At 38.1% G+C, this 72,089-nt stretch overlaps 2 protein-coding genes across 3 annotated transcripts; one reads left to right on the top strand and one right to left on the bottom strand.

Annotated features, from left to right (window-relative positions):
* Window positions 1–25,618: 25,618 nt before the first annotated feature.
* Window positions 25,619–40,256, bottom strand: LOC149830845 (uncharacterized protein At4g14342-like). Of its 2 annotated transcripts, none has more exons than XM_090011886.1 (6): window positions 40,138–40,256; window positions 39,985–40,032; window positions 28,391–28,483; window positions 28,215–28,300; window positions 28,009–28,132; window positions 25,619–25,951 (listed from the first exon to the last, which is right to left on the bottom strand). In XM_090011886.1, the coding sequence occupies exons 3-6, from the start codon at window positions 28,394–28,396 to the stop codon at window positions 25,904–25,906; spliced, it is 264 nt and encodes an 87-aa protein (XP_089868012.1). In that variant the 5' UTR covers window positions 28,397–28,483; window positions 39,985–40,032; window positions 40,138–40,256; the 3' UTR covers window positions 25,619–25,903. The 2 variants fall into 2 exon arrangements, with proteins under 2 accessions (XP_089868012.1, XP_089868013.1); XM_090011887.1 differs by having other exon boundaries at window positions 39,989–40,032.
* Window positions 40,257–68,081: 27,825 nt separating this feature from the next.
* LOC149830844 (indole-3-acetic acid-amido synthetase GH3.6-like) lies at window positions 68,082–71,124 on the top strand. Its single transcript, XM_090011885.1, has 3 exons — window positions 68,082–68,546; window positions 68,853–69,781; window positions 70,321–71,124. Exons 1-3 carry the CDS (start codon window positions 68,227–68,229, stop codon window positions 70,902–70,904), a joined length of 1,833 nt encoding a protein of 610 aa, XP_089868011.1. The 5' UTR covers window positions 68,082–68,226; the 3' UTR covers window positions 70,905–71,124.
* The last annotated feature ends 965 nt before the right edge of the window (window positions 71,125–72,089 follow it).

Below are 72,089 nucleotides of genomic sequence, written 5' to 3'. Positions count from 1 at the left end.
AGCTATACATGAAAAGATTTGGCGTGAGCTGGTGCTGGAAGTTTGAGAAGTAAATTCGTGCACGTATTCGGCAGTGTTGAGTGTTGAAGGCTGCCAATTCAACCTCCGTCACCACCCAGGATCCCCTATAGATTATGTGTTTTGAGCTTTTTCAAAATCAAATAGGAGTATGTACATGGGTATCATGCATGGTTCTGGATATATATATATATATATATATATATATATAGAGAGAGAGAGAGAGAGAGAGAGAGAGAGAGAGAGCCGAACTATAATCATCAACATTACGAAACAGGTTCAACCAACATTGAACCTACCAGATCACCCACCAGGCCCAAGACATGCCAAGGAGCCCCCAAAAAGAAGGAAAAAAGAAGAGAGAGAGAGAGAGAGAGAGAGAGAGAGAGAGAGAGAGAGAGAGAGAGAGAGGGGATACTGCGCTAAAAGAAGATTAGTTTTGAATTATCATGGGCTTCGATATGGGGCTTTGGTTTGAGCCATGAGAAAACTACAAATCAATAACAAAATAAGCCTTTAAGCACAGCCAAGGATTGCAATGGGCATAATGAATGGTGACATTTTTTGGGATGATGGCAGCATGGTTGACTCGACCCAGAATCTCAGGAGTGGGTTTGTGATTGGAGGGAAGGTCGGTGTCTTAAGGCACAAAGCTCACTTTTTTTGTTCAGGGGAATGACATTAGGTCATAGCCATCCACTACTTTGGGAGTCTTGTATCTTGTCGTCTAATCCTCGAGTATAATGTTGGGTTTCCTTACTTAACATTGTGACTTTATTGTATATGACCCTGTTTTCATGTCCATGTCATGACCCAAATCATCGATGACTGTGGGACCCACCTTGGGCCACCATTGCTCTGAATTGTCAATTTTTGGCTGGTTGAGTTTTTATCTTATCACACACACTTATGTTGTTTTATTGTGCTTTTTTTTGTGCGATAGACAAAAAAACTATCTATGTAGGGGTGTCAATGGGTCGGGTTTGGTTCCTACTCAGGTAGAACCAGACCCGTCCCCAATTTTCGGGTATGATATTGAGTCTGGATCTGGGTCTAATCAAACTCACTATAAAAGAAACTATACTCAGACCCGATAAGAACTACACGAACCAGACCCGAGCCATATCCAGTAAAACAATATTTTTCGTTATCATTTTTACATTGAAAAATTATGGGTCTTAATCAAAGCTCGGGTTAGGCCCTGGTCTGATATAAAATTTCACAAACTATACCCGGCTCCATGTATTAATCGGACCTTCATGTCTGAACCTAGGTCTTAACTGGGTCTTCTTATTTATCACCATACCCGGATCCTATAGGGTTTGGTATGGGTCGAGTCTGGGTAAACCCAACCCATTACGCCCCTAGTTATATGGTCCATTGGCGCAAAACCTCAGGTTACTTTTGCCCACCAAGAAGTAGACCTAGCTTCAACCTCTTGGATTATTGACCCATGGGTTTTGAACTTGTGAGCATCATCGAGTTTAACTTGGAGTTTACTATGTCTTGTTGCATATCTGCATATACATAATCATGTATGCATGAATGAAGCACAATCATGCAAACAAGCATTTCTGCAATTGTATGTATGCATCTCATGTGTTCATGAATATGAATGACATCATCGTGACGTCCAAATGAGGTGGAGAAAGGAGGATACCACATGGCTAATGAGAGGTCCCCAAAATCTTTTGTTTGTAGAGGAACAATGGTGACCCACAAAAGGCACACGAGTCACATGCGAGTATCTGATATTGTGAGGTTCCCGACAGGTGCCAGTATGGGAGAGGACACGTGTCGATGCACATGGGTTGACCCTGGATCATTGTCAAGCTGACGTGCACCAATTGTGCTGAAAAAAGTCAACTGGGTCAAGTAAAACACGCGCCGCCCATGTTGTCTTCTTTGTCATTTTTCTGCTTTCTTTTTTTAGAGAGAGAAAGTAAACTCAAAATTTATTAAATAAGTAGGAAGAACTCAGGTCGATGAGGTATCGACCCCCAGTTTTACAAGTAGTTCAGGGCAGCGGGTAAAGATAGGGGTCATTTTTCTGCTTTCACAAAGTAAAATCAATTACATGGTGTAGAGAGAGAGAGAGAGAGAGATTTTCAGTAAAAAAAAATTGTGGGATATTCAATTATAGCTGCACCACTAGGTGGGGAGGTATGTGCCTAGTCCTTAGGTCTTTATTTTAGGGTTTAGATGAAGCATAAAAGAAATTTGTCTCCTTTCAGTTTTAGTTATACATTCATAGTGGGTTTAGATTAGTATCAAATGATATTACGACACAACTTCTTTAATATATTTATTATTGGGGTTGGCCTCCCTCCCTCTCTCTCTCTTTTGGTGAATTTGCTTTCTTACCTACCTAAATAAATTTATGATAGTTCATCTCACGCATGGCTCTATGATTATCTTTGATTAATCAAACATTCCCTTTCCCTTTCACTTGAATTATTAATGAACATGGAAAAAGGTTTCTTCCTTTTTTGTTATTTCAGCTGGTTCAAAGGCTGGTTAGCCATGGCTAGCTAACAATCGGCTCAAAACATCCAAAACCAAGCCTCAAATCTTTTTTCGTTTACATGAGAAAACTGACACCGGGTTCGGAAACTACTTTGCCGCGAAGTCCTGTCGAATTATGGTTGCTATGCCCGACAAGCATAACCAGGTCTTCGATTTCGGATGCGGTTTCTTCGAATAATAAATCAAAAATAAAAATTTAAAACCTTAAGGCTGCTTCCTTCACCTAGGAGAAAGCCTGCTGCTTCAGCCTTGTGGTAAGGAATTGACATTCTTTAGCTTGAACACATAAAGACGACTCGCTCAGCTTAGTGTGTACAACACATGTGGGCTAACACAAAAGCTGTTAGGTTAAACTATAATTATATATTGAAAACAATAACTTGGTGTATTTGGTCTGTCTTCCTTCAATAAAATCAATTGGTAATAAGTCAGAAAGGTCAATTCAAACTTCAACTAGTCTCCACTAGAGTTGACTTGCTGGGTCATTCCAGCGTGTTAACCTTATGTTCCTTGTAACCATGATGGAGATTGTTCCTTTACTTAATTCTCCATTTGAAAATTGACCTCATTCCACTCAAGTGGAAATATCAAACAAAAAAGAAGCCGCGTGGTATACTTCTTTATAATAAAGAAAGCTGTTAGGTTTCTGGACTTGTCCTAAGGTGGGACTCTTGGGAATGAGGTTGACATGGTTGTTTGACTCATGATGATATCATGGTGTACTAACTGGATCCCATCCCTGCTAAACCCTAAAAATACATGAGGCTTTGAGTCGCTTGTCCTATTGCAGTTCTCATTTTCATCCCCTTTATTTAATCTTTTATCTAGCCTTGTTTTCTATTGAAAAGTAGAGAACTGAAGGTATTAGAAGTAGTAGTGGTGTCAACGGATCGGATTTACCCAGACTCGATCAGTACCAAACTCTATAGGATCCGGGTATGGTGATAAATTAATAAAAAGACCTGATTAAGACCTGGGTTCGGAAGGTCTGATTAATACATGGGGCTGGGTATAGTTTGTGAAATTTTATGCCTGACTCGAGTCCGATTAAGATCTGCACTTTTTCAATGTAAAAATAATAAAAAATATTATTTTACAGGGTATGGCCCGGGTCTGGTTCATGTAGTCTTTAATGGATCCAGGTATAGTTTATTTTATGGTGGGTCCGATTAGACATGAGTCTGGACCCGATACCATACCAAAAAATCAGGGTCAGTTCTGGTTCCACCTGTGTCCAAACCAAACCTGACCCATTGACATCCTTAATTAGATGACAAATCGGTTTCACTCATCCCGTACGTCGTTCTTATCTTGGTACCCTTTCTTACGATTTCATTGAAATAAGTTGTTTTGATAAAATTGGACTCCATAGATATGATCTACAGAATTCATTTAGTGAAAATCGGCATTTAAATTACGGAAATCCGACTCATGTGCAGGATTTTTTTATATTAAAAACTCAATGTTTGGCAAAACATAAAACTTTTTTATTTAAAAAAACATATTTTTTTGCCAAAAAAAATATGATCCAAGTCAATTCATATTAAATTGACCATGCTGAATTCATCTATAAGGTCAGATTTGATCAAAACAACTTGCATAATAAGATTTAAGAGGAGTATGAAGATGGGGGATGATAGAGGGGATGAGTGGAACTGAACTGATTAGAAGAGGAGATTTTGAGTCGTTGTTTACATGATATTGGGCTTATAAACAGAGATGTCCCCCCTTATCCTGAATACGAGTACCAGTATTGGCACTTCCTTCTGAAAGGCAAAGCAAAGCAGGAGGCTTCCTAGGGTTTAAGGGGGTGACCATGAAGTTTTATGCCATTAGGACAGCGACGGAAGGTACACTGTGGTAAGAATAGCATGGCTACGTCTCTGATTCCAGGTGCAGTTTTTCTGTGTAATAAACAAAAAAAAAATTTAAAAGCCCCCAATTCATGTACTCCATCCACATTCAAGGAAATAAATGGTTGAGATTGTGCCATGTTGCTCGTTCTTGGTGACCAAGTACACTACATGACTTTAATCATGCGTACAAACTAAATAGTATGAAGTTGGTATCAACTTTTGATAGACTAAAAGATGAGCATTGACCCGAAGAATTTCTCTTAATTTGTTTGTTGTTGGCTTCATGATGAGGAGGTAGAGACGAGGAATAAGTTGGACCTACTCTTTACATTACTTTATCTATTCCCATTACTTTCTCTATTCTCATCATTGCAACCCAAAGAAGAAATATCCATCCATACAAGTTTGTCCACAAACAATTCTGTCACCTTTGATCCTTATGACCCCTTTGTCAGCTTTGCAACTTGATGCATGTGCCATAGCAATCTCACCAAGATCACAAAAGGATTTCACATTTGCCATGATGCACTCATATGGGAAAGACTCACCAAGGACCACAGATCAGGTTTTCGCGAACTGAATCTGAATCTGGGTGTATTCTCTGGTGTGCAAGGAGGACATGGTGTTTTACACTGATGAACTCGTTGAGCGAGATTATTGTATGTTGAGATGTGCCTTGAATTCCATGTTACAACCCTGACACATGTCACCTAAGGAAAACCATATTAAAAAAAAAATGGAAGTCTGTGGTGGTAGCTGAGGGACCGGGCGGTTAGTCCCATGACCGTAACCCACCACTAACTTTGTTGGGGGTGCGGGGCTGAAGCCCCCAAGGTATGGACCCAATCCGCTTGTAACAAGGACCTATAAATACTCCTTCAGGGTTTTTCTTGCTTAGGTAACTTTTTGTGAGTTACCAACGGGGGCTCAGTTGGTAAACACCACCTTGTGTTGGGATGTTGCAAGTTTGAATTCCAATGGTATATGGTTGTATAACTGTTAGGAGTCTGCCTAACCCCAGTTTTCTCTGTAAAAAAAAAAAGAACTTTTTGTGAGTTTGGGTGTTCTTTGCAGCTTTAGGTTTTCTATGAAAGACAGTCGGTCATCTACCTTTGTAATCTCTTTCTTTGAAATAGTAAAAATCTCGGTTTCTCTACCGCCCATGAACATAGGCCATTGCTCGAACCATGTAAATTGTGTCATTGTGTGTGCTTGTTTTTTTTCTCTCTATGTCGTGTTTATTTCGCTCTGCAACTTTCTAACAATATATCAAAAACAAAGTGAGAGCAGATCAGGTCATATTTTATAAGTTGATCAATGGTTACATCCAATGTTGGTTGCACGTTTAACTTGGGAACTGGGAGAGTAGGGCTCATCATGCATATCTCTATAAACTGAGATTAGGGATGTAAGCATTTGAATTCAGATCGGATGTGGTCAATACCATATTCAACTACTCGGATGTTGGCTAAACAACTTCAAATTTGAATTCGGATTTGGATAGTGAAAAACTCATATCAAATCTGTTTTGTTACATGTAAACAAATTTGAATATTTATCAGGTTTGGTAGCAAAAAATCAAAACCATATCCACATCCGGTTATAATCAGATACAGTTTTGGCTTACTAAAATGGAATCAAATTCAACCAGATATCAAATGATTCATTGACATCCGTAAGTGAGATCCAAAAAATTATATAATCAAAGAGTTGGTTATATACAACATGAGATACATTCATCGATGAGAGGTCCCTTGACTTTGATCTAAGATGATAACCCAATTAGTAATGTGCCTGACCAAGTTGGTGCTCGGCAAAGGTGAAATCCCCATAGATCCATGGTGGATTTGGATTAATGCCGTCATCAGCTTGAGAACCAGCCAATCAACAACCGACTTGGCTGAGTCGGAAAACTACACTCGCCAAGGGCCTTATTGCAATCTATGACTACGGAGTCCAAGCAAATGAACTTTCTAAGGGTTCGTTTGGTTGCTTTTTGTAAATGAGGAAAGTAAATCTCATGAGAATTACTCTCACGTGATTTACTTTCTCATGAGATTTCACTTCTCGTGTTTGGCTGATTTGAGAAAAATGAATCTCATTTGTATGAGATTAGATTTGTTTTTGGTTGGTACGTTGACATGGATTCAATTTCTCATGTCATACATAATGTATTTTCAGGGATGAGCCCATATTTCGATGATTTTTTTACGGCATGGTAAAGCTGGCTGGAGTGGTATTTTCGTGAGCTTCCCTTTCACTATGCTTCATTTGGACTGAAAAAAAAACAGGGCCTCGCAAGCAAGTGCTTATGTTAAATCGTAGGGAAGACGTTAAACTTGTTCCCCATGTGGCAACTGGATCTCGCCGGAATCCATTTTGGCGAGCTCCCCCATCCGAGTGTGGCGGGAGGAGCTGGCTGGAATCCATTCCGGCGAGCTCCTCCCCATCCGCCCCCTCAGCAGCCAAGTGTCCAATGGAGATTGCGAGAATCGATTCCAGCGAGCTCGCCCACTCCCCTTCAGCAGCGAGGAAAAGCAAAGAAAAACAAAACCCACTTGGTTTTTCCAGCTACCTTCTCCTTCCTCTGGTGACCTTTGTTCCTCCGGCGACCTTCGTTTCTCCGGCATGAGTCTTGCGTTCACCTTTCCCTTCTAATATGCTTTCCCCCCAACGTTCATGTCGACTTTTCATTTTGCACACTCGTGAAACACTGGTGTAATTTAGAATCATTTGATTCGAAATCACACCCCAACCCGTGAGATTTCAAGTCTCACAGTTAGAGTGATTTCAAATTGTTAGGTGTAAGAAGGAAGGGATTCTGGGGGAAGGACGCCGAACCCTGATTTGCACTGTATGTGGGGGCGAATCTTCTCTAAGGGGAGTACTTTCGTACGCCTTAGCCTGTTACATAATCTAAACATGATTCTATTGTTTTCTTTATGTTCTATGCTTCTGTTTGCTCTGATGCTATCGTCTGGATTTTGGTCTGATGCGGAAAATGCCATGCTTGCTCCTTGTTTTTGTTTCGATTGTCTGTTGATCATGAATACACTGTTGTATTTACTGTTTTCTATCGTGTATTATATCATGATGACGATTGTGAAACTGTGTGATCTGAAAAATGATCCAACACAAATCTCATGAGAATCGAAATCACTTCACTATTCAAATCTCATGTTCGGTTGAACATGAGATTTGAGGTGATATGAGAATCTCTCATATGGTTGAAACAAACGTGCCCTAAGTACTGTAAAAAGTCAATTTCCTCTACAAGAAGAAAATGAGATGTTTGGTCTACACACGCTTTCCTCTTGAGACTAGTTGATTTCATATGGCACTTGAAAAATCCACAATATCTATTGGCAGGATATCTGTTCGAGTAGAATCACAAATTTTCCTTTTCGAGGTCAGGCCCTACAGATGTGATCTACAAGGTTTCAAAAAGTTTTTCTAAACCATGTGATTTTTCAAGCACTTCAAAAATCAACCCTGCATAATCTGCAAAAATTTCATAACAAAAGTCATATTTTTTACATCGAGAAAAATGTTGAACATATCTGTAGGGTCAGATTTAGCAGTTAGAACTCACACCCATGATTTATAGTTAAACAGGATGGTACTATAAAAATATCAGAAATTTACCTTATATAAGTCATAAATGTCTTGTATATTTTCAAAACTAATAAATCAAAAAAGAAATTTTTTACTTTCCAAGAGAGTGTTATATATATATATATATATATATGTATATATATATATATATAACAGTCTTGTCAACTAAATTGTCCTAAATGGCTTTTAAGGACAAAAGTTTAGGTGTTTGCCTAATCCGAACTCATAAACATATTTTTTATAGCTTAATTATGAGAAAACATGCTTTAGATTAGGTGTTTATCATGTTTAAATATGTATTTAGAGTGACCTGAACTTGATGGCTCAACTTGCACATTAACTTGGCAAAACAGAAAATCAAGGTTTCTCATCGAATCAAATCGATTCCATCCAAAGCAATGGCCTTTAATGAATAATTAAGCAGTGGCCATTCAGTAACTGTGTTTCTTAGAAGCGTTTAGAGTGGTTTAAGACAAACTATTTAGGAACTACTCTCTCTCTCTCTCTCTCTCTCTCTCTCTCAAATGGCGTATTATTTGGCGAACTTGGCTTCTCTCGTCATGGTGGGTCGTATGGATGACTCGCAACAACGCTATTTTTCGGCATATTCCGGCAGTGTTCAACAACATGGTGAACCTTATTTTGGCGGACGTATACGCCATTCTCCGCATCAACATCCCTGATCTGCAACACCATCTGCCTCCAGGGACCATTCATGATCCTGGGTGATGCTCGTCGCCTAACTGTATTTGCTTCTTGTTTTTTCTTCATTCTCTACTTGCATCTCTCCTTTTCTTTTTTTCCTTTTTTGGGGCTCCTTGGCATGTCTTGGGCCCGTGTTTGGTTTCTCGGTAGGTTCAATGTTGGTTGAACCTGTTTTCGTTTCGTAATGTTGATGGTTATAGTTCGGCTCTCTCTCTCTCTCTCTCTCTCTCTCTCTCTCTCTCTCTCTCTCCACATACTACAATCGCTGCAGTTTCCTTTAAATGTCCTTGTAAGCTGTAAAAAATTCTAAAATTTTATACACGCTATATCAATCAATTGATGCCCTCTTTGTTGAAATCAAAGCCTTTATGTATATAGCATGTGAAACTGTTGAAAAGAGACGCAATTCATTGGGTAACACAGAGCCTCTTATGTGCTTGCAAACTTTTTCTAAACCATAATGATATGTTATCTAAGAAGAGTCAAGCCCCAAGTTTTGGTTGGCTGACACAAAAGGCAGGAAGAAGCAGGGCTTGCTACCATTGCTCACTGAAACCAACACTCACTAAGTCTCTGGCTTCACCCATAGTAGCAAATATCGATGACATTTTAAAAATATTGTGATTCTATTGCAGTATTTTTGAAATATCACCTATTTCAGAAATATTGCAATATTAGTGTTATTAACATGATATTGACATCTTGTAAGTTTAATGTTTTCTTTTCTATTTTTTCATGTTTTCTTATATGTTTTTAAAATTTAAGTATATTGATATTTTCTTGAGACTTTTCTAAGAAAAATATTTTTTTTAAAAAAATAGAAGATTAGCCTTGTTAAAAAAATCCTGAAATTTAGATTAGTCACTATGGCCTCATCGACATATGTGTGTGGGGGGCACAGAGAGGTTCTACTTTGAAGGGTTCACTTCACGGTGAGATGAATATTCCGTTCAAGGCAAGAAGAAAAGCCAAAGTCTTGCTATGAAACGTCATTTTTCCCATTTTAAGCTAATTCTTGAAATCATTAGCTAGCTATGGTTTCTTTCTTATACTACATGTTCAAGAAACTGCCAAGCAGAACACAAAAGAGCATATTGGCACACCTAACTCCCAAGGCAAGTAAAATGGAGGGGCCCAAGCAACAAAGGCGTTTTATAAAATGTTATAAAACAATATTCAAGGAAAACCCCAAGTCAAAGAATTGACAGCTAGTGGTTGAGTTGGTCTTCAAACCACTGATTTTGTATCCTTTTGTCAAGCATCATCAGAACAATATCTAACTCTAGTTGAGTCCTTTAGGGTTGGGCACACTTTTGGAACAGCCCACGTAAGAATTTGAACAGTAGTACCAGTAAGGAATTTGAAATTCAAATGTAATCAATTGAAAAGTATGGGCAGTTAAAGATTTGAGGATGGGTTGGTTATGCAGAGTTAACGTTAACATTGTTTCAAAAGCTGGTATTCCTACTTGAAAAGTATTGGCAGTTAAAGAGGTTGGAGGAAAGGGTTGTTGCTGGCTTTCATACGGCAGGTTTATTGACCTCACCACTTAAATATAAGGTTTGGTGTTACAATTTCATTTTTAGTAGTTCTTTTAAGTTGGTTAATTAGCTTTTTGTTGAAACAGCCAATGTACATCAACTTTGAAGACCATAGCTTAGGTTAGATGAGGCAAGTTGACATGATGATCTCTCTCTCTCTCTCTCTCTCTCTCTATATATATATATATATATATATATATATATATACACACACTAGAATACGAGAACTACTGTGTGACCGATTTTCATGGACTTTTTTCTTTTCTCTTAAATCTAACCATAAGAATGTGATCTACATGCTTGGTTTTATAAAGGTCAATTCTTGAATCATCTGATTATGATACATAAACATGATTTTTTATGGCTTTAAAATCAACAGCTCACAGTCTTTGAAATATTCAAGCATCCAAAAAATGTATTTTTCCAATGAAAACACATGATCCATCAGCTGATTCCTACCAAATTCACAATACCCAACACATCTACATAGTTAGATTTGCAAAAAAGTGTAGGAAATGCTCAATTCACACGGTAGTTCTCATACTCTCGTGACCATATATATATATATAGTGATTGAAATATGCTAAATGCAACATGCTAAATGGGTTTTCTGGGTTTTTTTGTTTTATTTTGAATTTTTTATCATACAGATGCAATCTATGCACTTGATTTTAAAAAACAACATGCTAAATGGTAGTTCTAATAAGATCTTTGAGCATTCGATTCCGACACATGGATGGGCTTTCTTAATGTTAAAAAAATCAATGGTCTAAAATTTTTGTAAATTTTTTAGGCTCTAAATATCAACTTTTTATAGAAAACACATGATCTAGGTATCAATTCCTAGTAAATTGACCATGTCGAATGCATATGTAGGGTTGAAATCACGAAAAAAGCAATGGAAAAGCCGGAAAACTCATTTAGCATGTTTGCACCACTATATATATATATATATATATATATATATATATATATATATATATATATATATATATATATATATATATATATATATATATATATATATATATATATATATATATAGGAAATGTGGTAGTTGCTTAATCCAATCCCTGCTTAATGAAAATGCACTCGTGATGGAGGCTCAGCACGCATTCTGCATAAAAACAACATTTAGCGGTGCTTCACTAAATGTGTTAGTGGGGTGCCCTGGGTATTAAAAACTTTTTTAGTGGCGCTTGAAAAGCAAAACATCTGTTTTGCGTGTTTATGCTCTGAGCGTTCATCACCCGCGCCATGGACGCTCAGCACACGTTCATTTTCGTTAAGCACCTATGGATTAAGCAGCCACCACTCTCTCTCTCTTTCTCTTTATAAATATATATAGAGAGAGAAAGAATGTGATAGTTGCTAATCACTTTTCTAGCCGTCATGCTAACCGTTCTTTTGAAGGGTTTTTCTCATGTATTACATAAATCTGGTTGTACACGTGTTTGTCATGGTCTATTTACTAGGAAATGACACTTCAATCATGTTTCTTCAATGAAAAATATGATTTTTTAAGCCTTGAATATTTAGGAAAATCGTAGGCCGTCAATCTTTTAAACCTTATAAAAATCTACCTGCATATTGGAATCATATGATTCAAGAGTCAATTCATATAATATCAAGCATATACATGTGTGGTCAGATTTAAGAAAAACATGAAAAATCCCTTCTAGCGGTTAGCACCATGGTTAGCAAGAAAAGTAGTTAGCAGCTACCACCTTCTTTTATATATATATATATATATATATATATATATATATATATATATATATATATATATATATATATATATATATATGAGGGAAAGAGAGTAAAAGTTAATAAATATAACATGAAATTTGGCATTTGACATATCCAATTGAATGACATGGAGCAGAACGTCAGCAGCTAGCATCATTAAACTCGAGTGTTAGGGTCTAGTTTTCGAAAATATTGTGGTGTGGTAAAAGCTAAAAGTAAATGCATGTTGTGTACATTAGCTAAAATAGTGTGTAACCACTCTAATATACAACTCATTAGATTGGAATCTTAGGAGGAAAGTTAGCTAGGATTGAGATCTTCTTTAGCAATCCAATCCTATTTTCATAGTATTTGAGATTAAATCTGTCTGTAGATATATGTGCCAAATTTTCTGCTAAATACAATTGATAGATCTATGATACCTGAGCTTGATCATCCATGGCTTCTAGAGAACAATCATTACAGACAACTGAGACGTTTAATAATAGAGAATCTGATGAGTCCATTTTCAACCCATTATTTCGACAGTTCGGGAGCGAAACAAGCCATGCAAGTCCTCACAAGAGAGAACTATCATACATGGAGTCGTGCTATGTGTATGGTTTTGAGCACCAAAAACAAAATGGCGTTTGTAGATGGCTCCTTCATCAAATCAGAGGGTCTTCTAAACATGGCTGCAGCCTAGGAAAGATGCAACAACATAGTTCTATGATACAGGATTCTCAACTCTCTTCATAAAAACTTATTAATGAGACTAATCTATGCAAATTCCATTGTCGACGCCTGGTTTAAATTGCATAATAAACTTTAACAAACACACCGCACACATATCAAATTCAACATGAGATCATCAACCACAAGCAAATGCAATGTAGTAATTGTGTACATGAAATTGAAGGGCTTGTGGGACAAGCTTTTTTTTTTACCTCACCTTGCCAACATGTTCATGCAGCATGATGATTATTGTGAATGACCTACAACAACAAGATCGCCTAATGCAATTTTTTATGGGATTTAATGATAGTTATAATTCTATTTGGATTCCGATCACTTTTGACATCTCTCATCGCTTGCAAATGCATATTCATTGATTGTTCAAGAGAAGAGGTAACGTGAGATGAGAGTGGCTATCAATATAATCACCACTTGCTGCAGTGGCTGCGGCCAATGCTCCTTCAAATCAGCAAAAGCATCATCAAATGCACACTCATCAAGGGCATCCCTGTCCCAAATGCAAGCATTGTGGTAAGTTGGGTCTTATTAAAAACAAATCTTTCCAGCTTCATGGCTTCCCCAGTCGACCCAACGCCAGTGCTAATATGGCTGCTTATGCCAAGAATCAAAGTTCGGCCATTTCCAAGTTACGTCATGAATCAAAGTTCTGCCACTCCTCAATAGACATCATCACATTAGTTTACCAAGGGACATGTTCAACAAATATTGTCTTTCATTTCCCAAGGTAATCAAGTTCAGACTCAAGCGAATCTCACAGTTAATGTTTTGGATTTCTTTACATTTCTTTGTATCTTACAACAATGGGTTGTTGACACCGACACCATATTCCTGTCTAATTTGATAGTCCAAACCTGCGTCTTGTCCTCTAGTAAATCTTCTAACTGGAATTTCAGCAAGTGTTTCTCATATTCTATCCATAAATCTAAGTTTGTCCAACATTTTTTGCATTCTTAATTTTTTATACAATCTTATTTTCATTAACAAGCTCACTCATGACTTCAATTGTATTGCCATTTTCAATAGTGATTCTTGTGTTTTATAAGACCCACCTTCGGAGCGGATGATTGGAACAGATGGATTGCATAACACGTTTTATATTCTCGAGATGTCTAGTAAGGTAGCCTTGTCTACATAGACAACTAGTTATGTTTAGCATTATCATCTTAAGCACCTAATCAGTAGCCAATTTTAAGTTTTAATTAATTATAATAAAATTTCTTCTTTTCTTCTTGTTAATCATTATCATGTTTGCCCCCTTGCCAAATAAAATCGATAACTTCGTAGTAATAATTGGATATAACTTTTTTTTTAAATGATATGCAATATTATCTTAAGAATCAAGGGATCATACATCAACATAGTTGCATTTGAACCCTCCAACAAAATTGAGTCATTGAACACCAACACCATGCTTTATTGAATATGGCACGAGACAGATGTCTACCTTATTAAGGGTGTCCTAAGGAAGGTTCATTTTGGTAAATCTTCCTGTGAAGTCCTATTTAATAAGAATCTCTGTTATGATTATTTGAAAGTTTTTAGTTGCTTATGCTATGCTCATAATATACATCATTCATAAGTTTGATTCTCGAGCTAAATGTTGTATTTTTATAGGATACCCTTATAGGCAAGCTTCGTACCATCCTTATGATCTTGACAATCATCCTACATTTTATTAGTAAAGATGTCAAATTCTATGAATTAGCTGTTGGTACACACTAGATCTATGTCTAGTTTTGATCCAACCCAAGAGTCAATAAAGATATGGAATTATAAAAAAAAAAGTTTTTACACTCTCCTCCTGCTATCAAAACTCAGATCCAGATCTGGTCCTGCCACTACCTCAAAGTTAGATCTACATATGGGCCCACCACAGAATGGCTCATGTCTAATTCGTTGACATCCCTTCTCTAGAGAATATGAAGTGTGTTGAAGGGAGATTATTTTATCAATATGTCCAAAATGATGCAAAATAGTCAATCTCACGTGTGGATGCCTAATAAGTCACTCTGAAATGGGAAAGGGGATCAGGCGATAAGCCTTTTCACCATCCTGGTGATAATGCATCACCTCCGTCCATCAATGACATCGTCACAGTTGCATGGTAGCAAATAGTGAGGCCCACTCACCACCGAGGTGGAATGACAGGTGGTAAGTGGGGTCCTGTGCCAAGCTGAATGCCCAGGTTCGAATCCCTCTGCCACATGGAGCTTAAGAGATATCTGGTAGGGATCTGCCTAACCCCAGTTTGCCTTTCAAAAAAAATAGCGAGGCCCACTGCTATGTCACAAAGATATGTGGATACGATGAAGTGATGCGGGTTTGACTTGAAAGTTCCATTTTTTTTTTGAGAAAATTAGGCCACCTTCTCTGTCCACCTGATTATTACGATGCACAGTGATGGGCGGTCATGATGGCTTATCACCAGTAGATGGTGATGAGGCACATCGCCTGATCATCTATCCTTTCTAAATGGTACTCACAAGGGAATATTAGGGGTGTCAATGGGTTGGGTTTGAGCCAGACCCAACCCGTACTAAACCCTATAGGGTCAGGGTTTGGTGATAAATAAGGCCTGATTAGAATCCGGGGCGGACCCGAAGAGTCCGATTAATATATGGAGCCGAGTATGGTTTGTGAAATTTCATACCAGACCTGGGCCCGACCTTAGTTCCAACTAAGATTCAATATAAAAGAGATAAAAAAATGTTATTTTACTGGGTATGGTCAGGGTTTAGTTCATGTAATCCTTATAGGAACCGGGTATGATGGTTTATCTTTTAGCGAGTTCGATTGAACCCACTACCAGCATCTCAAATCAGAAGTGAGTCTGGTTGCACCTGGGTCCAAACCAACCCGACACTTTGACAACCCTAGGGAGTATCAGCAGTGTTAGATTTGTCTTGAATTGATGGGATTTGTGATGCTTGAGTTGTCGGATTGGGTCCCATATGGTTTCCCTTTTTCGTGGAAGGGTATTTATAAGCTCGGAAGCTACAAATTTTCGCAACACAAAAGATAAATACAAAACATTTCATGACAATTTTCACAATATTCAGAGTTTGATAACAATTTTGAAAAACTAGGTTTGGGGACAATAATTTGGAATCATTAGAGGAAACAGTAATCTTTTCAAGTTAATGTTCACTTCACGTCACATAGATATGGATTCGGACATAGATGCGATTTTGGCAAAAAGTAGGGATGTGATGACATACTTTTTTTTTAAATACTTAATTTATAAATATACATTTTAATGGGTCAGAAAATCGTTCAGATCTCAAATTCCTGAAGGTATTGTGGATTTGAAGACTTGGCGTTTGAATAGTTCAGGTCTTTGAGTAGGGACCACACAGATGGCTGGGAGGTCAGATTTCTAACCAAAGGTAATCAAACACTACCTGAATCAAGAATAAGAAATCAACAGTTTATCTGCCAACCAGCAAAGACAAGGTACCAAGTTTGCCAACCTAATCACTTAGACTACTAATAAGATCAGTTATCATAACATTACAGAAAGCAGAACCCCAAATAGTTAACATAACTGCAGCTTGCTATTTCACAAATGAAATTAGAGATCAATGGTCCAGTTTCTGTTTATCCTGTTTGCTCCACTATCTTTTGAAACATTGGTAAAGTCGCTACCTGGATGCAGACACAAACAGTTGGAACCAACCAAAATCAGCCAAATTGGTGTCTGCAGATGGTCGACGAAAGGTAGAGGTCATCTCGCTTTCTGCCAACTCTGCAAAGTGCATGAGGTACGAGCAGGGATACAGCTGCTTCTTGCGTAGATATGTATGATATTGGTTTTTAGTATCTGGTTGGGCCATGTGATGGACATATATTCCATGTTGCATAACCATGTTTAGAACACATGCATTCCTCCAGTTATTATTCCAAAAAAGAACTAAATTTTCTTCTATACAGAACTAAATTTATATAATAAGTAAAAAATTATCACTAACTCATATTCTTAAATTCCACATAAAGTGGGATATACATGCACCTGCTTTCCTTTCTTACTAAAATAATCTTGGTTGTTATTCAAGATATATACGTATAGGATAAGCGTGGAGGAAAGCACCCTGGACTCCAGGTGATAATGTCCATTCACATTCAGATCAAGAACCTTCACCAAATGTAAACCTCAATTGATATATAACCTCATGGTTAGCATTACCAACCATTTACAGCAAAACCACCAAACCAGTGTATTGGGGCATCATCTAAGTGAAGCTATGTCACATGGATACGGCTGTGGATATTGGGAAAATATCATTTTTATAAAGTTTTCAAAATGACTAGGATATAATGGGACACATACAGGAGACAAAATGGAGTGTCCGTGTGACAGAATTGAAGCAAAGCCTGCATCTGATGTAGGAAATAACTTCTCTAAGAAGAGAAATTGAAATAGGTGTATTAGAGATGAGCGGAACAAGAAACAGCAAATCATTAAAAATTATAATCAATCACCAACCACAAGATATCGAAGACGACTGAAAATTCAGAAAAATGATCAGTCCAATGAAAATCCCAATGCATAATGATGTCAGTTATTTAAAAAAAAGAAAACATCATATACTCCAACCCTAGGACAAAACTTTTCATAGAAAAGCTGCCTGAGGCAGGAAAACAAGAATCTGAAGTGCAGTTAACAGCTAATAATGGATGGCCAAAAAAACAGGGCAATGGATAAGAAAGATTGGATGATACGAAATAGAGTTGACATTTCATTGATCAACATTCATCTGACGAAGAAAAACGACTTCATAGAGAAATGACATTTGAATGTACCATCACACATTTACCCATTTTCCTGTCAGAGGTACATTGTTAGGCCTTCATCAGGCATAATACAATCTAGTTGTTGTCTGTCTACTTTTGTAATGAACCACAATGCCTTATTATGATACACCCTTGATTCACACAGATCCATAGTCACAAATCTCGTTCACAGGAAAATATCAGTGAGGAAAAATCTCGCAGAGAAATATACTTTTTCTTGAGAAAACATCAGTATGCATAAAAATATAAAATATATAAAAGTATAAATAAGAATATTAACAATGTAAACAATGCTGCAAAAAGTGTTCTTATTGAAATAAATTTGTATATCAGATATATGGAAGCCACCACAATACCTTTCAGCAGGAAGTAGAGAGAAGGAGAGAGAGAGGGAGATGCGCAAAATGGCAGCCACACTACAATGGGCGTGCCCTAATCCTTTCATATATGACTTGATATACAATGGGATTAAAATACAGACAAATTACAAGTATGTCATTACACAATATAAAACACAATTATAATTACTAACGATGCACGGATCTGGATTCAATCCAGACCCAAACACGCTAAAACACATCTTATCACCCTCACTCAAGTTGTGCATGGTCTTGAACCATGGACAACTTGCTCTTTAAAAACCAAAATTGATGCTTTGTTAGGCCTTTATTGAACAAGTCAGCAACTTGACTCAGTTCAAATGTGATGAGACTCAATCTCCTTGTCTTCAACCTTCTGTTGGACAAAGTGTTGATCTATCTCAATATGTTTTGTGCGACTATGATGTATTATGTTATAAGCAATATTAATAGCACTTTGATTATCGCACAACAAAAAAGATTGAGAAATTCCTTCCCCTAGATCAGCAAGAAGATGTCTCACCTATGTAGCTTCAGCTGTCCCAGCTACCATAGACCTGTATTCAGCTTCAGTACTGGGTCTAGCAACGGCTCTTTGCTTCCTGTTACTCCGTGACACCAATTTTTTTTCAATAAATATACAATACCCGAAAACAGATCTCCTTTCATTTAGATCTCCTGCCCAATCTGCATCCGTATAAGTGATGATTTCGTGCTCCTTTTTGTCAAGCCAATTTATTTGATAAAGAAGACCATCTCCAATGGTTCCCTTCAAAAATCTTAAAATTCTCTTCATAGCATCAACATGACCTGTTCTTGGCTCATGCATAAATTGGGATAATTGATTAACAGAATAGACAATGTCCGGCCTTGTGAAGGTAAGATACTGAAGCATCTCAACAATGCTCCGATATCTAGTCGGATCATTATATAAGTCTCCATCATTAGAGCTCAGCCTTTGATGCAAAGTACTAGGCGTGTTTAGGGGTTTACAATCTGTCATTCCTGCCCTAATCAAAAGATCAAGAGTGCATCTATGTTGTGTAAGAGTTAAAACATCACATTTTCTATCCACTTCAACGTCAAGAAAATATCTTAAATCACCAAGATCTTTTATCTTGAAATTTTGCATTAACAATTTCTTTATTATATGACTATCTGAATTGCTTGAAAATAAGGTAATAACATCCTTATCCTTAAAAATAAAAAGAGAATAATCAAGAGAGCACTTGCGAAAAACATAATTCTGAATTTTGAGAGAAAAACTCTCAAACCAAGAGCGAGAAGCTTGCTTCAATCCATAGAGTGCTCTTTTCAGTTTGCACACACAGGTCTTGGGATCTCCTTCAGCATATCCAGGGGGTTGTTCCATGTAAACTTCTTCCTTCAAGTCACCATGTAAAAATGTGTTTTTTACATCTGACTCAACTGCCATCCATAATCAACTGCCAAAGATATAATAATTTGTATTATTCCCAGCTTAACCACTGGACTGAAGGTCTCATCATAATCCGGTCCATATTCCTAAGTAAAACCTCGTGCCACAAGTCTTGCCTTATATCTCTCAATACATCTGTCAGGCTTATATTTAATCTTATAAACCCACTTGCACCCTACAACATTTTTCTCCTCGGGTCTAGGAATAATTTTCCAAGTTTGGCATTCATATAGAACCTCCATCTCTTCATTCATAGCCTCTATCCAATTATGAGATTTAATGGCTTGATAGAAGTTGACAGGTTCCTCGTGCTTCTCAACTTGTGATATAAACAACGAAAAATCCATGAAAAAATTATCGTCAGTGTTTTAAAACTCGCTGAGTCAACTCGTTGACTCAGCCGACTCGGCTCAGCTCGGCCCTCCAGCGAATCAACCCGGCAAGGCAAACTTGGTTTGCCAAAACTCGGGCTTGACTCGGCCTGACTCGGCTTGACTCGGGCGAGTTATGGGATGTTTGAAATTTAATTTTTTGGGTATTTCAGAATAATTTTTTTTTCTTGCATCAATAGGGAATAATTAATTGGCTTGTATAATTTGATCAGTTGTCTTGAGAATTTCTTCTTTGATTTTGTTATGGATTTTCTCACACATAGTATATAACCCATACTTTCTCTCAAATATCTTTCTATTTTTCAAATTATTGAAATGGCTATAATGTTAATTTATTTTTTATGACCGAATAGGATCATGATTTTGAAAAGAACTTGTCTTTAGCTATGTGTAGTTGGAAGTGTACACTACATGAGCAAGTTTCATGTGCTTGTTATGACTGTGATTCTTGAGCCTATAGTATGGCTGAATTTCTCTTACAAAGCACATTGGATATCCTTCATAGTTTCATCTAAAAAACTATAAGCCTCAGCCCCTCATTCTGTTGTTCAATATTGTCTTTTATTAGATGATTTCCTTGTGAGTCTATTCTGCATAATCAGATACTGTGGCCAATTTTTTCTGGCAGTCATCCTAGTGCAGCTTAAAAGTGTAATTCTATATTGTACATGGTTACTTTTGATATGTGGGCATGTTTCATAAAGCACAAGTCCAATATTTTCTAAGCCAGGATCAAACTCTGATTTTGAAGTGGATTGGGCCTACAAAAGGTAGAACCTGGTGAACTGGCCATTACAACATTTATGAGTTGGTCAGGTCTCATCAACTTCAGTACAGACCAAGCATGGACCATTTTAAAAAGTCCCGACTACAGACATATTTTGCCTAACATGAGCCCCTGTATATGAGTTTATCATCTCTTGTTTACTGAAAAACATGGTTTGAGACAAATTATATATTATTTTCTTTTAAAATCAAAAGTTAACAAAACCCGGTCTGAGTCACCGAGTTGACCCACCGAGTCACGAGTCAATAAAGAACGAGTCGAGTCCCGAGTCATGGGTTTTAAAACCTTGATTATCGTAGCTGACCCACCTTTGAATGGGATGACATATCCTTTCTTATCTTCTTAATGGAGGTTGACTCATATTTTGCTCTACATCATCTTAGACAGGATGTCTTTCTCTTTGAGCATAAACTTGACCAGAGAATCTCTGAATTTCTTTAGGTCTTTTATTTTTTGAAGTATGTGGAGGATTGTGAGTTTCTCCAATTGAGCTTGATTCTTCACAAAATGGCAGACAATTCTGCACTCATCCAGGGATCATAAACTTCAACATTTCGAGGTGAGTTTTGTTCTTGAGACAATGGCATGCTCTCAAAATTCTGCTCATCAAATGTAACATTTCTAGAAATCTTGATAGGTTTAGTTCAGAGTTACCGGAAGCTTCTTAGGTAGATGGGAAGCGCGCTTCCTAGAAACTCACTTCATAAGCACGATACTCCTCGCTTCCGAAACTTCATGAGAATCTCGATTCCTCAACGCTTATTCTATGCTTCCCATACACATGGTCTATGATTTCTATATGCTTTTCTCACGTTTCTTTTCATGTTCGTTTATTTTCTCTCACGCTTCCACTCACTTTCCATGTACTTTCTCTAAATTGGTAACCATCATTATTATAGATTTTAACAAAAAAATAACTTTTTTACTGAAAAATAATGAGATATAAGAATAATCATTTTTATTAGTTTTTATTTGCTTCTTGTTTGATTCCTATTCAGTTACCATATTGCTTCATTTTTTATTCTTGTTTCACTTTGAAATCGATACTTCGCTTCCCGCTTCCTATAAATTTTAAAATGCCTTACTTCTCGCTTCTCGCTTACGCTTCCCGTATCGTGTCCTGCTTCCGCTTCCTAGTTTGGCAACCTTGGTTTAGTTACAGGGTCATAACATCTGTATCATTTATAATCATTCGCATATCCAACAAACCTACACTTCACAACTTTATCCTGAAACTTATTTCTCTAAGACTTGTCAACATGAACATAACAAACACAACAAAAAATACGCAAGTCATTATAATTAGGATGTTGCCCAAAAAGAGTAAAATAAAGAGACTTGTCTTCTAGAATTTCCATAGGCAAGCAATTAAACATATGAGGCTTTTGTCCAAAGATTAATAGGAACATTACTATCATGAAGCATGCTCATAGCACTCTCAACAATATTGCGGTATTTTCATTCAGCCACTCCATTTTGTTGAGGGGTATGTGGACAAGACACTCGTCTACTTATCTCATTACTTCGAAGAAAATCAATGAAGTCATCTCAAGAATATTCACCTCCAATCACATTGAAAATGTACAATGTTAGAAGAGAAACGAGTTTTTACAAGTGCACAAAAGTCTTGAAATAGTTTAAAAACTTTGAACTTATGTTGCATAAAATATATCCAGGTCAAACGAGAATAATTGTATATGAATAAAACATAATATTAGCTCCCAGATGAAAAATAAACAGGAGTTGGTCCCCATACATCATAATACACAATTTCAAAAGCTCTCGAATCTCTTTCATTAACAAGATTAAAAGGAAGTACATGACTCTTGCATAACTAACAACTTGAACACTTTTTAGCATCCAAAACAGGGTGCAAACAAGACTCTGAAATCAAATTCACTGACACAAGTTTCTTAATAAAACCACGACTACAATGACCTAAACGACTATGTCACAAATCTAGCTTATTACAATGAGAAAGACTGTAGACATCTGTATAACAGGACTCAAGATTCTGTGATGTTGGTTTCAAGAAAGAAGATTTCAAGGCAGAAGATGAATGAGCAGTGGGATCCTTCTTTAAGACTTACATGTTTCATCGTTGCTCCCCCTTAGCGAACGTCTCCTTCATTCGAAGATCCTTGACATTCATAGAAGAGGGAGTGAATTCATAGAAGAGGGAGTGAATTCGACAGAAGATTTTGTATCATCAACAAGTTTGGATACAAAAACAATATTCTTTTTAATGTTAGGAGCAAGTAGAACATTAAGCAAACTAAGAGAAGAACAAGACAAAGGAATTTGTGCACTTCCAACATGAGTGATGGGATGATGTGTGCCATCTCCTGTGGCCTATGTCACATGGGTGCGAGTGTGGGGGCAAGGGTGCGGCACTTTCAAAAAACTTGAGTGCGGGGGTGCAGAAAAAATATAAAAAATTTATATATATATATATATATATATATATATATATATATATATATATATATAAAGTCCAAAAGTTGAACATAAATGACCCTGGGTGCGTTGACTACACCTAGGGTTAGGTTGACCGCATCGGGTGCAGTGCAGGTGCGACATCTAGTTGAAGAGTCCCTGTGACATAGCCTGTGGCTATACTAATTTTTCTGAAATAAGGGGATAAGTTGGAGAGCTTACCAACATTACCTATAACATGAGTGGCTGCTCCTTGTTTATTTTGCTTGATAGTCATTTGAAATAAAGCTGCCAGCAAAAGTTGTTGCATATCTTCAGTGGACTTCTGTCCCTCAAAGTCCCTTTTGTTTGCTACTTTGCTATTATTTTCCTTGTTTTGGGGATTAAACCAGCAATCAGCTTTCACATGTCCCTTCTTATTGCACAGAAAGCATGTAGGCATTCTCCTCTGATTCCCTCTATTAAAAGATCCTGATGGGTTTGGAGTAGGAAGAATGCCACGACCTCTCTGTCTAAAACGACCACGTCCTCTATCACCTTGAAAATTGTTACCCCCACGTCCAGCACCTTGATACATGTTTGAGGCCAAGACACTATGTATATCTATATGTTCACCACCTTCAGGTTCTTTACGCTCATTTCATACTGAAGAAGTTTGGCTTGAAGATCTTCAAAACTAGGCAACACTGGTAGAACTGATAAAGATGTATAGAGTACATGATATTCTAGGCCTAGTCCATTATGAGTTTGTTGTACCTTTTCCTTGAATGAGACTGCACTTCCAACAATAGCAAGTTGATCTGTAACGGACTTTACCTTGTTTAAGTACTCCATGACTGATATTGATCCTTTCCTAAGTATCTGAAATTCCCTTTTTAAGAATAAGACTCTTGCCTCTGAAATCTGATAATACATTTGTGCAAGCTTGTTCCATAGTTGTGCAGCTCTGCAATCATTTGGTATTGATATCAACACTTCTTGTCATAACGTTGAAGTAATGTATGCAACCAATGCCTGATCTTGTTTCATTCATGTTGTAAAATCAGGGTTTGAAATATGGTTAACTGCAACTCTTTTATCATCCTTCGCTTCCTGTAAAATAAACTATGATGGGACCAGAATCGATCCATCTAGATGTCCAAACAGATCTTGGCTTCTTATGAAAGGAACAATTTGCCTCTTTCAAGACAAAAAATTGGTGTGTGTAAGCTTTTTAGAAACAAGCTGACTCAGAAATTTTGAAGAGAGTTCCGCGTAGGAAGAAGAATTCATTGATTAAAGAAGAGTGAATTCAGATCAAACAAAGAGAGAGTAAGACTAATTCAGTCAAGTACTAATGTGCAGCAATAAACTTCAAATTCAGCCAAAAACCAGGAATAAAATTTTTGCAAACGTGCCTTTTTTTTTAATTAAAAAGGCATGTCTCTAGATACAATCTGATCCCTGCGATCAGACCTGCTAACACAGAAAAGCCGCTGCCAATATTTAAAATGACTGAATATTCGTGAAAACGTTGAAAAACAATAATGAATGTTCCAACGATAACAAGATGTCGACACAAAAGATTATTCCAGAACAGTCGACAGATGAAAAAAGCTAGAATCTGGTTTGATACCAGAATAAACAAGATTTTTTAGATTGAGATTTTTCAAAAAACACGAAAACAGATTTGACGTCAAAATAATATGGACTTTAGATAGAATGCTTGGCGTCAAAGAATAATTTATGTTATTTTGAAAGAAGAAATCTAAAAGAGAACAGAACGACGAGAAATGATGAAGAAAAGAAGATTTAGATTGAATAAGAATAAGGGGGGAGAGAGTTTCTGACTAGAAGATCAAAATTCAGATCTCTATGGGCATACCTTTTGAAAGAAATCCACAGCCTTGCGCTCTGATACCATGAAATAAATTCGTATATCAGATATATGAAAGCCACCACAATACCTTTCAGCAGGAAGTAGAGAGAAGGAGAAAGAGAGAGAGGGAGATGCGCAAAACGGCAGCCACACTACAATGGGTGTACCCTAATCCTTTCATATATGACTTGATATACAATGGGATTAAAATACAGACAAATTACAAGTATGCCATTACACAATATAAAACACAATTATAATTTTAGATGATACACGGATCTGGATCCAATCCAGACCCAAACACGCTAAAACACGTCTTATCACTTATCACAATAATTGCGATAAAAGAATGTGATATTCTAAAAAATAGTTGATACTTTTAACTATCATGTTTTTTGGGTATAATGTCGGCTCTCTGAAATATTTTCAAGATATATGTGATATTTGTAACTGCAGATAGATCTGTCTTCAAAAGCAAACTGGCAAGTGGATCATGTTTGACATGTTTTGTTTATTATTTTTGTCTCATGAAGTTGACTAACAAGACGCTTCAGGTTGTTTCTAAAACATGTCTAACTTCAAGAATTATAGGCCATTGATTTTTCGCCCTTTCGGATTGAAGTGAACATGTTGGCAATAAATCGAACGTTATAGCACAATAATTGAACTAGGCCAAACATATCTGTAAGGTTAAATCTAGCATTTGGTGGCTACATCCAAGAGAGAGCTGCAGTTCTGTACAACCTGCAGAAGTAATTTGTGAAACTGCAGTTACTGTCCCGGTCATTGCAGCAACAAAATTGCTTAAACACTAATTCACAAACTTAAAAACACACTATATTCCCCAAACAGTTAAGCTAAAGTGCTACATAATTGGAAGTAAAAAGACATTACAAGTTCATGTGGTCCCTGCTCAAAGACATCCTTAAAAAAAAAGGCGAAAACAGAGTTGCTACTAGCACTTCAGATGAGTGCTAAAGCACGAAGTCTAACAACCTACACAGCCAGATATAATATGCTAGATGAACAGTACATGTGTAACCACCCTGAAATGTGCCTGCTTCAAGCGACCATCAGCCAAACAAAATCCCAGCATCTCAATCTTCTTCTCTTTCAGGAGGCAGACCACAGGGCAGCAACATTTTCTGCCAAAATGAGAAGCAATATTAAGAGGCACAGCACACAAATGCATGGACATGCTCTCTCATTATGTAAGCTGAACCAAGATACAAGACTTCAGTTACAAAATGATTTAAAAGATCCTTGTACAGAAAATTCAGAAAGATTTGTTCGTTGATCAAAACATGACTCTTCATGTCCAAAGGCCAAAAAGAATTCGAAATTGAGATTATCTTGGATTGATGAAAAGGAGTCCCATATGATCACATTCACATTGACACTCATAGACATAGAGTGGAAACCTTAACAGGGTACAAGTGGTGTATTTACCCCATATATAGATTATCCCATTAGATTCTGCAAATCTTCACTGGATTTAACACAACTCGTAGGGGGGGAAATTATGAAGCCTTCTCAGCATGAATTTTTTTTCTAGTACATGAGCACCAATGTATCAAATATTACCATGTGGAAAAAGGAAAATCTTAGATAGTTGTCCATATCAAGTATAGGAGTTTCTTTCTCAGTATGGTTGAACCTAACATGATGAGTGGACCTGGAAGTGTGCAAAGTGGGTGAGACCCTTAGCAAGTTGGGCTGGTGCTACTCTCTCTTGGGCTAGGACCTCTGGTTTTGGACCTGGTCCAGGTCTAACTTATCTTATATTGACAGATACAAGCAGCAAGGACTTCTATTGAAATGTTAGAGTTTGGAATCTGTGTCGAGGTCCAGAAGGGTCCCTCTTGGTGGAATCCATCTGGACCACCTTAATAGACCTAGGGTGTGCGTCAGGCCACCCGTCGTATATGGGCTGTCTGACCTAAATCCCACACCATAGCAAACAGAAAACTCAGTAAGTTTAATCAAGCTTTGTCCACCTTACTCCAGTCCCATCTCCTTTTGATTTCCCCGCTAGAACCACCAATCACCTCTTCTACAATTTCTACTATATAATAGAACCGAAACCAATCTTCCCTGACCCTACATATACAAAGCATACAACAACTTGTGAAGAACTATAGAACCAACATTTATGGCCTGTGATCCAATTTCATCATTCTTGGCAAACAGTGGCTATTCTTACGTACGGCAGTGTACCCTTGAATCTCTTTGATACTTTAATGATTAAATCTTGACAGTGCTGACTTAGTAGCTTCACATGAAACAAGGGAAGACCCAAATACTTCAAGGGAAAAGACCCCTACATCATCCAAGTTTGAATCACCGGATTTGCGCAAGTTCTTGAAAAGAGTAATATTAAAGGTAACAGCATATTTTGTATTATTCAAATTTCTTGTAAACAGTATGTTTCTCAAATAATCCTTTTTGGCAAAACAACCATTCTATCAGTCCTTGGATATGGCCTACTTGAAGATTTATAGTTTATTTTTATGAGTTTAACACCACCATCTATTGTGTGATCTTTTCTATTTCTTAAATCAAGTACATCTCACATTTCCAGCCACAAGAAAAGGTCATTTATCCAATCAAACACAACACAGTTGCTAAAATGGTCTTCTTTTGTGTCCTTTACAAGTAACTAACTGCTGTATCACTCATCTGAGGACCGGTTTTGCTCAGCAGCATGATATCCAAGTAGTCATAGAAGATATACTAAGTAAATGAAGTAGGGCAGGAAACAACCAGGTTTAATTCAACAAGGTTTAATGCATAAACTAGGCATTCTGTTCTCAAGTAAACACATATACAGTTCAACTAATGTCTTTCATGTCCATCAAGCTCATCAAAGTTTTCACATATCAAGGAGTTCCAAGTATCTCCTGCTTTTTTTCTGCCCACTGTGTTCCTCAAAGATAACAACTGGCCAATAAAAAAATTATAGTTTACTTTCTCAAGATAGATTATCTTTTGAAAAAAAAATGTTTATCATAATTCACATATTAATCATGATTTCTTGTTAATTGATTGCAACAGGATGGTGTACATATTTAGAAATCCATGAAAAAGAAAAGCAAATTCTGGATTTATTCAGACTGAATATAATTTTTAATTTGCTTCTTCATGCAGCAATCATATAAATCTACTTAACACCAGTTAAAAAAACTCAGATTGCAAAGAATACCTGCATGAAGTTGTAGCGCTCTCTCCCTATCGATTCATTTTCAGCAATTCCAAAATAGGCTAAGACAGGATAATGGCCAATATATGATGCATAACTGTCACGTTGGATGTTCACAGCCCATTCACTGCAAATGAAAAACTCAGGTCATCTTCCCACATTCAAAAGGGAGAAAAAAGGTTGCCATTTTGAATTGTTTGAAGACTCACAATCTGCTTAAATCTGCATGGCCAGTTCCAACATATTTTGCTTGAAGGTGCTCAAGTTGAGAGTTGATATTGAATCTGTCACTGGCCTATCCAAATGACAAGACAATGTGGTCACAAGTGAACCACAGATTGAAAATGAAACAGATAAGAACAGTAGAATATTAATTGCAATTTACCTGCATGATTACCAGATGACACTTTCCTAACCAAGAAGATTCAAGAAACAGCCACTGCCTTTGTGTTGACCTGCCTCAGCTAACAGAATCAACCTGAGAAAGCAGAAAAAATATGTATATGAGAATTGAGAATATTGTATGACTAACACGTAACCACCACCTGTCTACAAGAACAATCAGCAGAAGAAAAGTATGAATTTCTACAGTATGAAGAGCAAGCATTTATAAAACAAAAGACAATGCACGATTTGGTAAAGAGTCTCAGCATTTGAAGGCAAGAGCTTGAAAAGCTAGTGGAAAGCCCTTTCCAAGACCATGCGATTTTGTGTTTTCAGGATTACGCGAGTCTGAATAGCTCCTTGCCATCTTTGGATTCAAAATAGTCATTAACTTTAGATGCAGTACACAATGATAGCAGTAGAAACTGAAGAATGGTGATGTGAGTTAGCTTTGATGTTGGGACAACCTAAGGCTAAGTATCCAAGAGTTGTCTTCAAAATAAAAAAAAATCAACAAATAAATAAATAACAAACTAGATAAGATGGTTTGAACAAAGAAAGCCCAGTGACAACAAATATCTTTACACTGATCCAGAATGTCTCTTTCATATAAAAGTACGGTATCAACAGCTCCATTTAATTTAGAGAAGTTATGCAGAGGTTGAAAGTTGAAACCTCTTGTCATAACTGATATTTTTGCTTGATTTCCATAGACCATAAAAAAATCCTGACATTTATCACTATAACTTCGAAAATCTCACAATTTCTAATATATCTTCATATTTTTTTTATTTTTATATGTTATTATTTTTAATACTTTGCATTCTTTTAGGCCTTTTGTCATTTATACAAGAGGCAAAAGATAGTGTGAGGAAAACTCTAAACTTTAGATTTGTCAAAGCATGATATCATGGGGTTCTAGACGGGTGGTTAGGGTTCCATTTCCATGGGCGTCAGCCACTTGCATATAAGAAGGGGAAAGGACATTATGTCCCTTGCTCATGCTGAAGCAAGGCGACTCCCTGGGGGCAAGGGGTGCACCACGATTAAAATGTCGGAGAAGTGACCGTAGGTACGGCAGGCATAGCCAGCGTGACCAGGTCTCTGATCCCGGGGGTGGTTTCCCCGTTCCTCATGGAAAAAACAAAAAAAACAATGTCACGGACTTATTTCTCAAACTCATTTGAAAATATAGCATGATTTTCTTTAGGCCCCATTTGGGTGACAGGCTGAAAACCTATGTTACATGGAAACCTGATTTCCTAAAAAAGCTAGGGCAAGACTTGGTTTCTCAAAGACCCTGAAAACCTGGTTTTGTAGTTCTGATGACAGCATGTTAACCTTTACCTGAAAATTGTTGTTTGGATGATGATGAACCTAATTTCGTAATTTTTTTTACCAGAATACCATATAACAATTACCTTTCAACCAACTTCGATAATTTTTTATACAATATACAATTAAACTCCGCCTGTGTATAACTGTTTAGTTATACACTGCCGGTCCCAAGCCCGGATAAAGGAGGAGGGTTGTGGTAGGCCTGTGACAGCCAGCATAAAAACTTAGTCATACCTTATGAATATGAACCAATATGAGAATTTCGTTGGGGTGTTCCCTACTGAGCGACGCGCTGTACTCTATAGGCTCGGAGGCAGTGATAAATGGGCAAGGGTTGCTAGGTCGTCACCCGGAAGCGACGCGTCACACCGGCGCCCGGGTGTGGTGTCAAATAGGCAAGGGTTCCCTCACTTTGTTGGACGGGTGGGGGTAAAGAAGTTAGTCCAAGACCATAAAATTAGGTTAGCCACTTGGAACATAGGATCTTTAACTGGTAAGTTGGTAGAGTTAGTAGATGTTATGTGTAGGAGAAATATTGATATTTTATGTCTACAACAGACCAAATGGGTAGGTGAGAAAGCAAAAGTGATAGAACCTTGGGGATATAAGATTTGGTATACAGGAATAAATAGGAATAAGAATGGAGTAGGGATTGTTATGAGTCGTAAGTTTATAGATAATGTAGTTGAGGTCCGTAGGAAGGGTGATAGGATTTTACTTATTAAATTAGTATTAGGTACGAATATTATTAATATTATTAGTGTCTATGCACCTCAAGTAGGTTTAGATGATTCCATTAAGTGTCAATTTTGGGAAGATTTAGATGGAGTAGTACAAGGGATATCTTATGGAGAAAGGTTTTTCATCGACGGTGACCTTAATCAGCATGTAGGCATTAGTAGGGATGTATTTAAGAGTATCCATGGAGGCTATGGTATAGGAGAAAGAAACGAAAGTGGAGAAAGGATTTTAGATTTTGGTTTGTCCTATGATATGATCTTAGCAAACACTTGGTTTAGGAAGAGGGAGTCTCATCTAGTAACATTTAAAAGTGGGGTTAATACGAGTCAGATAGATTTTTTCCTACTTAGAAAGAGAGATAGGGGTTGTTGCATCGATTGTAAGGTTATACCGAGAGAAAGTGTAGCTACACAACATAGAGTCTTAATTTTAGATCTTAGAATTAGACAATGCCGCAAAATGGATAAACATAGGATAGATCCTAGAATTAAGTGGTGGGCACTGAAAGGAGCTAAACAAGGAATGTTTGTAGAGCGGGTAGTTAAGGAAGTTGATTGGTGTCTCGAGGAGGATTCAGAATCTATGTGGAATAAGATAGTGGTTGGCATGAGAAAGGTGGCTAAGGAGGTATTGGGTGAGTCTAAAGGCGGTGCACCGCTAGGTAAGGATACATCATGGTGGAACGAGGATGTCAAATTAGCTATTAAGGTTAAAAGAGAATGTTATAGAAATCTAAGTAAAAATCGTGATAATGAGAATTTGGAGAAGTATATGATAGCAAAGAAAGAAGCTAAAAAAGTAGTTCGGAACGCGAGAGATAAGGCATATAAGGAGGTTTATGACAAGTTGGATACCAAAGAGGGCGAGAAGGATATTTATAGGCTTGCAAAGATGAGAGATAGGAAATCGAGGGATCTGGGTATGGTTAGATGTATCAAAGATGAAACACAAAGGGTTTTAGTCAAAGATGAGGAGATTAAGGAGAGATGGAAAGATTATTTTGATAAGCTATTTAATGAAAGTCATGCTCAGGATCTTGGGGACTTTTCCATTCCTTTTCATGAGATGAATCGTGACTTCATGCGCAAGATTCAAAAGAAAGAAATTGCAGAGGCTTTGAAGAAAATGAAATCAAGAAGGGCAGTTGACCCAGATGGTATTGTGAAATTGTCTACGAAGAGACAATACATAAACAAGCATAAAAACCTTATAAAAGAAGTGCACGAAAGCACTCTCACAACACTTGAACAAAATACACAAAAAGTGTATAAATAATAAACATGCAATAATGCATGTATCTCAATATATAAAAGCAAATGCTTGAGACTCTCAAGCTTAAGAAAATACAAAGGGGGAACACCCCTATTTATACAAGAAGGAAGGAGGCAAGAGGGGGCTCCCCAAAGGAGTCATTGGGGAGCTCCCAACGGTCACAATTGTGACCGTTGGGGGCTCCCCAACGACTCTATTGGGGAGACCCCCAATGCACTTTTTGAGAGTGCAAAAAAGAAAAAATAAAAATTAAAAGAATTACAAAAATAATGGAAAAATTACAGCATATTCCAAATGGAATATGCGCAAAATGTAAAATGACAAAAATACCCTTTCGGGTAAAAAAAGATAAAAATGTATAAATATATATACTTATATATAGAGATACGTATACATATAAAATATGTATACGTATCTCTATGTATATAAGTATATATATTTATACTTACAATATTGATTTTGAGTGTACATTTTAACACCCCCCCTCAAACTTACGGTGTGATAACCGCAAGTTTGTCCAGAAGGAAATGAAATCTAGGCGAACAAAGAGCTTTTGTGAAGAAGTCCGCAAGTTGATACTCAGACGTCACGTATGGTAGATCAATGACCTTCTTCAAGTATTCTTCTCTGACATAATGGCAGTCCATCTCTATATGCTTTGTTCGCTCGTGAAAGGTGTGATTTTTGGCAATATAGATTGCACTTTTATTGTCACAACACAACTTTGTTGGTTCTCGGATAGGTACTCCCATATCTTCCAAAAGTTGTTGAATCCATACAATTTCCATGGTAGTGGATGCCATGGCTCTGTATTCGGCTTCAGTGGATGACAAAGAGACTTTCTGTTGCTTTTTACATCGCCATGAAATCAAAGATTCACCTAGAAAAACACAAAAACCAGTGGTGGAGTGACGGTTACTAGGGTCACCTCCCCAATCTGAGTCAGTATAAGCAAGTAATTTTAAATCAGAAGAAGAAGATAGAAATACTCCCTTATTTATTGTGCCCTTTAAGTATCTGACGATGCGAAGAACAGCACTCATATGAACGGTTGTGGGAGCGTGCTGAAACTGACTGGCGATGTGTATAGCATGTGATAAGTCAAGTCTAGTAATACTAAGATACATTAACGAACCTACCAGCTGCCTGTAAGGGGTAGGATCGGTTAAAGGAACACCATCGTCAATTTTCATTTTTGCTCCCACAACTTCAGGAGTTTCGCATACTTTGTCATCAGAAATCCCGGATCTGTCAATAATCTCACAAGCAAGTTTAGACTGAGATAAAAAATAACCACGTTGCGAATAAGCAACCTCAATTCCAAGAAAATATGTCAGAAAACCCAAGTCTGACATCTCAAATTTTGAAGTCAAGACGGACTTAATACCCTTGACTCCTTGAACATCATCACCTGTAATTAACATATCATCAACATAGAGCAATAATATTACAATCCCTGCTTTAGATTTCTTAGTAAATAGAGCAGTGTCAGTATAGCATGAGAAGAAACCATTTTCCAACATTACACTGGTAAATCTATCATACCAGGCTTTGGGAGCCTGTTTCAATCCATAAAGAGCCTTTCGAAGACGAAGAACTTTATTTTCAGGAATCTTCATGCCTGGTGGGGCATCCATATATACTTCTTCGTTAAGATCACCATTTAAAAAGGCATTTTTCACATCCATTTGAAAAATGTTCCAATTTTTAATAGATGCAATAGTAATGAGACATCTAACTGTAACCATTCGGGCTACAGGAGCAAAAGTTTCTTCATAATCAATTCCATACTCTTGCCCATACCCTTTTGCAATTAAGCGAGCTTTATACCTTTCAAGGGATCCGTCACTCTTAGTTTTAACCTTAAAAACTCATCGACAACCTATAGTTTTCTTTCCTATGGGTAGAGTTTCGAAATCCCAAGTTTCAGCCCTTTTAAGAGCATTAAGTTCATTTTGCATAGCTTCTTGCCATTCTATACATTTTTTAGCTTCTTCAAAGTTTCTAGGTTCAAAATAAGAATGAATGGCACTAAGACAAGTCCTATATCGGGGTGAAAAGGAATCAAAGGAGACAAAACGAGTTGGAGGTCTCCTATTTCGCTCAGATCTACGGTGATCGAGAACAGGAACAAGTTCACTATATTGATCAATAGCACTTCTAAAGGTGTCTTGGTTTCTACGTGAGTATGTTATTGGATCACTTGAACTCCTGCCTTCTTGTTGGTTATGCTCTTCGACATTACCCTCAATGTCCTCATCATAGTTTGATGATACATCATCATCACTAGATACATCATCATTACTAGACAATAAGTCAAAAAGGAAGGAATAATCAAAATTTTCTTGTTGCAAAACATTTTTTTCAAATCCACTTTCATTTTCCAAAAAAGTTACATTTCTAGAGACATATAACTTATCTTCTCGAAGATCATAACACCGAAATCCCTTTTGAGTTTCAGAATAGCCAAGAAAAGCGCAGGGGATAGCCTTGGGAGAGAGTTTGTCATTCTTATCCGTAAGTATGAAACACTTACACCCGAAGACTCGTAATCTATTATAATCTGGTTCAAGTTTATATAAAATCTCAAAAGGGGATATTTTTCCTAATAATCTAGAAGGCAAACGATTTATCAGATAAACAGAAGCAAGAGCAGCTTCAGCCCAAAAATTTTTTGGTATGTTTTGGGAAATAAGAAGGGTTCTAGTGGTCTCAATAATATGTCTATGTTTTCTTTCGGCCAACCCATTCTGTTGGGGGGTTTTAGGACAAGATCTTTGGTGAATGATTCCTTGATCTTCAAGATATATTTTAAATTGGTTGGAGAGATATTCTCCTCCAGAATCACTTCTAAAAATCTTTATGTTACTATTAAATTGATTCTTGATCATCGAATGGAAAGTTCTAAAGCATGAAAAGACTTCATGTTTGAATTTAAGAAAAAAGATCCATGAATATCTAGAGAAATCATCCACAAAAATAACATAATAAGAAAAACCTCTTTTTGAGACAACAGGTGCCGGTCCCCAAACATCGGAATGAACAATTTCAAAGGGTTTTGATGAGAACATAGTTCTTTGCTCAAAAGGTAAACTTTTCATTTTTCCGAGAATACAGTCATTACAAGAAAAAGAACTTTTACATAGGTCTTTTGCAAAATGTAAGTAAGACAACTTGGTGATATTAGGATGACCAAGTCTTTTGTGCCACATGTTTATATCTTTGTTACGGGCAACATTACAAAAAGATTTTGGAACTCGAAGAGATTCCATGTAGTATAAATCGCCTTTTCTAAAGCCTTCCCCAATCAATTTCCCGGACAGGCGATCCTGTATTAAACATTTATCACATGAAAATTTAATATCACAACCATGATCCGAGAGTTGAGAAACAGAAAGAAGATTTAAATTAAGTTTAGGTATAAATCTAATTTTTGGAATAAAAAAATCTTGAGTTTCAAAATTACCTATTCCTTTAATTTCAAGAGAAGTTCCATCCGCAGTGGAAACAAAGGATGGAGAAGCATTTTTTGAATAATCGGAAAGTGAAAACATGTTTGGGGACATATGAAAGGATGCACCTGAGTCCAAAAGCCAAGGGACTTTACCTGGAATGGAAGAAGTAGACACGGCGGCACCGGATGTAGCTCCCTTGAGAAGAGGTTGAAGGGCTTCCATTATTTGGTTCAACGAGAGTGACCCACTTGATGATGCCTCTTCCTTTTGTGGTGCGCCGGTGGTGGCCATAGCTAAGAGCTTCTTCCATTTGGGACATACCGGCTTGATATGCCCCGGTTCTTTACAAAAGTGACATATAGTCTTGCTATAGTCCCGCTTCCCTCTTTGTCCACCATCTCCTCCTTGATTTTGGAATTTAAAGTGAGGAGGACGATAGGTCTTTACATTATTTCCGGGTCTTGATACGGCATTAACCTCATTATTTTCTTCATAATTACAAGGAACCATAAGAACACTTGGTCCTTGTTTACATAAATTCATACGAGTCTCCTCACCACTTAATTTGGTGAGAACATCTTCAAGAGAGGGAGGAGTAAATGAGGATAGAAGTGATGACCTTATTTGCTCAAATTCCGGTCTCAACCCATTCAAAAAATTGAAGAAACGATCTTCTTCAAGTTGCTTGTGGCGGAGTTCAATTGCCTCTCCACTCCATTTTGGTTCAAGCATAGAGAGCTCATCCCAAATAGAGGAAAGATCGGCAAAATATTCCCTAATAGACATTTCACCTTGAGTAAGGGAGAGGGCCTTCTTTTGAAGGTAATACTTATGAGATAGGTCTCTTGATGTATACATCTTCTCGAGATAATGCCAAGCTTCCGATGCCTTTTTGAATTTGATAATGTTGGCATTAATCTTCGTTTCGACGGATGCGAAGAACCAAGAAAGAATCTTGAAATTCTTCATTTCCCATTCGTCGTGTTTCTTTGAGTATTCTTCAAGAGCTTTGATCCTTTCCTCTCCCTCAAGAATCTTGATTTCACTTCCGTCCATTATGGTTATCTTGGGTTCCGGTTCCGGAATTGTTCCTTGCACATAACCCCACAATCCTTTTCCTTTTATGTGGGCCTCCATATTCCCGGCCCAAATATGATAGTTGGACCCATTCAACTTGAAGCCAAGGGCAAAGTGAGACTCTTTCTCACCCATTAAGACGTAGAGAGAAGAAGAAAAAAGGCGTACCAATACGATGTTTCCACTTCTTCTTAGCACAAGATCCTTCTAAAATATTTGAGAAGCAAGATCCACCACTTCAATCTCAAAAAAATCTGAAGGCACGGTTTTCGAGGCACTCGAACAAAGGCGGATCTCACGATCTCCAATCAACAACCGAGCTCTGATACCATGTGAAATTGTCTACGAAGAGACAATACATAAACAAGCATAAAAACCTTATAAAAGAAGTGCACGAAAGCACTCTCACAACACTTGAACAAAATACACAAAAAGTGTATAAATAATAAACATGCAATAATGCATGTATCTCAATATATAAAAGCAAATGCTTGAGACTCTCAAGCTTAAGAAAATACAAAGGGGGAACACCCCTATTTATACAAGAAGGAAGGAGGCAAGAGGGGGCTCCCCAAAGGAGTCGTTGGGGAGCTCCCAACGGTCACAATTGTGACCGTTGGGGGCTCCCCAACGACTCTATTGGGGAGACCCCCAATGCACTTTTTGAGAGTGCAAAAAAGAAAAAATAAAAATTAAAAGAATTACAAAAATAATGGAAAAATTACAGCATATTCCAAATGGAATATGCGCAAAATGTAAAATGACAAAAATACCCTTTCGGGTAAAAAAAGATAAAAATGTATAAATATATATACTTATATATAGAGATACGTATACATATAAAATATGTATACGTATCTCTATGTATATAAGTATATATATTTATACTTACAATATTGATTTTGAGTGTACATTTTAACAGGTATACCTATCGAGGCTTGGAAATGCTTGGGAGAGAAAGGTTTAGAATGGTTGACAAATCTTTTTAACAAGATTTGGCGGGCAAATAAGATGCCTAATGAGTGGAGGAAGAGTACTTTTGTGCCTCTATATAAGAATAAGGGTGATATACAAGATTGCACAAACTATCGTGGTATAAAACTCATGAGTCATATTATGAAACTTTGGGAGAGGGTGATTGAGTCTAGGTTGAGGAAGATTGTCATGATATCGGAGAATCAATTTGGTTTTATGCCTGAAAGATCAACTATGGAAGTTATACATCTTCTTAGACAACTTATTGAGAGAAATAAAGAGAGGAACAAAGATTCGCATATGGTTTTTATTGATTTGGAGAAGGCTTACGATAGAGTACCTAGGGACGTTCTCTGGTGGACAATGATGAAGAAAGGTGTTTCTCTCAAGTACATTAGTATAATTAAAGATATGTATGAAGGAGTAGTAACCAATGTTCACACTTGTGGAGGGGTGACAACCAATTTTCCTATAACGGTTGGGTTACATCAAGGATCTGCTTTAAGCCCTTTCCTATTTGCTATAGTGATGGATGAGCTTACGAGATCAATTCAAGAAAATGTGCCGTGGTGTATGTTGTTTGCTGATGATATTGTTTTGATTGATGAGTCTAGAGTTGTGGTTAATGCTAAGTTAGAATTATGGAGACAGACATTGGAAGCAAGAGGTTTTAAATTGAGTAAGAGTAAGACAAAATACATGGAATGTCGATTTAGTAAGCAACGAAGTAGTGATGGGAGTGTAGTGAAGCTTGTTGAGCAAGAAATACAGGTGGATGATTCTTTCAAATATTTGGGATCTATCATTCAAAAGTATGGAGAAATTGATGGAGATGTAAATCATAGGATAAAGGTTGGGTGGATGAAATGGAAGAGTGCAACTGGAGTGTTGTGCGATCGTAGAATGCCATTGCGGTTGAAGGGAAAGTTTTATAGGATGACTATTAGGCCCGCTTTACTATATAGTACGGAATGTTGGGCTGCCAAGAGACATCATATTCAAAAAATCAGTGTAGCTGAGATGTGTATGCTGAGATGGATGTTTGGAAATACAATAAAAGATAAGATTCGGAACGAGGAGATACGTAAGAAGGTCGGCGTTGCACCCATTGAAAATAAGATGAGAGAGAATCGTTTACGGTGGTTTGGACATATTCGACGAAGGCCTAATGATGCTCCAGTTAGAAGGATGGAGAAATGGGAAAATATATTAGTTAAAAGAGGTCGGGGTAGGCCTAGGAAGACATGGATGGAGGTGATAAGAAAGGATATGAATGCTTTGAACCTCACCGAGGACATGGCATTGAATAGAAATGAATGGAGGAGAAGGATTCATGTGGAAGACCCAGAATGATTTTCTTTGTTGGTTCATATCGCCGACCCCAATTGTTTTGGGATGAAGACGTAGTTGTTGTTGTTGTTGTTGTTGTAAACATACGCCTTTTCCTTTTTTCTCAATCTCTTTCATACACACATACGCATAAAAGAAATGTGATTTTCAAAGTTCAAAAGAGAAAAAAAGAAAGGTCCTTCACAAAAGATAGCCAAGTTCATCATGTCATTCACCCATTGTTTCACTCACGAAAAAATAAAACACATTCATTTGAGCATCTTCTGCACCCACAGAAGGATCCATGTTATCCCCACATGAAACATGAAAATTGCATATGGGGACAGCATCAAATTAATAAGACCAGTCTATTGTCATCTAGAATTAGCATTTGAAGATGACCACGGAAGATTATGTAATCATTCTAGAATAATCAAAATCTCTAAACAAATACGCCATTTCTGGTTTTCAACGCAACTTACAACCTATGTAGAGGTAAGTAAAACGCCTAGGCTTTTGCCGACTTGGCACCAACTAAGGCGCTTAGTTGGCGACTAAGCTGCCTCCGCCTAAGCAGGACAGTTTAGCCATTTATTATTCTTATATATATTATTATTTTTTGTATATATATAATTATATATACTTGTGTGTGTTTGTGTGATTTGTTATGTGAAATCATGAAAACATGCTTTGTTATTATATATATATATATATATATATGTGTGTGTGTGTGTGTGTGGGTGTGTGCTACTTTGCTTTTGAGATTTTTTCTGTGAAACAATGAAAGCATGCACAGTTAATTTGAATTGATTATGTATATATGTGTGTTTGTTTCTATGATTTTTTTTTCTATAAACTTCTGAAAGCATATGTCATATGTTATTTTTATATGTATGTGTTATTGTGCTTTTATGAAAGGTTAAAAGCATATTTTGTTGATTATACTCAATATGTTATGAATAAATAATATATATATAGATATAGATATATAGATATATAGATATATAGATATATATTTGTGTCTGTCCAATTATATATGTATATTCTGGTAATGTATATTAATATATTTTGTAAAATCATGTGTAATATGAGTAAAAGAATTAAATATATTTTTATGTATATTTTGTATACTTTTTTATATTTCAATAGGGCACCGACTTTCTCGACTAATCTTTTTAGAGGTCTACCGACTAGCCACCACCGCCTAACCCTTTTGACTACATAGCTTTACAACATAAAGAAGCAACGAAAAGGAACAACAATCGAAACAACTGATGATGCATAGTGTATGAGAAGAACATGCACATGAGTGAATCGATGAAAGATAATCACAATAACGAAAATCCCTTAAAATTTGGGGAAAGGCGCTGCCGCTATCCCCTTTTCTGACCAGCGAGAGAGAGTATACCTACGCCGGAGACGCCGTTGCCGGTCGGAGGATGCCGGACGCCAGAAACTGGTCGGAGGAGAAGAGAGAGGAAGGAATAAAACAACAAACGGTGTTTGGGTGGGTGGGTGAAAATTGAAAAACCAGAAGGAGAGAGAGAGAGAGAGAGTATACCTACGCCGGAGAGGCCGGTGCCGGTCGGAGGATGCCGGACGCCGGGAACTGGTCGGAGGAGAAGAGATAAAGGAATAAACCAACAAATGGTGGGTGGGTGAAAAATTAAAAACCCCACCTTTAAGTCGGATTTATTTTTTATATTTATAGGGAGAAACCGCTCGAAAGACCAGAGACCTAGACGCGCTGGCTCTGCCTGCGGTACTTACCATTAGGCTGTCAACGGGTCGGAGTTTGGTTGTGACCCAGGTAAAACCAAATTTGGATCAGAGTATGGTATTGGGTAAAGACCCGGGTCTACTATAAGAAAAATCATACCTGAATCCAACAAAAACTACATGAATCAGACCCAGACCATACCTGGTAAAATAATAACTTTTATCATTTTTACATTGAAAATTTTCGGGTCTTAATTGAAACTCAGGCTGAGTCGTATAAAATTTCACAAACTATACCCGGGTTCATGTATTAATTGCACTTTCGGGTCATCTTAATTGGGTCTTCTTGTTTGTCACCATACCCAAACCTTATAGGGTTTGGTCCGGGTCAGTTTCAAGAAAACCCGACCCATTGACACCCTTACTTATCATCACTGTTCTGGTAGCCTAAAACTCCGAGGGCTTACCCTTGCCCACCATGCTTCATCTTGCACAATGAATGACGCTCATGGGATTTGAACCTAAATTGCCTGCCTAGGCCCCATCCCACTACGCCAAACTAGGGGTGGCAAAACCTGACACGACCCGCCAACCCGCCTCTTAGGCGGGTCGGGTTTGGAAAAAATGAACCCGTTTAATAAACGGGTCGACCTGCCTAACCTGTTTATTAAACGGGTCGGGTTCGTGTTAGGGGTATGCCAACCCGCCAACCCGGCTGACCCGTTTAATAAACAGGTTAGGTGGGTGGGTCAACCCACCAAGCCGACCTGACCCGCCAAGCCGACCCGACCCGCCAACCTGACCCGCCAACCTGACCCGCGAACCTGAGAACCCGTTTACCCGACCCAACCCATTTATTAAATGGGTTGGCGGGTCATGTCGGGTTACCCGTTTATTAAACGGGCCGCGTTCGTGTTTGCCACAGCCGACCCGTTTAATAAACTGGTCGGGTTTGGGTTGAGGTATGTTGACCCGCCAACCTGTCGGGTCGACCCGCCAACCCGACACGATTGCCACCCCTACGCCAAACCCCTTTAGAGCAAGTCAGATTTTTCAAAACCCCAATTTAAGACCCTGGAGTGATCCAAATCATGGTGACAAACGTTTTTATCGGAAATTTCTCGTTTTCCAAAAACTTGTGAGAAATTGAAAAAAAAAATCATAAATCTCGCATTTTTTCGGCAAAATATCGGCAATAAAAAAATAAATTTTAAAAAATAAAAATTTCATAAATCTCGCATTTTAAGGCTAATGTTGGCAGTGAGTGGTCACCCTCATCTTTTGGTCCTCTGAGCATGGCAGCTAGCATGTTGCCCTTCCAGCTACGCCTTTTTTCGTTCTTTCCTTTCATTTCTTTTTTCGAAAGTTGCCATTTTTGGTTCAGATTCATCGTGTCTCTCCTCCCTCGGACATGACCATCGGCCTTCTCCACTGGGGCTTCCTCCTCTCTGAGCAATGATCGATCCTCTCTTTTGGTCGTTTGTTGAAGGTTGTTATCTTGTGCTCCAGCCTGCATCACCTCTAGCGAGTCCAAAGTCATCCCTTCCACTGCGGCCTGCTCCTCCCTAATGTCCCCATGCACAGATGACCTCCCATGGCTGGACTGCTCTTCATCCTTCCTCGTGACTAAAGGTTGGTCGAACTTCGAAACCGCCTGGAAGCGGTTCGCCAGTTTCTTCCTCTGCTGGTCTTGTCGCTATTTTGGGGGTTTGTGGGTCACCGTGACCTTATCACCATCGCATTTGGGGTTTTCTTCGGGCACCACCAAGCGCAACCAGCATCGATCCGATGCATGAGAAATGACTCTGCAGAGGCTGTTGTATCTATTACTCGTCTCGTAGAGAACAGCCGGGCACCACCAGGCGCAACCAGCGTTTAAATCATGATGAATTTCATAAATATCGCGTTTAAATCGCGGTATTTATGTTTTTTCATAAATCTCGCGATATTTTGAAAATCTAGCGAGAAATTTCCGTTTTAAACTTTCAGGCAATTTTTTGCGATATTATCGCGAGATTTTCATAAATCTCACGATATTTTTCACAGTGATCCAAACATGAAGACTCGATTTAAGGCGGTGATCAGGTTTGGAGTAACACCAAAAATTTGGTCTGCGATCAGGTTCTGACATCAACCAAACAGGGCTAATTAATGGATTGGTGCCAATCAGACATCTGACCCGATCCATTATCGTCCACAAGTACAAAAATCGTGGGTCCGCTCCATTTCGTGTTGGCCGCAAACCTATGTAACGTCGGCAACAATTTAAAGATGCTTCATTTTATCGTGATATTTTGAAAAGCTATTACGTTCTTGGAAAACATCATGATATTTGGAAAATGTTGTCTATTTTGAAAAGTTTGTGCACGCGATGAAATGGTGTCTATGTTTTCCCACAGTTTTACATATTTTACATGTTTTAGTTTTTCAAAGATGCATATAAAGGTTTTATTTATCGTGAGATTTTCGTTGCCATGGTTTACACAACATGTCAGTGAATAGATTGTTATTCGATATCCAACCCGAATCCAATTCCAATTAGTCGGAATGACCGGATTGTTGGGTTTGAGATTTTACTACCAAATTTGTTAGATATTCTACTGAATAGATTTCTGAATCTGATTACATGTAAAAAATAGGAATCAATATTGATCTTCTTCATTCGAATTTGAATCCCAATCCCAATTCAAATAGGCAATCTCCTATTAGCTTGGATTCAATAAAGGTACATCCGATCCAAATCCGAACTGATTATCGGCCTGCGTGATTCGTGAATTGTGACACTACCACTAAGGAGGGATGCATTCCCTTCGCGCCCTCTTCGAAAGGCTAAATGCCCGAAGAGAATTTTTTTTGGCAGTTTTGTTTCCCTGATCTGTAAATTTGATGTTTATACAACGAGTTATCAAGATTTTCCTGATCCAAATGAATAAAATTACATGATAAATGTGCATGTGTTATCATTCTTAGCATTGTGATCAAATTCAAAAGCCTGGTGATTCTTTGATTTTAGCTCTTCCCCATAAATTTTATTTTGCTTTCATTGAATTTTGGAAATTACTTTTGCTTCATTGTGATTTCATGGACTCAGTGTCATTAATGGATGTTCTCACCCAAGATGGTAGAAACGTTTCATCTTATCTCTTACATTAAGTCATAATGATTGAATTATTTTTCCAGTATTTTTGAATTGTGGATCTGGGTTCTCTATACCTATGGGATGAGTGAGCACCATCAAATGTGAGTGATATCTCATCAATTACTAACTTCATGTAATTCATTTATAAATGAGAATGAGAATGTTTGCCTTTCTTCTCAAAAAAAAGTTGTGGATGTGTGTTGTATTGATGTATTAGCTAATAGAATTCATTGGAATTCTTTCATGTGACCTTGTATGAAACATCTATGTTTTCGGCCTTTTGATTAACTAATAACTAATCTTTGTCGCCCAATTTTATTTGAGATGGGAGGAGTTGGTAGACACATTGCATTAGGTTTTGTTGATCCGATTATGGTTGTGTTTTTCTTTAATTGTTGATTCAAGTTATATTGGGTTGTGTTGAGAATGAGCATATAATAGTTGGTGCAAACCTTGCTTCTAAGCTCTATGTAGATTATAGAATTTGAAGTCTTGAGTGATTCAATCTAATTTTATTTGAGTGGTTCGAGAGTTGTCTTGGGTTTTTTAGATTGTTTACATGGACGAACTTGGAATCAAGTTGAAACATTGCATTGTGATCTTGCCTGATATATCTGTAATTTCTGGTAATTTTTAGAAGTCAAGTAGGCAAAACATTGTGGTTCAATTTTAATAGAAAGAATTGCATTTGCTTGTGCCAATCCATATGATTGGATTTGTTTTGTATGATTAAGACTTGTTGATTTGGCTTTTGTTAGGTTTTGTTGGTGGATTAGATTAGGGATGAAGTACAAACAAGCATTTGAATGGTTGTAGACCAACGTCTTTAGGTGAATCTTGGGTTTCCTTAAAATGAAAAATGAGTGGGCTGTCTTTGTAGTCCCATTATAGGTAATTACTCATAAGTGATATCAATTGGTTTTATCTTGATTGAGATACTCTTGCCCAAGTAGGGTGCTTATGATGAGCTTAATTTGTCAGTTATGATTGGTAACTGGTAGGGGTTTGCCTAACCCTAACTTGCAAAAAAAAAATAGCCCCACTTCACTTGAAATGTAAGAACAAAATTAGTGACCGAAATTGGAGCATCAATGCATGTTGCATTCAGTGACCAATTTCATACAAATAAATATGATAAATAGGGCAAGTTGAATTTCTCCAATCTTGCTTGTGACTATTGCTTAGAATATGTAATGTCATGTTTAAGAATATTTGTGATCTAAACCATCACTTAAGATCAAATTTGGTGCGCAATGAAACTATGGAAGGCATTTAGTGCCAAGAATGAACAAAAGAGAAATAACATATCTTGGTGATAGTTGTCAATTTCATCAAACTTATAATAAATGTTTGCATTTACTTCATCCATGAGCCTACATTCATTGGTTCCAAAATTGTTTATGTGCTTTTACTTTAATTTATAAACTAATAATTCATTGTTTATAGGTGGTTATGAGTTTATATCATGTCTATTTTCATCATGACATTGAAATCATTGAGAAATTGCTTTATATTATGAAGATGCTATATTAATGTTAATAAAACAAGTGGAGAAAATTATGTTGCAATTCACGTTGAAAATTGATCAATTGCAAATCAAACCATGCAATTGGAGTTTTCATCTTATTTGAATCTTGAATGTCAAACCGGGTCACCCAATGGGTTGGACTCAGATCCAAATGTCCAACATTCTTCCACTTGACCCATTGACACTAAAAGTATATTAAATCGAGGTTTATACCATTATTTTGATTTAATTCTTTATGTGGGTTTACATGTTACTTTTTATCACAAGTATGAATCAAATGAGTCATGGAGATGAACACTTTTTTATGAAATGTCATATTCCCATGTACTACACTACAATTCACCTTCAGTGCTTAAGCATGTTAAAATTACATTTATTAATAGGTTGGTCTCTTTACTTATTCTATTGGTCATTTAATATTGTTATTCTGTTATTCTCTCTAACCCATATGAGAGATCATTTATGCAAAATCAATAATATACAAAGTCATAGAGAATCAAATTCATATACAAAAATGTGATCACTTAATGTATTGTCATACATCAGAAGGAATAAAAAAGACCCATCCCCTTTACATGTTGAGAATACAATCTCGATGCTAGCCAGTAAGGAGATCCACAGTCATTTTTTCATTCCAATTGTATCAATACATACCAGATGATTCTCAGTTGTTTCTTTAACAGCAAAATATTTTAACTCCATATTCTGACACGATGTTGAGCTTTTGTTATTTGAAAAGGACACGACTGCTTCATTATCACAAAAGATCTTTAGTGGTCTCTCAATAGAGTCCACAATACCAAGACTTATAATGAAGTTTCTTATCCAAATGGTTTGTGACGAAGTTTTGTATAGAACAATAAATTCTGCATCCATTATATGAGTAACAATGGTAGACTGCTTTCCACTTCTCCATGAGACAACACTACCCACTAGTAGGAAAATATATTCAGTAGTGGATTTTCTACTGTCAATACACCCTCCTAAGTCTGAATCAGAGTATCCAACGACCTCTAGGTAGTCAGTTTTTCCTATAGGTCAACATATAGTCTTTTGTTCTTTGTAAATAGCGCATGACCTTCTTTGCTGCCTTCCAGTGCGCAATGTCTGAATTTGACTGATATCTATCAAGCATTCATACAGCAAATGCTATATCAGGTCGAGTGCAGGTCTGCGCGTACTGCAAACTCCCAACTGCTAAAGCATATGGAACAACATCCATCTGAGCCTTCACAATATCATCTTGAGGACAGTCCTTTAAGCTCAATTTATCTCTTTTCACTATAGGTGTTGAACCAGGAGAATAATTCTCCATCCCATATCTTTTAAGAACCTTAATGATATAGGATTTCTGAGAGAGGCCAATGACACCCTTAGTTCTGTTACGACGGATCTCGATTCTAAGAACATAAGTGGCCTCACCCATGTCTTTCATATCGAAATGAAAGAAAAAAAATCTTTTGTTTCATGTAATAGACTAAAATCATTAGTTACAAGAAGAATATCATCAACATATAAAACCAAAATTATGAACTTACTCTCACTAGTCTTAATAGAAATATACTGATCAACAATGTTTTCAGTGAATCCAAAGTTCATAATTACCTTATTGAACTTCTTATACCACTGGCGAGAGACCTGTTTAAGTCGATAAATTGACTTATTCAATTTGCAAACTAAGTTATTCGAGTCATCTATACTGAAATCAGGAGGTTGTTGCATGTATACCTTCTCATCCAGGTCCCCATTCAGAAAGGTAGTTTTTGCATCCATTTGATGTAGCTCTAAATTAAAATGAGCTACGAGGGCCATGATTATCCTCAATTACTTCTTAGTTGAGACGGGAGAAAAAGTCTCATTATAATCAATACTTTCTATCTGTGTGAAACCTTTTGCAACAAGCCTAGCCTTGTACCTCTCCACATGACCTTTAGAGTCTGTTTTGGTCTTATGAACTCATTTACAACTAATAGGTCTAACTCCATCAGGTTGAGATATAAGATCCCACACTTGATTCTTAGCCATAGAGTCAAGCTCTTCTTTCATGGCATTGATCCAATGTGTTGATCTTTCACTTTCAATGGCTTCTGCAAATATGAAGGGATTTTCATCAATGTCTATAAAATCATTTGACGCTTGTAAATACACCACATAGTTCGAATGGATAGCAAATTTTCTGATTCTGGTGGACCTTCATACAAGTGCTACAAGTGGTTCAAAATGAGCCTATGTATCATGTTGTTATTATATATCCTCATCAACAATCGGATCTAGTTGGGATTGATGTTCATTGACCAGACTTTCTCTTACATTATTCGAAGGGACAATGATAGGAAAAATTGGGTCTTTAACCTTAATAGGTGTGAAACCTGAATCCTCATTTCCTCAAAATCAATATTTTGTGACGCATCTATCTCAACAGAACCATTTTCAAGAAATATTGTTTTATCTGTTTCCACTATCTGTGGTGTATGAGATGAACAATAAAACTTAAAGTCATTTGACCTTGCTAGATAACCAATAAAGAAACCAGTAGTTGTCCTAGGATCAAAAGCTTTTATATGTGGGTTATACAATTTAACATCTGTCGGATATCCCCATATGTGCATATATGACAAAGAGGGTTTCCTACCTATCCATAACTTGTAAGGAGTCTTTTAAACAACCTTCGTAGGAACCTTATTCAAAATATGCAATGTCATCTTAATAGCTTTACTCCAGAAGGTCAAAGGAAGGTTTGAGTGATTCAACATCGCTCGGACTATTTCTTTAAGCGTACGGTTTCTCCTTTCAGCTACATCATTCTAGTAAGCATTATCATGCATGGTATATTGAAGTACAATGCCTTTCTCTTTTAGAAATTACGCTAATGACCCTTCCTTTTGTCCCATCTTAGTGAAACGACCATAATATTCGTCACCTCTATCAGACCTGATAACCTTAATAACTTCATCGGTTTGTTTCTCTACTTCTTTCTTGAAGTTCTTAAAAACCTGAAAGACTTTTGATTTTTTAAATAATAAGTAGAGATACATATACCGTGAGTAATCGTCTATAAAGGTGAAAAAATACTTTTTACCCGTATAACACGATGAAAAAGTGTCGCACACATCCGTATGCACTATTTTTAATTTTTCATTGCTGTATTTGAAATCTTTCTTATACGTGTTAGACTGCTTAACCTTTATGCAGTCAACACATGGCTCTATATTCATAAAATCAAGGTATCCAAGGATTTCCTCTTTCACGAGTCTTTGGACTCTCTCTTTCGAGATATGTCCTAACTTTCGATGCCAAAGCAGATAGGATTGATCATCCTTTAGGTCACATTTATTCTCAATCATTGTGTTATCAATGGAGTAAGATTTTCGAATTTGGAATTTGGAATTTAGTTTTTAATCGATACAAACCATCACACATATATGCAAAACTTATATTCATTGAATTTTTCATAATAATAAGTTTGGAATTTTCAAATTTAAATACAAATCCAAACTTATCAAGTTTTGAAATTGAAATCAGGTTCCGACTATAGGATAAAACATAGAATTTTTGACCAAATTCAATATGAATCCCGGCTCCAACACAATTCTGCAGGCCCAACATTCTTGACATGTGAACGTATCCTATTTTCAAAAAAGATGTTTTTTTTATCCTCTGTTGGTTCCCTCTTGTTCAGAAATGTCTGCAAAGTGTTTGTAATGTGTATCGTGGCACCAGAAACAATCCACCAACTATGCAATGAAACATGGATTAAATTACACTCATGAGAAACGAATGCCTTATTACCTTTATTTTCGAGCCACTTATGCTTCAAATAACTCACCTTCTTATGCCCCTTCTTCTTGCAGAAGAAACACTTTATAGAAGAGCCTCCTGACTGAGATTTAGCTTTTGCCTGAGAGTTTGAACTCTTCCTAGTGGCTTTCTTCTGATTCTTCTTCTTGAATGAGCTTTTCTTTAGCCTTGACCTCTGTTTATTCTTATGAGAGATCATATGTGTACTTGGCACCTTCTCGCTCTTCAATCTCTCCTCTTCTTCAACACACTTTGTTAAGATGTCATTAAAGGACTACTCATCATTATGTGTGTTGTAGAAGATTTTAAAGGTTTCATACTTAATAGGTAACAAAGTTAATATTAGATGGACCATGAAGGAGTCAGAGATAGTGAACTTCATGTCATTCAACTGAGTCACAATATTTCTCATTTCCAAAATGTGCTGTCAGATGTGACTATCACCAGAATATTTTATAGACACTAATTTGGACATGAGTGTACTGGCCTTTGCTTTATTAGAAGTGACGAATTGAGCTTCAATGGCTCCCAGAAATTCTTTCACTGTCTTGTAGTGAGGAATGTCACCTCGAATATTCTTAGCCACCTGAGATTGCAAAAGCAACAAGCTAAGTCTGTTTGAGCGCTCCCACTTCTCAGAGGTAGCCTTCTGATCGGTTGTACTCTACTCTGTAAGAGTGGGAGGTTCGTCAATTCTAAGGGTCAGATCTAAATCTATATAGCCTAAAGTGAATAACATGATTTCTTTCCAATCTGAAAAGTTAGATCTGTCTAAAAGGGGAATACTACTAGAACTGTCAATAAGGAAGAAACCTGATACAACAAGGAAAGAAAATGGAAAGACATTACTATTATTGCTCAGACGAGACTCGTGTTGAAAAGGTAAAAGTGAGACCTTTTATTTTTACCTTTTCTAAGACAAGCATAGTTGGGTCATTATTGTTTCACTTTGGTGGAAATGACAATACTCATAGTTGCTCAATCTCTTTAATTCTCAAGGAATTAACTTCAGTTGGTGAAACTAGCAGATCATGTATCTAGAGGTAATTCAGCATTGTACCTTTGGGTACAAACATGCTTCATGTGTTGGAAAACACTTCTATTATAACACCCTGTGTGAATTTGAAACACAACGACCTACCTTTGGGTAGAATCGATGTTTCATAATTTCACACACTATCATAATAACGAATCTTAATATGGTTTAAAGAATTCTTAATCAACGCGACTTAAATCACTTTGGTGATTACATGAATCGGTCAATCAAGATCTTTAAGCGAAAAAACTATTCGTATTATGGAGCGCGCCCATGCACACAATTTAATGCATGTATATTCATGACATAATACAAGTTCATGCTTCAACTAATATACATAAACTAACTTTCATGAATTTAGTCATAATTCATGCTTTAAACCATCATGCACAACTTAACCAACATAAAACATATGAATTAACATGCATAAGTCATGCATTATTTAGAATAAACACTTTATAAAACATGAAAAATAATAAAAGCATGCTTATATGGGTAAAATTTGGGGTCCTCAAGTAGGAACCGGTCTAAAAACACCCTAAACCGGTCTAAAATAGCCTCGAGTCGGTCATCTAAGGGTCTGAACCGGTTCTAAACCGATATCAAATATAAATAAAAGTTCATAAAACCCTATAATCGTATGCCAAAATCCCTGTATCTTTATATATTTATAAAAATAGGGTCTTAGCATCTCGGAACCAGTGAAAAACTGAAAGGAACCAGTCAAAAATGGCTCTGAATCGGTCTCGAAAAAGGCCAAATCAGTTCCTGATCCGGTTCAGGCCAAATAGTGCTTGGATCCTGCAGTAGCATGGATCCAATCCAATCCAAATAGGACCCGGTCTAATCTGAACTGGACTCGGGTTTGACCCAATCTGAACTGGATCCAGATCTAACCTGATCCGAAATGGACCCGGGTCAGACCCCTTGGTCCTGATCCAGCAGATCATGCCCAGACTAGGATCCTGAATGAATTTGGGTCCAGACCTGGGTCAGAGCCTACCCGATAAGTAATGGCAGACCCGTTTGGGTTGCCTTTTAAAAATCAACTTTCTATTTATGTGAAAACAGAAACTGAAAGTCGTCGCTCTGAAGATAGGGAGAAGACGAGCAACCGACATCGGTGAGGCTGACAGTGATGGCAAACAACGCCGTCGAAGAGAAAGCTTCCCTACGTCATCGAACGGTGATCGACCGAATGACCCGCCGATGATGGCGGCCAACACGACACCCATCTGTCTCCGACGACATCAAATCCCCTCCGACCTTCGATTCAGAGAATGTCACCGACGAGGATGCCGGTGACTCGGTGACCCAACGACGAACTCACCCCCGATGATAGGTAAGGGTTACTATTTTTTTATGGATCTGCCATCGGAACAACCGGTAAATCGGTGATGTTGTCGGGCAGTCAACGACTTCGACAAGGCCGCCATTGCCCCTTCACCACCCCAACGAAAAGCCACTGGCCGAAATCCCCAGCCCGACGGCTGAAGGGTTTTAAAAATTTGAGGGTTTTTCAACCCTGCTTTTTCTAGTGACCGACGCAACATGTAAAGAGTTTGCCGCACTTCGTCGACAATCCAGCAGTCCGGCAAAACCCCCTCCTCCAGTGACATCCTGCGGCGATCCCTGCATCGGTAGACTGCCCTGCTACCCAATGATGCAGGTTAAACCCTCAATCCTCTGCATATATTTTTTTTAACAGAGGGTTGTCGAGGCTGCAATCGCCACCAGCGTACGGCTGCCAGGAATGGCAGTCGCCCCACGGCGATAATTGTCGTCAACCAATGACCAACGTCACCCCACGATGATGGCCGATCACCTTATAAAATCGGCATGTCGTCGGTGAAGGTTGTCACACCATGGCAACAGTTTGCAGAGAATTACATCTCCATCATCTGTCGTTGTTTGCGACAGAGTGCCAGAATGACCGGTGACCCATGTCACCCCACGACGGCATGAGGTTAGCGGTACCGATACATGGCCAGAATTCAAACAACGCTGAAAGGCCCTACACACACTCGCATCGAAATGCGTGGTGTTGTGGGCCCATAACCCAATGTGGCAATTTCTGTAAAACAATCACAAAAAGTGTACCTGTATTCGCCATAGAGTGCGTGCAGGGTATTCGGTGTTCTTCTTAGCCGGTCGATGCCCACGATGAGCCCAGGCCTAAAGTCGACGGTGAGCAGGACCTTGAACCCACGATACTGAATGTAGGCTAGGCGGAGGCTGAATGGCAATGTCACTCATCATACATTGCCGAACCACCTCTTTATATAGTGGAGGTAAGGGAGGTGGTTCAGTGAATGTGAACACTCTACATTCATGTAACCTCCTCCACTAAGCATTAACCGGTACTCCACTACGCAGCCTACTACCCCACTGCTTTTAATGTCAAACCGGGTCACCCAATGGGTTGGACCCAGATCTAAATGTCCAACATGGTGTCCCTTGCTGCAAGGTCAAACCTGGGTGTACTCTCCGGGGTGGGAAGGGGATACCACAAGGGGTTTACCAACCTGAGGCCAACAATTGTGTGGACGGTAATGGGGGGTTTTCCCCTTGGACTATCCAAAACACAAAGCGATTCATTAGGCTGAGAGATCCATAACTCAATGACAGGGCCTTGGACCTTCATAAACGTCTTTGCAGCATATAATGGCTGTGACCAGGTAATCTTTGCATGGCAAACCGTTTAACTTGTGAATGGGAACACATCCATGCACAAGAAGCAAACACAAGCTAGCCAATTCATGCAAAGAATGCATAGGTATAAGCAGGTGCAGTTTGCAAAGGCCATGACCATTCGTATTTGAGTTTGCGACAGCCCATACTTAAGATGTGAACCCACAAGTTGGCACGCTTTAAGAGACCTTGCACAGGTAGCCACGCAGGGGACCCAAGTACCCAACAATGCTATCAGTATCGTTGCCAATCGTTCTGAATCAGCCAATTCTTATCACATCTGCCAAAAATTGATACGAAACCGAGTTGATTCAGCTTATTTGTAAATAATTTTTAAAAATGATTTAAAATTGTTTTTACTATTTTTAATATTTTCATATGATTTTAATATTTTTTCGGCCATCGTAGTTGGTGGCAGCCGTCGCCAGATGGTCGAGGGAGAGGGGGGGGGGGGGGGGGACTTTCTTTTTTTTTGTTATTCACCACCAGTAGCTGCCACCAATCGACAACGGCCAGCCATCGTCGGCCTCAGCTGCCGGCTGGCTACTGCAAGGGTGGAAGACAGTGGGAGGGTGAGAGGGTGTAACCCTCATGGACAACAAAAAAAAAATCTTGTTTCGTAGAAGGGGGTGACAGGTTTTCACTATAGCAATTAGCTACAATAGAACCTGACCCAGGTGGGACCGATCCCAAACTAGGGGCCAATAAAAATGGTTCCGGGTGGTTAGGGTTTGCTCCTGAACCGAAAGGAACCCAATCCAAGACTGTTCGGGTCTTGGATCAGGTCTGAACCTGACACGGTCTAGAGTCCAGATCTGACCCAAGATTCAATTGATCTGGGTCCGAACCTAACCCATTCACTGGCCCTATGCATCAGCTCTAATAAATGTATTATCTATCGGTGACACTTTTATTGACTAAACTACAAGCACTACGTTAGCTCTAATAAAAGTTTGTATTGGCATTAGCATAGATAAATGAACCGAGTTTGATCTCGATTGAACTCGACAAGAACATACACACATGATAGATTTTAATAAAGGCAATGTGGAGAGAGAGAGAGAGAGAGAGATTGGTACTGATGCAGTTTACGTGCTTTTGTGCTTTGAAGGACAAAAGGGTACTTGACAAGAACATAATAATGTTGCTTCTCATCTATGTTTACGGACAAGGAGCGTGAAGATATGATGGCGAGATGCATAGTTATCCCTTTTGCGATACACGTTTGGGGACTAGTGAGAATCCCCCAAGTTTATATTCAAACAAAGGCCCACACGTGAAAACTTGACACGTGTTCAAACACTATAATTCACACCAGTCAAAAGCATTCCAACATGCAACTACACCCCTAGATTTTTTTCCCAAGCACTAGCGGACAACTCAGTGGTCCACACCCCCAAACCATATAACTGTTTCTATTGGAATGTATGATCATCATAACCCCATGTAGATGTAATAGATTGGTGTTTCCCTTGATATTTTTTCATGGCTCCCCTTTCACCAAATGTCTAAAGAGTAAAAGAATAACGAAAAGGCCCTAAAAAGAAACTCATTCTTCTCTCCTGCATATGCTTTTAATCACTTTTTTTTTTAAAGGAAAAAGAAAAATCTTATCCTTTGAGGCACTTCATGCTCAAGCAGATGGTGCTATCAGGTGTCCCACACCCTAGGGGATAGCACTAGATGGGATAAAAGGGCCTATCCTCCTATTTTCACATTGCAAACTTCTAAGTGATTGGCTTTGAACTCGCAAATCAGCACTGAGCATATTTAGTTGAATAGATACCATAAAAAAGATCACCAAATTTATGTTGATCCGTTAGAGATCACCGTAGCCATGTTTCACGAAGAGTCTCACCCGTTAAAGAGAAAGGTAGGCTCTCATTCCGGATAAGCTCTACGTGAAATAATATAACCTCAATGCTGGGGTAAAATAGCTACCCACAGAGAGGTAAAACTCCTAGCAGATAACCCCCCCCCCCCTTCAAGTATAAATAGAAGAGAGAGCTCACTCACCGCACAAACTAAGGAAGTGAGAAAAAATCCCTTTGAAGAAAGTCGTTTGCAACTCCATCTTCACCCTCCTATTCTTACTTTCATCTGCACACACACCAGACAATGATCCTTCAGTGATATTAGAGCCAGAGGTAGGCGGTGTGCGCATGATCATCGTTGGATTGACATTCGACGCTCAGAGTCGTGAATCACCGATCAACCGTCACTAAAAAATCAAACACCCGAAATAGGTCAGTGCTCTTGTTTAGGAATATCAAGTAAGTCACCGGATTTCGGCGACCCCTGTTCCTGTTTGCAAATAATAAGGAAAATAGACCTTGACTTGAGTCTGCTATTGATAGTAAAATAAAACAAAAAACAAAAAAAAGGAGGATCACCGTTTTTTCTTTCTGTAAGGTCATCTATTGCAGGCGACCTCAACAAAATTTTTTTTTTGCACAGGAGGGATTTGATCCCTCGACCTCTCTGTTTTCTGATTTAAGAAGGTCACCAGCATCGGGCGACCTCGGTAAATAAATAAAAAAAATACACAAAAAAAGAAAAAAAAATATAGTGGATCGCTGGATTCAGGTGACCCCTGTTTTTAAAAGAAATAAAACAAAAAAAAGGTAGAAGAAGAAAAATACAAACTCTGAATTGGGGCATGCGTTAGGTAACATGTGGTCTTAATAAAACATATATATATATATATATATATATATATATATATATATATATATATATATATATATATATCAGAAAAAGGAAGTCTTTTTTATTAAACAGGAAGCCTTTCATGTAAGGGGTCGCTTGTAAATGGTGACCTCCCTTTACTGAAGATTCTTTCAGAAGGTCATCAACATCTGATGACCTCGCTAAAAAAAAAACACAAAAACAAAGAAAAAAGGGGGAGGGGAGTACCTTTTTTTTTCTCTCCAGCAACACATTTTATGGTGATCCAATCGGCAAACTGAACGGTGACCTCATCTGGCAAGCCAATCAGTCTATTTTTCTTTCAGTGTTGACCTTTGTTGCTGCAATAGCGAGCAATGTCGCTCCAGTGACCTCTAGGCGGATCTGACGCCCCTGAGGTACCACTGTTTCTGCATTTTTTGGTGACCCAACCGGCTAGCCGCACGGGCTGGCTGTTAAAAAAAAAAAGAACATCGCCCTCTAGAGAACGAATATCTGAGTTTTTTTTTCTTTTTCAATCTTCCATCGCTGCAACAGTGGACGATGTTGCTCCGACGACCTCTGGGCAACTTCGACGCCCCTGAGGTACCATTGTCAGTTTTTTTTTGCGAACGAACCAACGTTCTCTCACCGACTGAAACAAAAAAAAAATAGGCAGAAGCTTCATCGAGAAGCTTCTGATTTTTTGAGAAAGATCGGTTTTATACTCCCTTATAGGTAAAGTTACCTTCTTGCCCTTGGTCTTTTCCGATAATTTTGATCATATCTCTACTAAGTTATATTACTTTATACCCCTGGTCTTTTTTAGTATTATCGGCCAAGTCCCTGATTGGTTAAATTATGTTTTTGTCCCTACATATTTATATTAATGCATGTTTTGTCTTATTGTAATTAAATTATTATGCTACCCCTACTTTTAATTTAATTACCAGTTTTATCCCTCTATTATAAAATTACTACACTACTGTTGAACTTTGTTGTATTTGATATCTATATCCCTAAATTATAGCAGAGGTCCTCAATTGACTTTGATGTAGAGAGTATGCTCATATGGACATTTCTGAAATCCACATTTTTTAAAATATGAATTGATGCGGCTATACCATGCTCTGGGTGATTGCTTCAACCCGTACAAAACTTTTTTTAACTTGTACACTTTCTTCTCTTCTCCTTCCTTGACAAACCCAGGTGGTTGGTCAATATAGACTTCTTCATTAAGAACACCAATCAAGAATGTAGATTTTACGTCCATTTGAAAAAGCTTTCAATTATTCTGAGCAGTAATAGAAATAATTAAATGAACAGTCTCAAGTCTTGAAATAGGAGCAAATACCTCTGTAAAATCTTCTTCTTCTTTTTGTTTGTACCCTTTTGCTACCAGTTTTGCCTTGTGCTTGTTGATGGAGCCATTTGGATTCATCTTTGTCTTGTACACCCACTTTACTCCAATAGAACTTTTGTATGGTGGTAAATCTACAAGCTCCCATGTATCATTGCTTTCAATTGAACCAATTTCTTCTTTCATGGCTCTCCTCCATTTTTCTTCTTGACATGCATCAAAAGAAATTGGATCTTCACCTACAAAGAAGGCAAAAAATATGGCATCATTCTGACTAACTTCTTCTGTGATGTCATATAATTCTTGGATGCTTCTCATTTTTCTTATAGGGTTGCTCGATGAAGAACTTGGGGAAGCAGAAGAATTTTCTGCTTGGGCACTATTTTCATCATTTTCAAATGCTGGATCATTTTCTTCTTCTTCAAACTCAAAAGGAAAGATAGGCAAATTTTATTTTTCAACCTCCAAGTCTTCAAATATGAAATTTTAATCAAATCAAACATCTCGACTGATCACAATCTTCTTTGTCACCGGGTTGTACAACTTGTAAGCCTTTCTTCTTTCGTTGTAGCCTATGAAAATACACTTCTCTAATTTATCATCCAACTTGTTTCTTATAGCATCTGGAACATGAGCATAAGCCACGCTCCCGAATACCTTAAGATGGTGAACACTAGGCTTTGAATCATACCATGCTTCATGTGGTGTGCAATTTTCCAAGCTTCTTGTTGGTGATCTATTAATAAGATAAACTGCACAAGAAACAACTTCTGCCCAAAATCTGCTTGACAGTTTCTTCTTCTTAAGAATGCATCTGGCCATCTTCATAATTGTCTGATTCTTTCTTTCACACACACGATTTTTTTGTGGTGTATGTCGAACCGTCATTTCATGCCGAATACCATTATCCTTGCAATATTTTTCAAACTCATTTGAAAAATATTCACCTCCGCGGTTAGTCCGCAAAGTATTGATTTTCAGCCTAGTAAATATTTCAACTTTCGCTTTGAAGTCTTTGAATTTCTGAAAAGCTTCAGATTTTTCTTTGACACAATACACCCAAACTTTTCGTGAGTAATCATTAATGAAAAAGATAAAATAACGATTTTCTCCCAAAGATGTCACTGTCATCATACCACAAAGATCTGAATGAATAAGCTCCAAAGGTCTTGTTGCACGCCATGATGATTGAGGAGGAAATAGATTTCTGTGTTGCTTTCCGAGTTGGCATGCTTTACAAACTTCATCAAGCTGATCAATTTGAGGCAAGCCTTTGACCATCATCTTCTTTGAGAGAAGCTTTAAATTTCTATAATTCAAGTGTCCATATCTATCATGCCATAGCTTAGAAACTCCATTATCAATACTAGTAAAACAAGACATATTTTTGTTTTGAAGAGTGAGTAAAAAAAGATTATTTGAAGCAACTCCAACCCTTGCAATAACTTGCTTTTTCCTTGACAATTAGCAAGCCATGTCATGAAAATGAATGTCATATCCCTTCTTCAAAATATGCCCTACACTGAGCAAATTATTTTTCAAACCAGGAACAAAATAAACTTCAGACATTTTCTCTATTTTTCCTGATTTTGTTTTGAACTCTATTTCACCAACACCACTAACTTTGTAAGTCTTTTCATCTCCTACTCTAACTTCACCATAATTAAATTCAAACAACTTAGAAAATAAATTTTTGTTACCTGTCATGTGCTTGCTAGCACTACTGTCTATGTACCAAACATCATCAAGATCTCCACAATGAGACACGAGCAACAAAGTGTCATGATTTTGCTCTTGGTTTTTGCTTTCATACACCAAACGAGCATCATGTCTTTCTTTCTCCTTGTACCAGTATTCACTTGCTATATGACCAGGTTTGTGACAATTATAGCATTCAAAATAGCTACGACCTCTCCCTCTTTGATTTCCATGACCTCTTCCTCTTTGCGAGCCTTTGAAATTTTGATTTTGATTTAAGTCATTCTCCTTGCTTGAATAATCACATCTTCCACAAGCATATGAGTCTCTTCCTCTAAATCTTTCACTTCTTCCACGACTACGTCCTCGACCTCTTTGATTTTTGAAATTCTCATTCTTCTCATTTAGAGACAATTTCGACTGGAGTGCTTGATCCAAAACTATTTCTTTCTTCTTTTTTATTAGCCTTTCTTCATGAGCTTGCAATGAGCCCGTAAGTTCATTAATGTTCATGGTATTCAAGTCCTTTGATTCTTCAATGGCTACCACAATCTAGTCAAATTTTAAATTCAAAAAACGAAGAATTTTCTCAATGACACAAACATCACCCATATTTTCACCATTTCTTTTTAATTGGTTAACTATAGACAATACTCGTGAACAATAATCAGAAACCGATTCTGACTCCGTTTTATGAAAACCTTCAAACTCTCCTCGAAGAGTTTGCAAACAAACCCTTTTTACCTTTTCACCTTCTTTAAATGAACTTTCCAAAATCTTTCATACTTGCTTTGAGGAAGTAGCACACGCAATCTTTTCAAAAGCGACTTCATTTGAAGTTACTCATTGGTAGATTACTACAAGAAGTCTCTTATCTTTCTTTCTCGACGCTTTTAAACTCTTTCTTTGAGCCTGTGACATTTCTTCTTTATTTTCAACTTCAACATAGCTTTTTTCGACTATCTCCCATAATTCTTGAGATCCAAGAATAACTTTCATTTGGATACTCCAATTACCGTAATTTTTTTTTGGCTAATTGAGGGACGAAAGGAAGAGAATTAAAGTTGATCATTTTAATCGAACAAAGCTCTTATACCAATTTGAAGAAAATAAAATATAGAATGGAGAGAAAAAGTGGAGAACAATAATAGAGAAGGACTTCTAGTACTTTTTACTCAAAAAGGCTCTTCACACTTTGGATTCATACAATGACTCTTAGACTAGGCTTTTATAGCACTAGTAAGACCTTTCTAGATGTAATGAAACTCCAAAAGACTCTTAAAAACTTGTACCTACTTAATAACTCAAGAAGACTCTTAGAAACTTGTACATACACAATAATTCTAGAAGATTCTTAGAAACTTGTACATACTCAATAATTCTAGAAAACTCTTGTTCAAGTTTAATTTATTCCCAACATAAACAAGACGATTATTCTTATGAAGAAACTCTTTGATTGCCTCCTCCACTTTGATTTTCACACCCAGAAGTGAAACCTCGGTCTCTTTCACGACCACGGCCTCATAATTGACCAAACCATGCCCCCTGACTTTCTGAGCATAAAAAGCAGTTGATATAGACTCTTGAGAGGACGCCCTTTGATGCATCATCTATAACCTCTTCTCTTGGTTTAGAAGTTGTCATAAATCTGATAAAAAGATGGCAGATTCTTCTAAGTAATAACGACAGTAACAAAACTCTTATATTCATTCGAAAGTCCATTTAGAGGGTTCTAAACAAGATCATGCTCTTCAGCAATTTAACCAACTACCCTCAAAGAATCTGCTATTTAACATGGTTGAGATAATCAACCATACTCTTTATCTTCTTTTTCTGATGTCTTGCAGGTCTTTTTTCAACTGAAGTCTCCTAAGAGACGAATGGGAAGCATATGACTTCTTTAAGGTAGTCCAAGCTTCTTTAGCAGACAAGATAAAATTAACTTGATTAAGCACATGCTCGATAACTGTAGCCTTGATCCATCTCAATGTGAGCTGGTCAAACCTCTTCCAAATATGAAACTCAAGATTCACAATGGGCGATTCTCATTCTTTTCCACTTGGGACAAATTAAGGGGATGACAGAGATGAACCATCAACAAACTTAATAAGTTCATGACTGATCATAACCTATTCAAATTGAGACTCCATAATAAATAATTATTTCTGTCTAACTTAACTGAAACAAGGCTAGAGAATGCATTAGTGGCCATGATGCACAAGCAACCAAATTAGCCAAACATCAAACAAAGCTACTAAAGTCAAGGCAGGCCTAGTCGTTCACCAACAAGCTACATGGCTCAGCCAAGTGATGGGCTCTGATACCATGTATACGAAACAATGAGCGCACACACAATAGACACTTGGTTTATTCGGTTCGATATGAACCTATGTCCATGGGGACAAGTAGCTCTCTCTCCCTCACACGTTTCCTGTTTACAGAGGTTCTATTAAATGGTTGAGTTTGGTCCATTAAATTGTCAAGATACAGTCTCATGTTGGGGCAGGTTATATGTTCCCCCCCGGAACACGCACTGTAGCTACAGTGCGTGTTCCGGGGAGAACACGCAACACCCTCTCGTCTCATGTGCACCGAGAGAGAGTCATGTTTAACATTGGAAAGGCCTCCTTACTATAGACGTTTCCCTTGAGTTAATAATCATGTCTTGACTAAGAGACTTCTTTGAGTCGTCCTGAACGATTTTGGAAGCTTCTTCATTAACAAACGATAATATGTTCACTATTCACCCAACCGCTAGATCTAGTTGAACATCAAGCCTGGTGATATTGGATTTGATGGCTGCATGGAAGACCATAACAGTGATTGTTTCTTTGGTTAACAGTAGGCTTTGCAAGAGCCGTCCATGCATTACAATATCTTGTCTATCTTTTCTAAACACATTAGAAAACCTTTTCTTAATCTTTATCTATGTTGATAACCATCCATGCTCCTTTATTTCAAGCATGAAATGAATCATCATTGTTTCTAATGTAATACATTGTTATAATGTCGGCAATATATATAAGATGTGTTTCTTAGGACCTCATTTTCGTTAGGTCTCATTAAGTTCCTTCAAAAATCATAGTTTTAAATATTTTTTCTCATATCTAACACCGTAGATGTGATCTATAGGTTTTGTTTAGTAGGAACCAATTTTTGGATCGCCAGAATCTGACCCGTATCCAGGCTTTTTCTGGTGAACCAAAATCAATGGCTATGAAGGTATCAGTTTTTTCCTGCTCATAAAATCATGTTTTTTTGTCAAAAACATATGATCCAATAGTCGATTCTCATTAAATCTATCATGATAAACACATCTAACAGTTCAAATATATAGTAAAAGACTTAAAACCTATAGGGCAGAACGAGAAACAGGGCCTAATATGTTCAGTTTTCTCTCTCTCTCTCTCTCTCTCTCTCTCTCTCTCTCTATATATATATATATATATATATATATATATATATATATATATATATATATATATATATATATATATATATAATGTCAGCAGTAACAGTGAGTAGACGTAAACCGAGTCTACCACCAACGCCTACACTTAGTGCAAGAATTTTGACATTTAAGGTGCCGAAATCACAACTCATGAAAGTGAAAGAAAAAGGTAGAATATGAAGAAAGCCATTGAAGTGAAAGTGCGACAGGCACCATAAGTCTCTTGTAGACAAGGAGAGCCATAGACAAGGACTCAAAAAAGTAGCCCATTTCTAACACCATCCATCAGTTTTCATGTTCACAAGAAAACAAAGAGGGCCTTCGAGAAAAGGAGTACTGGAGATCATGAAATTTGGATATCTCATGGTGCTATTGATTATTGGAAGGACTCTCGGACAATGTGTAGCCTGGACTACTGTAGAAGTTGTACAATTATAGGTGAACACAATTGTGTCCAAGGGGCAGAAGTACGTCCATATTTGCCTAATTTACAGTGTGGTGTTAAGCATATAGACACGTGCATATGCATGCCTCTCATGTTTTTTGTGGTTAGAGGAAAGGATGATCACTCCTTGATTCTATATCATATTATTGGAGATTTAAGTGCCCGTTTGTTTTGTGGGGTTTTTGGCTTTTGGCTACGTCAAAGAGAATTCTCATTACGGACTTCAGTTTGGCAGACCTTTGGTTGATAAGTCCTTTGAGGTCTCCACTAACCACCAGGAAGTACACTCAACTCTGACCTTGCGGCAAAGGATGCCTACCCTGGGTTTTGAACCATGGACGTCCCATGGCAGGTGACAAACCCCTAACTAGCAAGGCAGAACCCTTGCAGGCAATTACATCCATTTTTTTATGAAATGGTTGTTTCCCCACATAACATGGCAAAAATATGGCTGTGGGAAAGGGATGGTCTCACTTGACCTGTGATGGGGCTCATGCATCGGCAAGATGCCACCCACGTGAAGACTCCATTACATAGGATCAAAATTAGGGGTGTCAATGGGTCGGGTTTACCAGGACCAAACCCTATAGGGTCCGGGTATGGTGACAGATAAAAAGACCCAATTAAGACTCGGGTTCGGACCCGAAGGTCTGATTAATACATGAAACCGGGTATATATATAGTTTGTAAAATTTTATACCAGACCTGGGCCCAACCCGAGTTCCGATTAAGACCCATAATTTTTCAATGTAAAAATGACAAAAACTATTATTTTACCGGGTATGGTCTGGGATCTGTTCATGTAGTTCTTATCGCGTCCAGGTATGGCTTCTCTTATAGTAGACCTGATTAGACCTGGGTTCGGACCCGATACCATACCCAAAAATTTAGTCCAAGTCTGATGTCACCTGGGTCCGAACCAAACCCAACACGTTGACATCCCTAATCAAAATGGAAGGGATTACATATATAGGACAATTAGAACTATATTTTGTTGCAGTGCTGGTCTGCTTTTCCAAATTGGATCCTAATTGAGTTATTAGTCATATGCTAGGTATTTATATCATGTTGAAATATAAAAGATCAAAAAAATCTGATCGTACAAGCTTAGAATTAATTTTAGTATCTCTAAGCTCTTATTTGTTTTAGTGGAAAATTCTACCCATTGTCCAAGTCCTGGCTTTCCTAAAAAATGAGATTAAAGGGTCCGAAATCAAATCAAGGGTAGCATGATACGCTTTTGGAACACAAAATACCAAAGATTAGGAACTATATATTAAAACTAAAGGTCTAGGAAAGTTAGTGTGCTTTGCAATTGTTTGATGTTGTTCACATGATTGCTATCCCAGTACTGTTCCATGATTTAGTCATATAATATCACTTTTAAGAACTTTTAGATTATGCAGCAAAGTTAATATAAACATAACCATAATCTTTTGAATAAAGTCATAAACAAACTACGTATAAGAAGCCTAAAAATTTTGATGCCCTATGATTGTACTCATTGAGAGTTGCACCAATAGGGTGCGTGCTCGCTTTTAGTAAAGCATTGAATAAAACTTTCATTAGAAAGGTTGATTATGAGCCACACTAATTAACTTTTTCGTGTTGGTCTTCTAATTAAGAGAGTAAACAAGAAAATAAACTTGATTAGAATGCAGAAGCATGCATGTGATATGTCTTTCGTACAGCTAAGAAAGACACAAGATGGCTTTTATGTCATTATTAATCCAACTGATTAAAAATGTTATTAAAGAAACGGGACCAATCTTCATTATGCCATCCTCTTCCAAGATCCTTCTCCTCTAATTTTTTTATGTTAATTCTTGCATGTTGCCAGCAGGGCAAAGCACCGTCTTCCATGATACACGCAGAGATGACAATAAAAATTTAAACATGGTGGAAGTTGGCTCCTACAATGGATGCACTGGGAATTAACCCTCAAGGCAGTCTTGCTCACCCCTCCAATCTTATTATAATAAAATAACTGGTCATGTACATGTGTGCCAAATTAAAATATGTTCAACTTATCAAGCAGCTTCAAACTTTAGAAAAAAAAATGTAGTGCCATTATAAAACATAGGAAACAGCAACAATTCATAAAATTCCCTTAATATATATATATATATATATATATATATATATATATATAGAGAGAGAGAGAGAGAGAGAGAGGTGTGTGTGAAAAAAGACAAGGATAAAAAGTATGACCAAGGGTGAAAGAAAGATGTTGATCAACAAAAATACGTTAAAAGTTGCTAAGCAAGAAAGAGATTATATGTAACAGTTGCACCTTATGTGAGTACCATAAGGGCATTGCTTATGCATATGCTAAAACATGCTTAGTAAAGCTCTTGGAGAAAAGCAATCCTATAAGTTGGTCAATGGAACTCCTAAAACAATGCTTAAATATTATGCAACCCCGTGTCCCAAACTTCAAAAACCTGAGAATTTTTTAGAAGAGTGGCCCTTGAAAATGGTGAATCATGGGTTCTACTCGCGCGTCGAGCCACCAGTGTCCTCTGAATCATGCCTGCCTGATGGAGTTCCCACAGAGAATCCATTTGAAAATATTAAGCATGGTATTGTTTAACGCATGATCTACAGTGATGAGTTGAGATTATGGGGGACAAGGCTGGATAGAAAGGATGTGGGAGGAAGCCATCCCTTGTGTTTGAATCCTCGTTGTTGTTGGTGGTCAACCATCTTTTTGGTGTCCCCTGCTCACAAATTTCTCTTGCTAAACAGTCTTTACCCCCACCCTGCACCAAGCACAAGGCACCCAACTTGTATGTTTGCCCTTCATTCCCTCCCTTGTTTTCCCACCAAGCAACTCTCTCTCTCTCTCTCTCTCTCTCTCTCTATATATATATATATATATATATATATATATATATATATATATATAAAATTGCAAAATCCCTTGATCTCCTCTGTCCAATGACCACAAGAAACCTTGTCGACCCTGTCTCCCTATAGTTAGGCCCACCAACACTGAGTTCCTTGTAAATATCGCCATGTGTTTAAATACCTCGGCAAAAAATCGGCATCCTGCCCAACATTTCAAGCAAAAACCTCTATTGCTAATAAATGTTTAAATTTTGTTCTTGTGAGGAAATATTGAGACAATTATAACGGTTAAAAATATAATGAATATAACAAAGAAACACATACCATTTTTGAAACCACAAAAAACATGGTTATATTGTGAAGATATATTGGAACCAGCCAACATTTTGAAAAATCTAATAATTTCTAGATTTAATTGGGTCGCGATAAGATTGAAAGATTTTTTTAAAATTTTGGTCTGTAAAACCAGCCTGTATATTCTAGGACCAGCGTGGGCAGACCGAACCTGACCCGTTTGACTCTTAAAAATATGGGCACGACTGAGCATCATGACCAAATGAATGGTTGAGACCCAAAACCGACCTATTTTACCTTATTCGCTTATGTATATTTTTATATTATTTTAAAATACAAAAACAAAAAATTTCTCGGAGGAAAATCGGGGGCCAGGAGGGCGGGCACAAAACTCGCCGATCGTGTGTCCACGATTCGCGGGACAGGTCAAGCCGACCCATCCCGGCCGTCCGTCTCTCCCCCCACCCCAACCACGCAGGATCCTCGCCGACTCGTAACTCTGTGTTGACCGTCACCACCCACGTGTCGCACCGAGATTCGAGGTAGCCGCGTTCTAGCAAGAAGACAAGGGAAGACAGCTCCGGAGCTCCGCCACGTGTCCCAAAGTTGGTCGGGCCCACCCCAGGTGGGAGCGAGCCTCAGGGTACAGGATTCGGGTCCACCGCGTAGGTCTGACATATCACCACGGACGGGGTCCTTCGCCCAGCACGGTCCGAGGAGATGAAAAGATCGCCAAAAAATCGCCGACCCCGTCGTCCATTTTGGGAGCCTGTAACCGCAAGGCCCCTCACGTTGATTGTCTCTGTTTTCTGATGGAGACGTTGCCACTGCTGGCAGCTTGGTCCGTACCCTCTCACGCAATCAGCTAACCAATCCCCACAATCCAGGCATGCCACGCCACTCGCGGATCCGTGCACCCATCAGATTCCTCCTCTTTTTTTTATAACCCAAAGAAACCGCACCAGGCACGAAGACCTGGTTGCCCTGGCTCAGCCTGCCATACTTATGGCCATGGTGCTATCAGCGTAAAACTCCGAGGCTAAGACCCCCTGCTCCCAGGGCTTATGTTAAGCGTAGAGGAACGATGCCTATGAGAATCGAACCTTGACTGCCCGTCTAGCAGCTACGGCCCCACCCCACTATGCCAACCCACCTTGGGACCATGAGATTGCTCATCGGTTCGGGTTGTGGTCCGATGTCCTAATGGGGTCGATGACACATGAAAAAGTGCGGTTAGGTATTGTCCTAGCGCGGTCCATGACATATGAAAACTTTGTGGATTATGTTTTTTGTCATACTTGTTGTTCAAGAACTTTATTGTGGTCCTGATGTACCCATTTATCTAGGTATAGCCAACAATTAATTCATGATAATGGCCTACACCTAAACACAAGCTACCTTATATCATTCCATAATTGGCTACATCAACGTATGCCTAACCACATGGAGCATAGTGACAAATATAGCGAGATTTATGAAAAAAAAAATCTTGTGAAAATACCGCAAGAAATTACCTTAACACTTTAAATGGTAATTTCTTGTTATATATTCAAAATATCCCAGCTTTTTCAAAACAAACATACATATTGTGATTTAAACACAATATTTACATCTTTAACAGTTATTTATAGTAAAAAAAAGCATTATTTTTTATTTTTAAGTAAAATTTATTTATTTCTTTAGAAAATTTTCAAAACAAACATACATATTGTGATTTAAACACAATATCTGCGTCTTTAACAGTTATTTATCGCAAAAAAAAAACATTATTTTTTTATTTTAAAATAAATTTTATTTATTTCTTTAAAAAATCATTTTTTTGATATTTTAAAATTTTTATTATTGTGATATTTTTACCAAAAAAATGTGAAGTTTTTCAAGAAAAAATTTATTTCTCAAAAGTTTTTGCATGTCGATATTTTTTCATTTTAAACTTTTGTCACTAGAGATGCAGAGAACTATTGTTCATGACTAGGCCTTGCCCAATGCAGTAGCCCTAAAAATGACTTCATCGTCATGATCCTAATGCTTAGGGAAATGACTTGACCAACTTGGTCCTAGACTATCTTCACAAGCTTTACCCAATTATAAAGTAGCCTTGAACATGACCAACTTGTCCTAGCTATCCTCATACCAAAGGCATGCAGTGGACTCACCAAGACATGCACCCCAAAGTTAAGAGGTGGGCGAGTTTTTTTGGCGAGGAATTGAGCCTCGCATAAAAAGTAACCGGGGGACGATGACAGCGAGGACTTTCACTTATACACGTGTCATTCATGGAAACGGTTGGCCCAGGCCAGCTTGGCCGAACCCCAACCCTAGGGCATGCTCTAACCTCCCGGGGCAGGCCGGGCTCTCTCTCTCCATCCCACGTTTCCGGAAAGCCCTAAAACGGGGGAGCACAGAGGCAGGGTAGACACGCGGCTTTTGCCTCCCACTCCGGCTAAGTTAGCCTTCCACCCAAGGGCCGTACGGTCCACACTCCACGAGAAAGTTTGACCGGATACGGGACTGAAACTTTACCCCCTTCCCGTTGGGGCCCACACTTTGCTTGTGCCCTTGGAACTATGGACTTTGTGTTTCGATGCGGGTTTCCTTGTACGACGAGCACAGCCCAAGAAAGGGGAACTGAGAGAGTAGTCAAATTTGGGGATGAAAAAAAAATCATTTTGATGAATTTTGGATAAAAAGAAAAAACAGAAATCACAGTAAACTATGGATTGGTTCTTTATTGAAACATGAGTGGAGTACAACCACCCTTAGACCAAGCGCCCCTATATATATATATATATATATATATATACCCCTTCACCCTCCCACCACCGAACCTACACCATCCATTCCTTACCCCCTACTGTTCTACTCACCACCACTAGATCCCCCCACCTCCCTTCCTGCTTCATTGTTCATTTATCTTCTTCTTCCTCATCATCTTTTTTGGCGCTTTATTAGTGAGTATTTTGTAGCAGAAAGCATGCCAGAAGCACCGAAGGCCAACTCTGGCTTCGTGCCGAAGCCGTTCGAAGGGCTCAAGGAGGCGCTGCAGTACATTGAGGATGTTACTAGCAACGCTGATCAGGTGCAGGAGAGGGTGCTGTGCGAGATCCTCTCCTGCAATGCCCGTGTCGAATACTTGCGCCGCTACGGCCTTGATGGCAAGACTGATAGGGAGAGCTTCAAGAAGCTCTTGCCGGTCATCGGCTACGAAGACATACAGCCTGACATCCATCGGATTGCCAATGGCGAAAAGTCCCCCATTCTCTCAGCCGATCCCGTTTCGGAATTCCTTACCAGGTAAACACACCTTTGGAATCTTGCATTTTGATGTTTGCGATTTGGGTGGGAGTAGTACCGAGACGTGTGATCTCTTTATGAAAAACACCTGCTGGTGCATATTTTCATTTCACCGTTTTCGAAAAAATAATCTTTACTATTTCGGTTATCCTTTTAGGGTGGTGTGTTCACAGGTTTGCAAATTTTCATGTCAAACTTTGCCCAGCATAAGAATCATATCTGCCGACGAAATATGTCAATCTTTTTTACTTTTTTTTTTCCCTTGCTTTTCTGATTTTGATGCATTGTGAATTTTATGACATGCAGCTCAGGAACATCAGGAGGAGAGAGAAAACTGATGCCTACCATTGAGGAAGAGCTAGGGAGGAGGTCCTTGCTCTACAGCCTCCTCATGCCTGTGATGGACCAGTTTGTTCCTGGCCTTGACAAAGGCAAAGGGATGTACTTCTTGTTTGTGAAATCTGAGGCCAAGACCCCAGGAGGCCTAGTGGCTCGCCCTGTGCTCACTAGCTATTACAGGAGCAAGTATTTCACCAACAGACCTTTTGACCCATACACCAACTACACCAGCCCAAATGAAACCATCCTGTGTGCAGACTCCTTCCAGAGCATGTACTCACAGCTCCTCTGTGGGCTCATCCAACACAAGGAGGTTCTGCGAGTCGGAGCCGTCTTTGCCTCCGGGTTCATCCGGGCGATCAAATTCCTCGAACAGAACTGGCCCCAGCTCGTTGAAGACATCCGAACTGGAAAGCTCGACTCCCGGATCATGGATCCCTCTGTGAGAGCGGTAGTAACTGAACTTCTCAAACCAGACCCCAAGTTGGCCGATTTCATTGCAAGCGAATGCCGTAAGGTTTCGTGGCAAGGAATCATTCCTAGGCTGTGGCCTAACACCAAGTACATAGATGTTATTGTGACAGGCACCATGTCACAGTACATACCAACACTTGATTTCTACGGCAGTGGGCTCCCACTGGTGTGCACCATGTATGCATCTTCCGAGTGCTACTTTGGCTTGAACCTTAGGCCTTTGTGTGACCCCAAGGATGTGTCCTACACCCTGATTCCCACCATGGCCTACTTTGAGTTCCTTCCTGTGCACAGGGCCAATGGTGTGACTGATTCTCATGCCATCTCCAAAACATTGAGTGAGAAAGAACAGAAGGAGCTTGTGGAACTGGTTGATGTCAAGCTTGGCCATGAGTATGAACTTGTGGTCACCACTTATGCAGGTGAGGAACTATTCTAGTTTCATTTTCATTGTTGCTTTTGATCTTTCAATACTAATAGTATAGCAGTTTCTGAAAAAAAAAATTCTTTAACTTTAAATGCTTTTTCTTCTGTGGTACTTCTCTTGATGTAACATAAGATAATTTTCTCATAAACTAAAACTTGTTCTGATATTTTCTAAAAGGGAAGAATATAAGATCCTTTAGGATTTATGCATTTACTTTGAGAGCGTGTTTGCTTGTCACGGCACGTTCGGACCCCCCACGGGAACTGAATCCGTGGAAATGGGGGGTCCAGCTTGTAAAATGGCAGCTCCCGTGTTTGTGTTGCATTGTGGGGCCCACGGAAATGGCACGGGCGCCTCTGCATTTCCGCGGAAAACGCCTTTTCCCTGTCCATAAAAGGGAAATCCTTGCCTAATTAATATTTCTAAACTAGTAAATGATTTTGGTTGGTTTTAACATTTTCTTATCAATTTTTGCATTCAAGGTATTTTGTTGCGAACTTATTCAGTAGAGCTTTATTTGTTTTGTTGTTATAGGTCTCTATCGTTACAGAGTTGGTGATGTGCTGAGAGTTGCTGGATTCAAGAACAAAGTTCCTCAATTCCAGTTCGTCTGCCGGAAAAACGTAGTTCTTAGCATTGATTCCGACAAGACCGATGAGGTCGAGCTCCAAAACGCGGTGAAGAATGCCGTGCACCACCTCGAGCCATTTGATGCCACCCTCACTGAGTACACCAGCCATGCAGACACTAGCACCATACCTGGTCACTATGTGCTGTACTGGGAGCTCAAGCATGGTGCAACTCCGATCCCACCTTGTGTCTTTGAAGACTGCTGCCTCACCATAGAGGAGTCCCTCAACAGTGTTTACCGGCAAGGCCGTGTCTCTGACAAATCGATCGGCCCCCTCGAGATCAAGATCGTCGAGGCCGGAACCTTCGACAAGCTCATGGACTATGCCTTGAGCAATGGAGCCTCAATCAACCAGTATAAGACCCCAAGGTGTGTCAAGTTCACACCCATAGTTGAGCTGCTCAACTCTAGGGTCCTTTCTAGCTACTTTAGTCCCAAGTGCCCCAAATGGGCACCTGGGCACAAGCAGTGGGGCCGTCACAATTAGTGTGCATGTGTTTACAACACAATTGGAGTAAGAGATATGGAGCTGTTTGCTACATTTAGTTAGGAGACACCCTTTTCCCACCTTCCTTTCACTTTCTTGTTTGTGGTATTAGAAATTTAGAATGACCCTCTTGATAGTTGTCATTTAACATGTTTAGTTTGACTCAAATATTGGCCATGTACAAAAGCAGTTCCCAAGTCAAGGAAAGATTTTCCATTTTTCATGCCTATTTTAAGTGTGTTTGATGATTGATCACCTCTCCCATTGTTGGAAGGAACTTGGCTATCTTTCTATTGTTTGGAGGGAGAAAACAAAAGAGAATACAGAATAAAGAAAAAAATATACAATTACAACACGCACATCACTCAAATTCAATCAACTTGTCAGCATCTGTTAGGCGAGAAAAAACAAAGAAATATCCAAGCAATTGACTCATATACCCTTCTCAGTAATTCTGATCGATGACTTTTACATGGTTTTCCTAATAAGGAGAGTACTTACTTTGGTTGTTGCCACATGGCCAAGCCATCTTAGCCAATTGAAACTTCATATATATATATATATATATATATATATATATATATATATATATGATTTCATACAGCAAATGACTTCTTATTACAAAATCGTTGAAAGGTGTTATAATAATTGACCTTAATCGTGCCGCTGTGAAATACTTAAAAGTATTGACTTTGCCTAGTCACCTGTTGGCATAGCTAGTGACAAAAGTTTAAAACGAAAAAAAATATCGGCAGCCAAAAACTCGCGAGAAATGGATTTTTTTTTTTAAAACTAGTTTTTTTTTGGGTAAAATATTGACAATAATAAAAATATATAAATAAAATTTTCTAAAAAATACAAATACATTTTATTTAAAAATGAAAAATACATGATTTTTTCACGATCAATAACGGTTAAAAACATAAATATCACGTTTAAATCATGATATTTATGTTTGTTTTACAAAAACCATGATATTTTGAATATATCAGAAGAAATTACCGTTTAAAATGTTCAGGTAATTTATGTCGATATTTTCGTGAGATTTTTCATAAAACTCATGATATTTGTCACTATGCCTGTTGTTGATCAAGTACAAGATTACAAAATTCCCATCGAAGGCAGAAGGAAAATTCGAGAAGACACCTTTATAAAGTATGGATCATGGCTTGACTTCTATACCAA

This window comes from Nuphar pumila, chromosome 7, assembly GCF_984573655.1.
Source record: "Nuphar pumila chromosome 7, dmNupPumi1.hap1.1, whole genome shotgun sequence".
NCBI lineage: Eukaryota > Viridiplantae > Streptophyta > Magnoliopsida > Nymphaeales > Nymphaeaceae > Nuphar > Nuphar pumila.
Note: the sequence above shows the minus strand (reverse complement) of the source record. Positions and strands in the feature narration are given on the sequence as shown.

What these genes read in the sequence shown, in the direction of transcription:
- LOC149830845 (XM_090011886.1), bottom strand. An exon ending in CATGCAGATTTAAGCAGATT is followed by an intron (nt 28,133 to 28,214) that starts GTGAGTCTTCAA and finishes TTTCATTTGCAG; the next exon opens with TGAATGGGCTGTGAACATCC. An exon ending in AGCGCTACAACTTCATGCAG is followed by an intron (nt 25,952 to 28,008) that starts GTATTCTTTGCA and finishes TCATTTTGGCAG; the next exon opens with AAAATGTTGCTGCCCTGTGG.
- LOC149830844 (XM_090011885.1), top strand. Translation starts at nt 68,227, where the DNA reads ATGCCAGAAGCACCGAAGGCCAACTCTGGCTTCGTGCCGAAGCCGTTC. An exon ending in GTTTCGGAATTCCTTACCAG is followed by an intron (nt 68,547 to 68,852) that starts GTAAACACACCT and finishes TATGACATGCAG; the next exon opens with CTCAGGAACATCAGGAGGAG. An exon ending in TGTGGTCACCACTTATGCAG is followed by an intron (nt 69,782 to 70,320) that starts GTGAGGAACTAT and finishes TTGTTGTTATAG; the next exon opens with GTCTCTATCGTTACAGAGTT.